At 45.4% G+C, this 72,089-nt stretch overlaps 1 protein-coding gene across 4 annotated transcripts; it reads left to right on the top strand.

The window, feature by feature from the left end:
- Positions 1 to 36,864: 36,864 nt before the first annotated feature.
- LOC132388350 (NACHT, LRR and PYD domains-containing protein 3-like) lies at positions 36,865 to 65,003 on the top strand. 4 transcript variants are annotated; one of them, XM_059960691.1, is made up of 12 exons: positions 36,911 to 37,008; positions 41,810 to 41,869; positions 42,561 to 42,854; positions 54,160 to 54,252; positions 55,477 to 55,643; positions 56,556 to 56,727; positions 56,827 to 56,892; positions 60,824 to 62,561; positions 63,409 to 63,495; positions 63,651 to 63,821; positions 63,944 to 64,111; positions 64,276 to 65,003. In XM_059960691.1, the coding sequence occupies exons 4-12, from the start codon at positions 54,228 to 54,230 to the stop codon at positions 64,361 to 64,363; spliced, it is 2,682 nt and encodes an 893-aa protein (XP_059816674.1). In that variant the 5' UTR covers positions 36,911 to 37,008; positions 41,810 to 41,869; positions 42,561 to 42,854; positions 54,160 to 54,227; the 3' UTR covers positions 64,364 to 65,003. The 4 variants fall into 4 exon arrangements, with proteins under 4 accessions (XP_059816672.1, XP_059816674.1, XP_059816673.1 ...); XM_059960690.1 differs by having other exon boundaries at positions 36,919 to 37,008; positions 41,810 to 41,881; XM_059960689.1 differs by lacking the exon at positions 41,810 to 41,869 and having other exon boundaries at positions 36,865 to 37,008.
- The last annotated feature ends 7,086 nt before the right edge of the window (positions 65,004 to 72,089 follow it).

Here is a 72,089-nt window from a genome sequence, read left to right as displayed (position 1 = left end):
GGAAGTACTGTCTTAGTCTTCGACAGTACTGTCCTGTGGATATCCAGTAACTGTGCTCTGGAAGTCCAATCCAAAGTAGAATCTTTGCTAATCTACAATGCTAGCACTGCACCTCACCATACTTTATGTCCAGTAATTTAACCAAGATTCCGATTTTCTAATCACAGAAAAGACTAAGTACTAATTTAAAACAAAGGCTAAGGTTTAAACTTTCATCTTATGCTGATGATCATCTAATGTTATACTGCTTTTCCATATTAGATAGATAGATAGATAGATAGATAGATAGATAGATAGATAGATAAATAAATAAATAAATAAGGAATGACAGATAAGGTTGTGGCCTAAGGTAGAAGGAGTCAATTTTAGAAAATCTAGCACATCTATTTTTCAGCATAGTCCACTCCTACATTTACACACTTAGTCCAGCGGTCGTGTAACATACGAATCTTGGACCTCCAGAGAGTGTCCACAGACGGGTTTTGTTCCCTTTCTCCGAGTTCCTAATCCTTGCATTTAGATAGCTGGAGCTCAGCTCTGTCTGAGAGATCCATCGGTTCCCATTCCCTCATCAGCCGGAAGCTCCCCGGGGCCCGTGTACGGATCGTGGGGCTGAGAGAGAGGGAAGAGGGCAGGACTGTCCCGGGATTGCGGGTCACGGTCTCCGAAATTCAGAGGAATTATCCCGAAGTCGGTGTATAAGATAAAAACACGGAGAATCGCTCTTACCTGCAACCGACATTTTCAAGGCCTCGTGTGCTGCGCGCATGCGTGATACTCGGGGACGTCGTCAGCCTGACGCCTGCGCAGTTCATCAGTGCTTCAGTGCCTGATAAGAATTATTCGCGCAGGGCCTTAAGGGTAATAACGGTGCCATTAAACAGTTCTTGAAGCACCGGTTCAATGTCCATATCTCATTTTTTTCGGGTATATAGAAAAAATCTGAAGCTTTTTTAACGCAGGAAGCGGCTCACATAAACAATGTATTCAATATCCACGTGTATCTAATGCCAATGTAAAATGCAGGTATAAAACACAGGAGATTCTGCAGTGGCTGGACATACAGAGACGCACACACACAAAATGCTGGGGGAGCTCTGCAGTTCAGGTAGTAACTAAGCAGCGGAGTCCACAGTCTAGGCATGCTGAAGAGGCTCGGTCTAAAAGTTGTTTATTTATTCCTCTCCACAATTGCTGCCTAATCTTTTGATTTCCACCAGTATTTTGCAGAAACTAACAATCTTTTTTTTCGGTCAACCAGTTTCCAATTTTTTCTGATTTTCCTTTTGTAGCCATATCCTGTAGGTCTGTTTCTCCCCTCTCCTCCTCCTCCTAAACTCCAGACCCATTCTCTCTCTGGAGCCGCAAAGCCTGACTCAGGCTGGCAACTCTTTGGTTTCTGATTCTGCACCATCGAAATTTCACTCGCCAGTCTGCTGTCAGACTTTAGAGGTGCATTGTGTTCCGAGACCGCAGGTTCGCTTACTGTGAGTGTCGCTTTAAGTGCCTGAGTGAGGCGGGTCTGTGACGTCAGACAGGCGCTGCAGCAGAGACAGAGAGACAGAGGGGGGAGGAGAGGGAGGGGAGAGAGAGAGATAGAGGGAGACGAAGAGAGGAAGAGTGAGAGAGACTTCAGCTTGTCACTGCTATGCCCAAAAGATTGGGTTGATCATCGGCACGCAGTGCACAACGGATGTGTGACAGTCACTTCGTATCATCCAGATGTGTGGATTTCCCTTACCCGGAATCGGGGTGTTTTGTGGTAACCACCCGAAGACGATATTCCTGTGACTGTCACCTGGTGATATTTCTAAGTGGATTTCGGAACTAATCGACGGATAAGATCTTCGGCGACTGTTATTTCGTTCACCCAGCGTGGAATGTGTGTGGAATTCTTCGTAATTGCCTTCTCTCTACATGTTCCTGTGGATTTACAAATCTCTCCTCTCACTCGCTTGTTCCGTAGATTACTGAACTTTTCCACTTTACCATCTTAAGACTTTAAGCATTGTTTCCCAATAGTTTGGAATATGTACAACACCGTTAATTGCTGTTTATTTCGTTCAATCTTTTAGATTTGGAGTAGATACTAATGAAGAGAGTGGTTTTAACATCGAAACCAGACTCCGTTAGTGATCTATTGCTGCTGGTACGTAAAAATTGCAACAACCCAGCTGTCTGAGGCACAGTCCTTTAAAATAGGTGAAAATGACACAAAACATTGAAAAGAGCGGAGAAGAAGGAGTTTAACCAACTTCGTCCGGAGCCCTGAACAACGTCACAACCACAGTGAGCTCATCGTCTTGTTCAGCCCGGAGAAAATCATGCAGGGAATTCATGCAGGTGTATAAGATGATGAGAGGCATTGGTCGTGTGGATAGCCAGAGGCTTTTTCCCAGGGTAGAAACGGCTAACACGAGGGGGAATAGGTTTAAGCTGCTTGGAAGTAGGTACAGAGGAGATGTCAGAGCTAATTTTTTTAAAGCAGAGTGGTGTTTGTGTGGAATGCACTGCCAGCGATGGTGGCAGAAGCGAATACAATAGAGTATTTTAAGAGTCTCTTAGATAGGTACATGGAGCTTAGGAAAATAGAGGGCTATGCGGTAGGGTAATTCTAAGCAGTTTCTAGAGTAAGTTACATGGTCGGCGCAACATTGTGGGCCAAAGCGTCTGTAATGTGTTGTAGGTTTCTATGCTTCTCTGAAATTCAAGAGAAATCTCCTATCCCACGGAGCGGTGACTAGTTGTAACCTGTCATCACAGGGAGAGTGAGAGGGGAACGGCAGGGGTAGATTTTAATATACTGATATGGAACAGAAACATGGGCAGGGACCAGATGGACAGAGTGGCCACTCTAGTGTACATTGTGAGTGTGGTGGAGACGATAAGAACCTGAGACACGGGATTTGATACAGAGCTGATTTATCTATCACAGCTCCACAATATTAAACACCAGTCTAGTTCAAGGCTAACATCAGCAGAACTGACTCCTCCAATGCTCAGTGACCAGGGTTCAGTCCTGGGTGCGGTGTGCAGCCGCAAGAACTGCAGAATCTGACAGTAACAGTCCCTCATGAACCTGCAGCTGCCTTCAGTCACCGTGATGGTTAAACATTTAACACGGAGCTGATTTGAACTTCCTCCCTGATGCTGGTGTTGCAGCAGCTGGGATGATTGAGTAAAACTCTTTGCTCACTCCGGACAGAAATGTGGCCTCTATTTATTGTGAACTCACCGGAGCATCACAAGGTGGGTTAACTGAATGAGTCTCTTCGCACACACGGAGCAGGTGAACGGCCGCTATCCAGTGCGAAGCTGTTGGTGAATCTGCGATGGCCGACTGAATCCCTTCCAAAATGAGATCCAGTGAATGACGTCACAGTGCTCGGAACGTCATGGCGATGTATCCAATCAGATCACGGACATGGACACGTGCTCGGGCTCTCCTTATCGCGAGTGGGGCGCTGTCTTCTCCAGCATCTCCGCCTCCACATTCAAGGATCGGCGGCATTCAAGCGCTGGTGAACTGACAGATACAGCGGAACTAACGTGTTGTTGTGTTTGTGAGTCCCAGCATGAAAGTCGTTCAGAGAGAAAAATCAAACTCCCACCCCAACCCCAGCTTAAAAAAAGAACGGCATCCCGATCATCAACCTACAAACCCCACCCCTCTGGACAAAAGGGAACAATAACATCGAGCCCCCCCCCCCCAAAGGAAACAACCCTACCCCGCACAACAGCGGAGGAGCCGGTGTCACCAGGGTAGCTTAAATCTGGAACTCACTGCCCGAGGTGGTGGTGGAGGCAGGTCCCTTCACAACATTTACGAAGAGGATGAGCATTGAAACTGCCGAGATACAGTCGGCTGTGAACCAAGTGCTGATAAATGGGACCAGTGTAGACAGTGAGTGGATGGTCAGAACAGGTATGGCCGGCCAAAGGCCTGTTTCCGTGCTGTGTGATCCACCACTCCGGACATGGTAAATTAACGATTTATTAACAATCACCGCAAGGATGGTTTTCTGATTCAGTCTGAAGGTTATGGTACATTCAGCTCGTCATCAGACCTGAAAAATCATGTCTTCCCGCAGCTGGTTCCACCTGTTGGTGTGTCCTCTTTCGTCCACCTCCAGGGAAGCTGCATCTCCACACAGACTCCTCACTTGAGAATACACACAGTGTTTTCTGTTGACTAATACACTGTGTGTGGACCCCGCTGGCAATTCTGGTGTTGTGACCCGAATCGAGACAAACACCACGCTGCCCACTCCACCAACAACACAGCACAGCCGGACACATAACAGGGGACTTTACATCCCACAACACTGGATTCAGTGATGAAACCCGTCATTAATGTTGTTGTCCCACTGAAAAGTCCATTAAGGTGCTTTTAAATGCCAGCGCTCGCCCACAGGTGACGTCAGACACAGTTCCCACGCGCCTGACGTCACACATGGGCTCCCCACACCGGGATCTGCCCTCACGTGCGCGGTGTCTTACGTCACCCACGCGCTGCTGTGCTCGAGCTTTATCGGTTTAACGGCTGGGCTAATAATCACGTGACCAGCCCCTCCCCCACCGCTGTCAACAGAGGATTCAGGAGCTACGCTATTCCTATTGGTGCTAAGCGATGTCAATCACAGGTTACAACCAATCCCGGAGGCGGACAAGCCGAGTGGGCGTTACCCCGCTGAGTTCGTCTCCCGCTCAAGCGCCGACCGCCTCCTCAGAGCGGAGAAAACCTCAAAGTAAATGTCCGCTTTCTGATTTATTTCCATTTCCCTCCGAGGGAAGTTGGGGCGTTTGTGAAGCGTCTCCCGCGGCCGGAGTCTGATGTATCGCTGAGAGGTAGGAGGAGACCGCTCGGCCCGTCGGTTCGATGCCGGTTCCCCGGGGAGGGAGGGATTTTATTGACAGGATGAAGATGGTGAGGGAGGGGGCGGACAGGATGTTTGTCCCGGTGGGGACAGGAGGGGCTCATCTGTGGAAATGTCTGAGCCCACGGTGGTGTCGAGCAGAGGGATTCACCCCATTGGGGGCAAACACCGGCAGACTGTTGCCCTGCAAGCGGGGCCAATGGTCCGGGCAAAGTGACAATTATTTGTGTTTTGTTGAGATTGTACCTGGAATATGGTGTAAAATCCCGCTCCCCAAACTAACACGGGTTATACAGACCAAAGAACAAACTGCCGGAGGAACTCAGTGGGTCGGGCAGCATCTGTGGAGGGAAATGGACCGTCAACATTTCGGGCCGAGATCCTCCCTCTGGACTGAGAGTGGTCGGGAAATAGTCAGAGAAAAGAGGTGGGGGGTGGGGATGGGGCAAGAGCCGGGGAGTGAGAGGTGGATCCAGGTGAGGGGGGAGGTGGGAAGGTGGAAATAGTGACGGGGTGGGAGGTGAGTGATCGGGGCAACACGGGGCTGCAGAAGATGGTAATTAATTCTATAGAGGATTAACAAAGAGGTTAGAGAGTATTTGTTATAGAGAGTGCAATGAAGATTCACCAGACTGATCCCTGGGGTGGTGGTGTCACCATATGAAGAAAGATGAAATGTGATAACCCTTTCATTTAGAGAATCGAGGACTGAGAGGTGAACACATTGAAATGTACAACATCATGACCGGTTGAACCAGGGATCTCAGTCTCTGAAACAGGGATAGACTGTGCGGGACTGAAATGAGGGGAAATGTCTCCATTCCGAATCTGGTGAATGTTTATAAATCCCCACCACAGAGGGCGGTGAAGACTCAGTGATCGTCCGCACGTAAAACAGAGGCCGGCAGATGTGTGGAGACCGAAGGGATGGAGGAAATGAGGATCGGGCAGAAACACGTGGCTGAGATGGGTGAGCAGCCGCCATATTGCTGATGGTTAGAGGGGCTGAATTGCCTCCTGCTGTTTCTCACTTGATGTTTCAGTGTTCCTGTCCAGCAAGGCTCTGGAGGAATGTGAATAAACACAGATCTGATTTAAATGAAACGTGAACATTTCCTTTTTGCGTCTGAATTATGTTTTGGACCTGGATGGGAATCGAGCCGGTGACTCTGTGACCTGGAGGTGGAGGGAAAAGGATCGGGGAAGATACGGTGTGGAAAAATAATCATGTATCTGGGGTAAATATGGAATAATGTGGGGAATGCGGTGGATTGGTCGGGCAGCATGTGAGGGGCGAGGAGCAGAGTCACCGGTTCAGGAGGGAGTCCCTCCACCCGTCACCTGATCCCGGTTCCTGTTCACATATTTCTGCAGATCTGCAGCATCTGCGGGTCACTGTTCTATGTGTACGTGTAGCTTCACCTTTCACCCGTTCAGACAAGGCAGTGAGATCCGGATCTGTCACGTCCTCTCGTTGTGGGTGGACAATGTTTATTTCTCTGCAACACTTTCTGTTGTTTCATTCCACTGTTTTGAGGTGCTGAAGTGCTGCCAATGTTTCTGGGTGTCTGACCCGTTTATGTGAGAATTTAGCCATTTGTATTTATCTGAGCTTCTCATAAATGTGTAAAATTTAGTTCAGCTTCACTTCAGAATTTCCAAAGCAACACCCAGTCGGTCAAATTGCTCCACACAATTAAAATAGCTTATCACTTTTTTTCTCTATTTTTGTACTATATATATGTATATTCTTATTTTAAATCACAATTTTTCAAAACTATTGTTATGAATTAGGTTCTACTGCTGCCGCAGGGACAACAAATTTCATGACACATGCCGGTGCTATTAAACCTGATTCTGATATTGATATGGGAGACCCACCACCGGTCACCTGATCCCAGTTACTGCAGATCGTAATGTGAGATTGAAGCATTTTCCATATATTTGCTTTCCACAGAAATTACAACAGTTCAGTTTCCTTCTGTGGTTCCAGAGCAGAAGCTCAGTCTGTCTAATATTTCCACACAATTAAACTGGGAAATTGGTTTATTATCATCATGTACTGAGCTACAGTGAAAATCTTGCCTGACATACCATCCAGACAGATGGATACATTTCAACTGTACACTGAGCTGATATACATCAAAATAATCACTGTAACAAAGCATTATGGCTGCAGAGAAAGTGCGGTGCAGATGGACATATGGTGCAGGGTCACGTCCAGTTACATTGTGAGGTTGAGTCCATTTTATCATTCATTTGGCTAATAACTGCAGACAGGAAGCCGTCCTTCAGCCTGGTGTTACGCACTTTAAGGCTTTTGTATCTCTTCCCAATGGGAGAGCAGGTTTGCAGCAAGAATGTCTGTGGTTGTGAGGATCTTTGACTACATGGCCTGCTTTTCCGAGGCAGGGGAAGTGTAGGAAGAGTCCATGGAGGGGAGGCTTGTTTCTCCGATGTTCTCTGCAGTTCCTTGCAGTCATGGGCAGAGCAGTAGCTAGACGAAGGCGTGAAGTATTGACAAGGTGCTCAGAGACCTCGGCCTTCACCCTGCCTTGTGTCGCTGGATCCTGGACTTCCTGTCAGATCGCCAGCAGGTGGTAAGAGTGGGCTCCATCTCCTCTGTCTCTCTGACCCTCAGCACACATACCCCACAGGGTTGTCTCTTTGGCGCCCTCCTTTACTCTCTGTGCACCCATGACTTGTGTTGCCACCCACAGCTCCAATCTGCTATTTAAATTTGCTGACAACACTACATTAATTGGCCTAATCTGAAATACTGATAACAATCAATCAAATGCCTTCTGACAAGGCTCGGTCCAAACAAACTTTTCACCCTTCTTCAGGAGGTTGGTCAGAGGAAGAGTGATAGCAGCAAAGTTCTTACGATACTATCCATCCATTCCCAGAAACCTTCTAAGAGCCTTCTTAGCAGTCAGAATAGGAACTTGAGAAATTGTCTGGACTTTTGCCCGAACAGGAGCCAACTTGCTTTGACCGACAACATAGCCAAGACAGGTCACACTGGCATTGCCAAATTCACTCTTAGGTTGTCCTAGGAAAGCCTGTCAAATAGCTTTTCTACTGCAGAGATATGCTCTTCCCAAGTGTCACTCCCTGTGACTAAGTCATCAATATAGGTATCTGTGTGTTCTAACCCTCGAATTACAAAATCAATCATTCTCTGGGATGTTCCTGGAGTATTTTTCCTTCCAAAAGGCAAAACATTGTATCCATACAACCCAGATGGTGTCACAAACACAGAAATGTCCCTACCTCTGTCCGTCAATGGAACACACCAATACCCTTTCAACAGATCAATCTTTGTAAATTAGCTATTCCAACCTTATCGATGCAATCATCCACCCTAGGGATAGGATAGGCATCAGTTTTTGTTACTGCATTTACCTTTCTACAATCAGTACACAATCTAACACTACCATCATGTTTGGGCACAATAATGCAGGGTGACTCCAATCTCATTTTGAAGGCCTAATAATACCATTCTCCAGCATGTTCTCAATTCCCTGGTCAGCCAATTTACATTTTCTACGTTCATGCGATATGGGTGTTGTTTAATCGGTTTGGCTTGACCAACATCTACATCGTGTACTGCGACCGTGGTTTCCTTGGGAACATCGGGAAATCAATCTTTAAACTTCAGAATGAATTCCTTCATCTGTTGTTGTTGCTTTGGCTGCAGATGAGACAACTTGTTATCAATGTTTTCTGGAACAACCGATTCATTAGCCTAACTGGGACGATGTTTGGCTTGTGAAAAGTCTCAGACGAGTCAATTGTTTCATTCTCAGGGTTGCCAGATTCATATGTTTTGACAACAACACTCACAGATGGTACCTGCTTGTCAAAAAAGGCTGTATCATATTTATGTGTACCACCTGTGTTAGTTCAAGTCTGTTGGGTGTTTTAATTACATAATTCACATCATTAATTTGGGAGACTATCTCATACGGTCTATTGAATTTCGCCTGAAGTGGATTCGTCAACATAAGACAAGCACCTTATCTCCCACCTGGTATTTTCTTTCGCGAGCCCTGTTATCAAACCAACACTTCATTTTGTTTTGAGAAATCTTTAAGTTTTGTCTCGCTAGACAACAGGCTTGGTGTAGTTTATTTTTGAGCTTCAAAACATAGTCTAAAGAGTTAACATCAATCCATCGTTTCTTTTAACAAGGTCAAAGGTCACTCTGCGACCAAATACAAGTTCAAATGGAGTAAAGCCCAGTGATGCCGGTACTGACTCTCTTTCTGTGGACAAAAGCAAATGTATTCCTTCATCCCGGTCTTTTCCATTTTCAACACAATATGTCTTAATCATTGTTTTGAGGGTAGAATGAAATCTATCTAAACCCCCTTGTGATTCTGTATGGTACGCAGATGATGCAATTTGTTTTGCCCCCAATTCAGAAACTACCTGCTGGAATAATCCAGATGTAAAATTGCATCCTTGATCAGACTGGATTTCTTTAGGCAAATCGAATAATGTGAAAATCTTGGTAAGAGCCTTCACCACAGTTTTAGCTTTAATATTTCTGAGAGGTATTGCCTCTGGGAATCTGGATGCAGTACACATAATAGTTAGCAGATACTGATGGCCAGCTTTAGTCTTTGGCAATGGGCCAACACAATCCACTATAACTTTGGAAAAGGGTTCACTGAATGCAGGTATAGGCCACTGGGGTGAGCTCATTAGGATTTTTTTTTGAAAACTTTTTTATTGCATTTTTAAGTAATTACAGAGTAAAATATGAAAAAAATGTATATAACCCTTCCCCCCCTCCCCTTAACTCCTCCCCCCGACTACCCTATAGAAAAAAAAAGAGAAAGAAAGAGAAAAAAAAAGAAAGAAAGAGTGCCTGGTTGTTGGTAGATCTCCACATGCTCCATGGAGTTCGTAATAACTTTAATATGTATATTTATTTCTTTCCCCTAATAACCAATTGTTTCATCTTCAGAGCATCTATATATTTAGTCCTGTCTTTTGTAAATAAGGGCTCCAAATTTTCAGAAATGTTTCATATTTATCTCTTAAATTATAAGTAATTTTTTCTAATGGAATACAGCCATAGATTTCTTTCTTCCAAGAGTCTATACTTAAATATGTATCCGATTTCCAAGGAACTGCAATAGCTTTTTTGGCTACTGCCAGTGCAATTTTTATGAATTATTTCTGATATTTATTTAGTTTAAGTTTCGGTTTTATCCCTTCAATATCACCTAGTAAGAGTAATATTGGATTATGAGGAAATTGTGTTCCTGTAATTTGTTCCAGTAAAAGTCTTAAATTTGTCCAAAAAGGGTGAATTTTAGAACAAGACCATGTAGAATGTAAATAAGTACCAGTTTCTTGGTTTCATCGGAAACACTGATCCGATAAATTTGGATTTTATATATTTATTTTTGTGGTGTAATATATAATTGATGTAGAAAATTATACTGCACTAATCTTAACCGAACATTTATTGTATTTGTCATACTATCAAGACATAGTCTTGACCGATTTGTTTCTTCAATTTTAATATTCAAATCACTTTCCCATTTTTGTCTTGACTTATGGACTCCTTGTTTAATTGCCTGTTTTTGAATTAAATTATACATACAAGATATAATTTTTTTAATATTTCCTTTTTGAATTAAAATTTCTATTTCATTAGATTTCGGCAATAACATTGTTTGACCTAATTTTTCTCTTAAATAAGCCCTTAATTGAAAGTAACAAAATAAAGTGTTATTTGATACTTTATATTTATTCTTTAATTGATCAAATGACATTAATATACCTCCTTCAAAACAATCTCCTATATATCTAACCCCTTTTTAAAACCAATTATATAAAAGTTGATTGTCCATTGTGAAAGGAATAAGTCTATTTTGAATTAAAGATCTCTTTGCTAATAAAGATTTTTTTGTCTCATCATCAACATTTATCTTATTCCATAAGTCAATCAAATGTTTTAATATAGGAGATTCTTTCTTTTCCCGTATCCATTTAGATTCCAATGTATATATAAAATCTTCTGGTACGTTTTCTCCTATTTTATCTAGTTCTATTCTAATCCATGCAGGTTTATCTTTCTCGAAAAAAGATGCAATAAATCTAAGTTGATTTGCTTTATAATAACTCTTAAAATTTGGAAGTTGTAATCCTCCTAGATCAAATTTCCATGTCAATTTTTCCAACGATATTCTTGACATCTTACCTTTCCAGAGAAATTTCCTCACATATTTGTTTAACTCTTGAAAAAACTTCTGGGGTAATTGTATTGGTAATGATTTTAATAAATATTGTAGTCAAGGGAATATATTCATTTTTATAGTATTTACTCTACCTACTAATGTTATTGGTAATGCCATCCATTTATCAAGGTCTTCCTGAATTTTTTTCAAAAGTGGTGAATAATTTAATTTGTATAAGTTTTTTATGTCATTATCAACTCTTATACCTAAATATTTTATACCGTTTGCCGGCCATCTAAATTGAGTTATTAATCGACATTGATTATAATCTCCTTTAGTAAGAGGTAAAATTTCACTTTTATCCGAATTTATTTTATAACCCGATATTTTCCCATATTCTTCTAATCTATAAGATAATTTGCGTAGTGAATGTAATGGATATGTTAAATAAAGTAGAACATCATCAGCAAATAAGTTAATCTTGTACTATTCCTGATTAACTCTGAAACCCTTAATATCTGAGTCCATTCTAATTAATTCAGCTGGTGGCTCCATTGCCAACACAAACAAAGCAGGTGATAATGGACAACCTTGCCTAGTTGATCTTGTTAACTGAAGTGATGTTGAAATTTGACCATTTGTCACTACTTTAGCTTTGGGATTAGTATTTAAGGTTTTAATCCATTTTATAAATGATGTTCCTAATCCATATTTTTCCAATACCTTAAATAAAAAATCCCATTCCAATCTATCAAATGCTTTTTCTGCATCTAAAGCAACTGCCACACTCGTTTCCTCCCCCTTTTGCGCTAAATGGATTATACTAAATAAACGGGCTACATTATCTGCTGATTGTCTATTTTTAATAAATCCTGTTTGATCCATATGCACTAATTTTGGTAAGCATTTAGATAATCTATTAGATAAGAGTTTTGCTATTATTTTATAATGTGTTTAATAAAGAAATAGGTCTATATGATGCTGGTTTTAAAAGGTCTCTATCTTTTTTTGGCAATACTATTAAAATAGCTGTTGGAAAAGTTTCTGGAAGTTTATGCGTTCTTTCCGCTTGCTGTATTAACTCCATAAAAGGAGGGATTAATAAATCTTTAAACTTCTTATAAAATTCAGGCGGAAAACCATCTTCTCCTGGAGATTTATTACTTTGAAGTGATCCCAGAGCTTCTTCAAACTCCTTCAATGTAAAAGGCATACCTAATCCCTTCTGTTCTTCTGTATTTAATTTTGGAAGAGTTATTTGTGATAAAAATCCTTCTATCTTAACGTCATCATTCTTTGATTCTGATTTATACAACTCAGAATAAAAACTCTTAAAAGCCTCATTAATTTCTAGAGGCTTATAAGTAATTTCATTCACTTTTGTTCGAATTAGATTTATTGTTTTAGAAGTCTGATCTGTTTTTAACTGCCAAGCAAGGACTTTATGTGATCTTTCACCTAGTTCATAATAACTCTGTTTAGTTCTCATAATTGCTTTTTCTGTTCGATATGTCTGGAGTGTATTGTATTTTAACTTCTTATTAATAAGTTGTCTTCGTTTTTCTTGTCATATTTCTTTGAGATCCCTTTTCTAATTTTATAATCTCTTTTTCCAATTGATTTATTTCTATCATATATTCCTTCTTAATTTTAGAAGTATAACTTATTATCTGGCCTCTCAAATATGCTTTCATTGCTTCCCACAATATAAATTTATCATCAACTGAATGTAAACTTGTATCTAAAAAGAACTGAATCTGCTTTTTCATAAAATCATAAAAATCTTGACGTTTTAGTAGAATTGAATTAAATCTCCATCTATAAATTGATTCCTCTTCATCTATCATTATCATTGTCATTATTAAAGGAGAATGATCAGACAATATTCTTGCTTTTATTCCACATTTTCACTCTATCTTGAATATTCGTTGATAATAGGAAAAAATCTATCCTTGAGTAGGTTTTATGTCTATTTGAATAAAATGAATAATCTCTTTCTTTTGGATTGATTCTTCTCCATATATCAATCAAATTTAAGTCTTTCATCAATGATAGTTAATTTTGTTACTTTTGATTTTGTAATAGCCTTTGTTGATCTATCTAAAACTGGATCTAAACAAAAATTGAAATCTCCACCTATTAATATTTTATCACGTGCGTTAGCCAAATTCAAAAAGACCTCCTGTATAAATTTTACATCATTTTCATTTGGGGCATAAATATTCATAAGAGTCCATAGTTCTGAAAAAATTTGACAATGTATAATTAAATATCTTCCTGCGGAATCAATTAATACATTTTGTATTTTAATTGGTAAATTTTTATTAACTAAAATTGCAACTCCTCTCGCCTTTGAGTTAAATGAAGCTGCAATAACATTTCCAACCCAGTCTCTTTTTAATTTCTGATGTTCTATATCCGTTAATTGAGTTTCTTGTAAGAAAGCTATATCTATTTTCATTTTTTAATATATGTTAAAATTCTTTTTCTTCTTATTAGTCCATTAAGCCCATTAACATTGAAACTTAAAAACTTCAATAAATTAGTCATTATTTTTAATTATGTTACTCCAATCTATAATAATACCTGATCTTTCAACTTTCATGGTATCCTGGGAAATCTTTTTTGAAGTCTCCATGTTGCTATGTGTGTCGCCACCAATCATCCAGGCAAAAGAATAAAAGAAAAATAGAATATAAAGAAAAAAACAAAATACCCCCCTACTAATGTTGTGAAAGAAGAAAACACAACATTATCCCCCCTCTATTGTACGGGTCATGACAATCGCCATGATTACACACGTGAATCCCGTAGTAACCGATACAAAGCTCCCCAGCCACCCACCCCACAACATAAAAAGTATATATATAAAAAAAGAAAAAAAATACTATTCTCAATTAATATTTCTAAAATTTTACTTTTCTCCCTTATATCATCCTTAAATGTCCATCAGTTCCATTCACTATCTCTGTCTTCGTCTTTAACCATTACAGTTAGAAGTCTCTACGTTTAATTAGTGAATAAATGGAAGTTTTTGTGCGAACACCTCCGCATCTCGATAATCTGGAAAAAAATCTTTTTCCCTCCGCCAAAAAAATTATCATTGTTGCTGGGTGATGCATTAAAAACTTACAACCTTTTTCCCATAAGACTTTTTTAGCTGGATTAAATACTTTCTTTCTCTTCAAAAGGTTATAACTTATATCAGGATAAAAAAGAACAGGTTTCTCTGCTATCATCAATGGACCCTTTCTTCTTTTGGCACTTTGGGCAGCTGCCCTCAAAATCTTTTCTTTATCCTGGTATCGTAAACATCTAATCAAAATTGATCGCGGATTTTGATCATCTTGAGATCTTGGCCTTAAGGCTCTGTGCACCCTTTCAATCTCAATTGAAGTTTCTTCTCCCATTTCCAATTTTTCAGGAATCCATTTTGGAAAAGATTTATTGGGTCTTCTCTTACGGTATCTTCTTTAAGTCCAACAATTTTAATATTGTTGCGTCTACCAAAATTTTCAAGCATCAATTTTTTCCATGAGTTGTTTTCTTTCTATGTCCAGGCATTATTATCATATTCCATATTCTTCATTCTTCCTTCCATATCTTCCATTTTGACTTCCAAATCTGTAATTTTCTTTTCCATTTTTTGCTGTCTCTTTGTCATTTTATCAAACATAGCTTCCATATTTATTATTTTTCTTTAATTACTTTTAATGCATTTAATTTATGCATTATTTGCCTCAAAGTCTTTTTTGTATTTTCAGAGGCACTTTCATCTTCATCTTTGTCTGATTTTTCCAGAGAGTCCGGCTCTCTCTCAGATTCACTTTCACTGTCGGTTTCAGTCGCTGCTGGGTTTTGTAGTTCTGGTTGCTCTCGTTTGCGCATGCTCATTCCTTTACGCTTGCACAGTTCTCGTTGAACTTTTCCTTTAGAAATGGCCGATGCTGCCACAGTCTCCTGTTCTGTTTCACCGGTGGTGTATTGTACCTGAGTCCGTGGTTCTTCAGTAGAAATAGGCCTTGATTCTGTTCCAACTCGAGCTGTCTTCACGGTAGTAGTTTTCTTCGTCCTCTGTTTATGAGGCATAGCTTAAAACAATCCGGAGTAGTTTATAAGTAACCTTAAAAAGGTATTGATTAACTTTTCTTCACTTAAACATTGATTTATTAACTTTTTTACGGGAGGGCTGTGTTCCACCGTCTCGATCCTACGTCATCACGTGACGTCCCCAGCTCATTAGGTTTACCCACAACTTGACAAGTGCCTTTTGGAAACTCTTATTCAGGGTAAACATAACCTTATGAGTTAAAGCAAACTGATCTGCTAATCCAGCAGATTCCTGCATAGTGACAGCATCATTTCCATCTAAATACATCTTTCTGTCATCAGGGACACACCTTCAGAATTCTTCAATTAAAACCAACTCTCTCAAGCTGTTAAAATCATCATTTACATGTTCAGATGTGCACCAGAGGTCAAATTTCTCATCAGCAAATTCCGTATGTCTGGTTCACAGATTTCTTCAAATTTCTAAACTTTTGCCTGTCTGCTTCTGGGACCAACTCACAAGCTTTGAGCACAGCCTGTTTCACTGGGTCATAATGTGTGGTGTGTGACCATGTGGTTAAGGTGTTGAACTAGCGATCTGAAAGTCATGAGTTTGAGCCTCAGCCGAGGCAGCTTGTGTGTCCTTGAGCAAAGCACTGAACCACACACTGCTCCTGCACATTTATAGCCCGGTGGCGATGATTGGGGCAGCATAAATAAATAAATAATAAGCTGCTTCAGCAACTGTCAAAGCAGAATAGGCATGCTAAGCCTTCCCCTTAATTACACTTTGTAAGAGAATTTTCTTTCTGCTTATCTGCCACTCCAGCCTGAAACTGCCTCTGCCTTTCCAGAGCCTCCATCTTTAATTTTTCTAACTTGTCCTGGAGCTCAAGCTCATGAGGTTTACTTTCAGGAAACACCTCCAACTCCTCCACTTTAAACACACCCTCAGATACATAATGCTCAGCTATTATCCTCTGCAGCTGTGCCCTCCTCATTGTCAATTTCACCTTAGCAAGTATTAACATTTTAGCAATACTCAACAACTCAATCCTTCTGGAGTCCTCTAATGCCTGAGAGGTTCACACTTCCAGATATCTATCAACATCCATTGCTGCTGATTTTCACACACAAATAAATCAAAAGGGATTTCCCCAATGAAATCAATATTAAATCAATCCTTAAATTTCTCTATATCCCAGACGCAGGCCCCATTTTGTACAAACCGTAACGCTTTAGAAACGAACCAACAGCAACAGACTACTCCCAGTGGCCACACTTTATAATTCCATGTCACATTCCCATTCTGATATGTCTATCCATGGCCTCCTCTACTGTCAAAATTAATCCAAACTCAGGTTGGAGGAATAACACTTTATATACTGGCTGGGTAGCCTCTGACCTGATGGGATGAACATTGACTCCTCTAACTTCCATTAATGCACCTCTTCCCCTTCTTACCCCATCACTGACATATTTAATTGTTTGCCTGTTTTCCATGTCTCTCTGGTGCTTCCCCCCCCACCTTTCTTTCTCCCAAGGACTCCTGTCCAATGATCCTTTCCCATCTCCAGCTCTGTATCACTTTCGCCAATCATCTTTCCAGCTCATAGCTTCATCCCACCACCTTCGGTCTTCCCCTATCATTTCACGTTTCACCCTCCCCCCCCCCCCCCCCACTTTCAAATCTCTTAGTATCATTCCTTTCAGTTAGTCCTGACGAAGGGTCTCAGCCTGAAGCGTCGACAATTCTTCTCCTTATAGATACTGCCTGGCCTGCTGTGTTCCACCAGCATTTTGTGTGTGTTGTTTGAATTTCTAGCATCTGCAGATTTCCTCGTGAGTGTTATGTGTATAAATATAACTCCCAAACTATTGAGCTTGGGGGAAACAAGGCTTGGAGTCTTGAGGTGGTAAGGTATGAAAGTTCAGTTGAACCACAGAACAGGTGATGAGAGAGAGATACTTGTAATCCAGGGTAAATGTTGAGAGAAGGCAATTATGTCGTACTCCACAGGTTCCATGGTGGTAAAATGAGACCAACAGTCGCTGTAGATTTTATCTGTCATCCTTCCAAATCCACATACTAATTATCACCCTAAGTGACTTGTCATGATTGGTATCGTCTCAATGAATTACCACACCACAGCCTGGCAATGGTTAACACATAAGTGGTCTCCACAGGATACCCCAAATCAGATCCACTCCTATGAATCAAATGAGGTGACAGCCACACATTCGATGTACGGTGAATCGATAATTAGCCCACCCTTGTGGGTAAAGGAAAATTCCAAACAGTGACCCTTGGCCACTGGTTCCCTGGTTTCGATGCTTCCATTTTTCCTCCTTCGTCTCCATCTGACTCTGAGTGTCTGTGTCCTCGGTTTAAATTAGCAAGCTGCACGCGATGTAAACAAGCTGCAAGTCAGACACATTTGCCTTCTTAATCTCTCTCTCTCTTAAAATGACAATCCACAGCAAACAAAACCTTGGGATTCATAACAATGGCCACTCCTCATTGTGAGCTGACAGGTGTGCCAGTAGGTGGGATGACTGAGTGAATCCTTTCCCACATTCTCAGCAGGTGAACGGTCTTTCTCTAGTGTGAACTCGCTGGTGTCTCTGTAGGGTAGATAACTGAGTGAATCCCTTCCCACAGACTGAGCAGGTGAACGGCTTCTCCCCAGTGTGAACTCGCTGATGTACCAGTAGGGTAGATGACTCAGTGAATCCTTTCCCACAGACTGAGCAGGTGAATGGCTTCTCCCCAGTGTGAATTCGCTGGTGTCTCTGTAGGGTGGATGAGCGAGTGAATCTCTTCCCACATTCTGAGCAGGTGAACGCTCTCTCCCCGGTGTGAACTTGCTGGTGACTCTGTAGGTGGGATAACTGAGTGAATCCCTTCCCACAGACTGAGCAGGTGAACGGCCTCTCCCCAGTGTGAACTCGCAGGTGATTCTGTAGGTGGGATGTATGAGTGAATCCCTTCCCACAGACGGAGCAGGTGAACGGCTTCTCCCCAGTGTAAACTCGCTGGTGTCTCTGTAGGTTAGCTAACCGAGTGAATCCCTTCCCACAGACTGAGCAGGTGAACGGCCTCTCCCCAGTGTGAACTCGCTGATGACTCTGTAGGTGAGATGAATGAGTGAATCTCTTCCCACAGACTGAGCAGGTGAACGGCTTCTCCCCAGTGTGAACTCGTTGATGACTCCGTAAGTCAGATGACCAAGTGAATCCTTTCCCACAGACTGAGCAGGTGAATGGCCTCTCCCCAGTGTGAACTCGCTGATGACTCTGTAGGGTGGAAGAGTCAGTGTATCTCTTCCCACATTCTGAGCAGGTAAACGGCTTCTCCCCAGTGTGAACTCGCTGATGTTTCTGTAGGCTGGATAAATTAGTGAATCTCTTCCCACAGACTGAGCAGGTTAAGAGTTTCTCCCCAGTGTGAACTCGCTGATGTCTCTGTAGGCTGGATAAATTACTGAATCTCTTCGCACAGACTGAGCAGATGAACGGCTTCTCCCCAGTATGAACTTGCTGATGTACCAGTAGGGTAGATGACTGAGTGAATCCTTTCCCACAGACTGAGCAGGTGAATGGCTTCTCCCCAGTGTGAACTCGCTGGTGTCTCTGTAGGGTGGATGAGCGAGTGAATCTCTTCCCACAGACTGAGCAGGTGAACACTTTCTTCCCGGCGTGAACTTGCTGGTGGCTCTGTAGGTGAGATAACTGAGTGAATCCCTTCCCACATTCTGAGCAGGTGAATGGCTTCTCCCCATTGTGAACCCGCTGGTGAGCCATTAGATCAGATGACTGAGTGAATCCTTTCCCAGAAATTCAGCAGATGACCAGCCTCTGCCCAGTGTGGTGTGAACTGACTGGTGTGTCCACAGGTGGGATGACCGACTGAACCCCTTCTCACACACAGGACAGGTGAATGGAGTTGCCCAGTGTGAACTTGCTGATGTACCTTCAATTGGGATAACCGAGTGAATCCATTCCCACTGTCTGAGCAGGTGAAAGGCCTTTCTCCTGTGTAAATTATAGGAGTGCCAGTTGGTCAAATGACTGAGTGAATCCCTCCCCACAGTCTGAGCAGGAAGGGTGGTCAATTGGATCCCTTGCTCCACTTCTTAAATATCTCGACAGAGACAACAAAACTGGTGTGCCGTGTTTGAGCTTCCTGGAGACAAATTCCTTCTCATTTTTAACCTGTAAAAAGATTTACAAAATCCATCAATGGGTGCAGGACAACATTTCAGATGAGATTACTTGAGCTGCCAAGGTTTCATCTGGTATCACACTGTTACAGTGATGTTCAACCCAAGTTGGACAGAGAAATCATCTCCTGACTGGGCAGAGTGCTGGAACCTGGAATGACCATCAATTCCCTGATGCTCTTCCTGTCTCTATAAGAATGGGGCATTTCTGCCGTCTCCAATCTGTGACCTGGCTCAGTTTGACTCTCTCCGTTGGTATTATTCCCTGTTCCCACTGAGCTGCATGGGTTCCTGGCCCCACAGTAACTGAAACAGTCTCACACAAATAGTTTTTCTTGACGTGCAGCTGGGATCTGCTTTTATGTATTATTAACTTAAAGTGCCACAGTTTTAACGCCATATAAAAAATTCCTGCTGAAATGACTGGTTGGTTCACACAGCTGTCAAAAGGGGTTAGAGTGAATTTTTGTATTATTTCAGGTTCTTGTCACAATCATAGAAAATTTCAACACAGAAGCAGGCCCTTTGGGCCATCTAGTTTGTGCTGAACTATTTAATCAGCCCACTCCCACACCCCTACCATCCAGGTACCAACACAAACCTCTTAAATGTTGAAATCGAGCTCGCATGCACCACTTGTGCTGGCTGCTCATTCCACAGCCGGATGTCCGTCTGTGTGAAGAAGTTTCCCCTCATGTTCCCCTTAACATTTCACCTTTCACCCTTAACCCATGGCCTCTGGTTGTTGTCCCACCCAATCTTCGTGGAAAAAGCCAGGTTGCATTAACACTATGTGTGCCTCTCTATCACAATCAAATCTCCACTCAATCTTCTGCATTCCAAGGAATAAAGTCCTGATTTGTTCAATCTTCACTTATAACCCAAGTTCTCCAGACATGGCAACATCCTTGTGAATTTTCTCTGAAATCTCTGAACTTCTTTTACATCTTCCCTGTAGGTAGTTGACCAAAACTGCACACAATACTCCAAATTAGGCCTCACCAATGTCTTCGAGAAGTCACCATAACATCCATCTATTGTTATCAGTACTTTGGTTCATGAAGGGCAATGGGCTGAAATCATTCTTTCCATCCCTATCTACCTGTGATACCACTTTCAGTGAATTAAGGACTTGTATTCCCAGGTCCCTTTCTTCCACAACACTCCTCCGTGCCCGACCAGTCACCGTGAAAGACCTCCATTTGTAGGTCATACCAAAGTGCAACAACTCACACTGGTCTGCATTAAATTCCATTTTCCATTCCTCAAACCATTTTCCCACCTGGTCCAGATCACACTGCAAGCCATGATAGTCTTCTCGCAGTCCGCTAAACCCCCAGTCTTGTTGTCATCCACAAATGTGTTGATCCAGTTAACCACACTATCACCCAGATTACAGATATAGATGACAAATAACAACAGATCCAGTACTGATCCCTGTGGCAACCACTAGACACAGGCCTCCAGTCAGAAAGGCAACCATCTGCTGCCACACTCTGGCTTCTCCCAAAGACAGTGTCTCATCCAATTTACTGTCTAATCTTGAATGCTGAGTGACTGAACCTTCTTGACCAACCTCCTATATGAGACTTTGTCAAGTGCCTTGCTAAAGTCCATGTAGACAACATCCACTGCCTTGCCTTCATCCACTTCACTGATAACTTCCTCGAGAGACTCTATAAGATTAGTTAGAAATGACCTGCCATGCACATAGCCATGCTGTCTATCCTTTATCAGTCCACACCTATCCAGATACTTACAGTATATACCTGGTTCCTGCACACACATTCCAATAAATTTCCCAGTTCTGATGTCAAGCTCACCAACGTATTATTTCCTAGTTTATTTTACAGCCTTTCTTGAACAGCAGAACAACATTGTCTGTCCTCCAATCCTCCAGTACCTCACCTGTCACTGAGGATGATTTAAATATCTGTGCTAAGGCACCAATAATTTCTGAACTTGTCCTCCGCAGGGTCCAAGTGAACAACTTGTCAGGCCCTGGGGATTGATCCACACTAATTTGCCTCAAACCCCTCCACCTCTGTAATCTGTACAGGGTCCATGAAGTTGATGCGGCTTTGCCTCACTTCTACAGACTCGGTGTTCATCTCTTGAGTAAATACGGATGCAAAAAAAAATCTCCCCAAGTCTATGCCATACTTTCATATGGATTACCATTCTGATCTTCCAGAGAATTAATTTTTTTCCCTTGCAATCTTTTTGCTCTCAACATATCTGCAGAATCCCTGAGGATTCTCCTTCACCTTGTCTGCTGGGGCAACATCATGCCTTCTTTTATTTATTTTATCAGTATTCACTTGAATTTCCTGTATTTCATAAGTACCCCATTTGTTCCTATCTGCCTGTACCTGGTATGCACCTCCTTTTTATTGATCTGGGAGAGGAAAGCCAAAGGTGTGATAGATCTGCATGCTGGGAGGTGGGGGTAAGGAGGGATAAACTAAAGTTGCAGGGGGAATGGGAGCCTGAATAACAGAACGGGTATTGGAGAGGTTGTGGAGACAGATGTTGTTCAGGCCTCAGACAAAGTCAGGAATGAAAAAGTTGAGCATGATGCAGTGAATATGCTGAGCCCTGTATATTTCAATACAAGGAGCAGCGTAGGAAAGGTGGATGTGTTCAGGACATGGATCAACACCTGGAATCAACACTAGGATCTGGCAACTATGGATTGGGACAGGCTGCTTTATGGCAAAGGTGTGCTTGATAAATGGGAGGCCTTCAAAGCGAAATTTTGAAAGTAGTAAGCGGGTATGTCAGAATAAAAGGTAAAGATAGAAACTGTAGGGAAACTCGGATTGCAAGAGATATTGAGACCCTGGTAAAGCACAAAATGGAATTGCATAACAGGGATAGGCAGTCAGTTTCTTATGGAGTATAAGAAATGCAAGAGAACACATAAGAAATCAATCAGGATGGCTAAAAGATGGCATGAGGTTGCCGTCACAGAAAAGGTGAAGGATAATCCTCAGGGATTCTAGTGATAGATTAAGAGCAAAAGGATTGCAAGGCACAAAGTTGGTCCTCTGGAAGACCGGAATGGCAATCCACGTGTGGAACCAAAGCAGATGGGGGAGATCTTAAATATTTTTCCATCTCTATTTACTCAGGAGATGGACAAAGGGTCTTTGGGAGTGTGGAAACTTGGCATTAACCATTTCAACCCTGGGGAAAAAACACTCCTCTGGCCACTCACACGCTCAATACCCCTCATCATTTTATACACCAAAAAATGTCTCTAAATATAAACAAGGAAATTATACATTGTTCAATCTACTTTCCACGATTCAGTACATTTACACAGACAGGTGTGTAAAAAGGTCCCAACGAATATCAGGGACAAACAGGCCCAATTCACCACAACCACAAACTGTTCCTGCTGCTATCATCCAGGAAATGGTATCACAGCAAAAGGACCAACAGGCTCTGGCACATCATCTTCCACCAGGCCATCAGACTGATTAATTCATGCTATATTTCAATGTTATATTGACTGTCCTATGTACAAACTATCTATTATAAATCACTATAAATTACACATTGCCCATTTAGATGGAGATGTAAGGTAAATCTTTCTACTCCTCATGTTTATAAAGTATGTATCTAATAAAGTCAATTCAATTCACCCTCTCCATTATCTGTTCTGTCACTCTGGCTCCCATTCCCCCTACAACTTATTTTAACCACATTTTATTTAACCCCCTCCCTTGCTCACTACCACTAGCAAGCCTTACCACTAGGATATTCGTCCCCTCTTGTTCTGTTCCTCTAACTGACAAATCCCCTATCAGCCCTTTGACTTTCCTCTGCCAGGTAATTCCCCCCCCCCCCCAACAGTTTCTAAAGTGCTCCACCTGTTGTTGTGGGGGATGGCCACTGGAGTACTCTGTGATGCCTATTTAACCTCATTCCCCTTCCTGATTCTCATCCAGTTTCCTGTGTCCTGCACCTTGGGAGTAACTCACCTCTCTGCATGTCATAGCTATCAACCCCTCCAACTGCTGGATGATCTGGAATTCACCCATTTCAAGTTGCAGCTCATTGAAGTGCTGGGTTACAAGCTGCACATCTTGTAGGTGAGGGCATCAGGGACACTGGAGGTCTCCCCTCTTCCCTCCAATACCCCTCTAATTTGTAGTAATCTCCCCTCTAATTTGTAATAACCAGTGTGCAGATATATCTTGCACTGTGCATTTTTTACCCAGTGACAAGACGTGCACAGTGAATTTTATATAGAGAGGTATTCATTTTAACATCTAGTCTGTCTCACTGGAGTCTGGCACATTTGTGATGTGAAAGCTACTTGTTGCCCAGGGCAAAGGTGTTTGATATCATTAAGTACCCAGAGAGAATGGGACAAAACATGTTTTCACCGGTAGAAAAGTCCAGAGCAAGAGGAGGTAGAGGAAGCAACACACACAAAATACTGGAGGAGTTCAGCAGGCCAGGCAGCATCTACGGAAAAGAGTCCTAATGCCGATTTTCTCAATTGCTGATGTAAAAGATTTTGTTCCCTTTCTCCGAGTTCCTAATCCTTGCATTTAGATAGCTGGAGCTCAGCTCTGTCTGAGAGATCCATCGGTTCCCATTCCCTCATCAGCCAGAAGCTCCCCGGGGCCCGTGTACGGATCGTGGGGCTGAGAGAGAGGGAAGAGGGCAGGACTGTCCCGGGGTTGCTGGTCACGGTGTCCGAAATTCAGAGGAATTATCTCGAAATCGGTGTTTAAGATAAAAACACGGAGAATCACTCTTACCTGCAACCGACATTTTCAAAGGCTTCTGTGTACTGCGCGCATGCGTGAAACTCAGGGGCGGCCTCAGCCTGACGCCTGCGCATTTCATCAGCGCTTCAGCGCCGACGAAATTCTTAACGCATGGCCCTATGGGTAATCACGGTGCCATTAAAGATTTCTGCAAGCACCGGTTCAATGTCCATATCTCATTTTTTTTTAACTTGGGTATAGAAAAAATCTGCAGCTGTTTTAACGCAGAAAGCGGCTCCCATAACCAATATACTCAATATCAACGTGTATCTAATGCCAAAGTAAAATGCAGATATAAAACACAGGAGTTTCTGCAGTTGCTGGAAATACAGAGACGCATACACACAAAACAATTCAGAGAGCAACTAAGCAGCGGAGTACACAGGCTAGGCATGCGGAAGGGGCTCTGCCTAAACGTTTTCTATTTATTCCTCTCCAAAATTTCTGCCTGATCTGTTGATTTCCACCTGTGTTTTGCAGAAATTAACCCCCCCCCCTTTTTTTCGATCAACCAGTTTCCAAATGCTTCTAATCTTTCACTTTTAACCACATCCTGCTGGTCTTATTCGTCCTCCTCCTCTGGACCCCATTTCTCTCTGGAGCCCCTGATTCAGGCTGGCAACTCTTTTGTTTCTGACTCTGCACCATCGAAGATTCACTCGCTAGTCTGCTGTCAGACTTTAGAGGTGCATTGTGTTGCGAGACCGCAGGTTCGTTTACTGTGAGTGTCGCTTTAAGTGCCTGAGTGAGGAGGGCTGTGACGTCAGACACAAGCTGCGGTAGCCTGAGGGAGAGGGAGCGGGAGAGGGAGACAAGCTGTTGGAACTTCAGCGTGTGCCTGCTATAGGCTGAAACTCATCCATGCCCAAAAGGTTGGGTTGATCTGATCATCGGCACGCAGTGCACAACGGATGTGTGACTGTCACTTCGTATCATCCATATGTGTGGATTTGCTGGAGTATCCAGTGGTATCACTTTTGTTGTCCCTTACCTGGAATCGGGGTGTTCTGTGGTAACCACTTGAAGACGATTTTCCTGTGATTGTCACCTGGTGATATTTCTAATCTTCGGCGACTGTTATTTCGTTTACCCAGCGTGGAATGTGTGTGGAATTCTTCATAATTGCCTTCTCTCTACATCTTCGTGTGGATTTACAAATCTCTCCTCTCACTCACTTATTCTGTGGATTACTGAACTTTTCCACTTTACCATCTGGAGACATTAAGCATTGTTTCCCAAGCTTGATAGTTTGGGAGCTATATATACGCATAACACTGTTAACTTCTGTTTATTTCATTTAATCTTTTATATTTGGAGTAGATACTGTTAGGTATCCCGTGACGGGTCAAGGAACCAGCAGAAATATAAAACACCGTGTCGTCTGGTATTGCAGTAAACTAATGCTATTTATTAGTAACTACAGCAATATAAATGCAGATATATCAAACAGGTTATCAATCATTTTATATATGTGTGTGTGTGTGTGTGTGTGTGTGTGTGTGTGTGTGTGTGTGTGTGTGTGTGTGTGTGTGTGGAAATAGGAAAGCCAAGTTCCTTCACGCCTCGGGGTAAATGGATACCGTCTTACGGTGATGAGTGAAGTTCGGTTCAGTTCGTGGGATTGAGTCGAGCAGTGATGGAGAGAGAGAGAGGAGAGGTTTGAGTCTTCAGGTAAGCTGATGCCGTCGATAGTCACGTCGTCCTCCGAAATCCTGTGGAAGTCACCGACTGTGATACTACAAACGGGACCGTTCTTCTGTGGTGATTAACCCAGGCGACGGATGGACACACGAATAACTCCCCACCGGTCACAGCCTTTTCACACTGCGAGAGCCACTGATCGATGCTCCGGATCGATCTTCCAAAACCCACCTTTTTCTGTGGACACAACAAAGCTGATTCAGTGTCCAAAACCATGTGTCTGGAGGTCTATCAGCGGACCTCCTACTTATCGCACCGTGCTGAGCCCCAGCTGTCCATCAAACAGTTCCTCCCTTCTCTCTCTGTAAGAACACAGAAGCTGACAGTGTCCTTGTAAATGTGGAAACAAGCTTGCAGAGAAACCTTAACACCATCTCTGAGCAGTCTCTCTCTCTCTCTCCCCCCCCCCCCCCCTCTCTCTCTCTCTCTCTCTCTCTCTCTCTCTCTCGCTCTCTCTCTCTCATGATTACAATACAACAACCATAACTACATCAGCACTCATGAACTGAACTGTATTTTGTACTTTTCCATGACAATTCATTTACCCCTAGACATCAATAGAGCTTGTTTATTATTGCTTGTTATTATTCCTACACTTTTAGGTTTATTACTGCTAACTTGTTTTATATGTATATTCGCATTATTGATATGGTTTTGCTTATTTTTATTAATAAACACCTTTAGTTTGGTACCACCAGACTCCACCGGATTCTTCTTTCTCTTCTGTTTAAACACCCAGTTACGGGGTACGTAACAAATTTCCTATCCCATAGAGAGGTGACTAGTTGCAACCTGTCATCTCAGGGAGAGCAAGAGGGGAACGGCAGGGATAGATTTTCATATACTGATATGAAACAGAAACATGGGCAGGGTCAAGATGGGCCGAGTGGCCTCTCCAGTGAGACACGGAATTTGATACAGAGGTGATTTATATATTACAGCTCCACAATATTAAACACCAGTCTAGTTTAAGGCTAACATCAGCAGAACAGACTCCTCCAATGCTCAGTGACCAGGGTTCAGCCCTGGGTGCGATGAGCAGCCGCAAGAACTGCAGAATCTGACAGTAACAGTCCCTCATGAACCTGCAGCTGCCTTCAGTCACCGTGATGGTTAAACATTTAACACGGAGCTGATTTGAACTTCCTCCCTGATGTGAAGTTGCTGGTGTTGCCGCAGCTGGGATGATTGAGTAAAACACTTTGCTCACTCCGGACAGAAATGTGGCCTCTATTTATTGTGAACTCACCGGAGCATCACAAGGTGGGTTATCTGAATGAGTCTCTTCCCACACACGGAGCAAGTGAACGGCCACTTCCCAGAGAGAAGCTGCTGGTGTATCTGCGATGGCCGACTGAATCCCTTCCAAAATGAGAGCCAGTGAATGACGTCACACTGCTAGCGACGTCATGGCAATGTATCCAATCAGATCACGGACATGGACATGTGTTCGAGCTCTCCTTGTAGCTTGTGGGTCGTTATCTTCTCCAGCATCTCCGCCTCCACATCCAAGCATCGGCGGCATTCAAGCGCTGGTGAACTGACAGATACAGCGGAACTAACGAGCTGTTGTGTTTGTGATTCCCATACACAAATCCTTTGACTTCCTACACTGCTAAACATTTACAAAGTAAGTCAGTCGGTGACGGACAACATTTCAACTGAAATAATTTTAGTCTCCATGATGCCTTCTGATTAAAACACTGTCACATCACTAAACAATTTAGAGGAACAAGATTTCATCTTTAAACTGGCCACAGTTCCGGCATCAGGCACAGCATCAAACTCTCTGCTTCCCTCTCTGTATCAAAATGGATCATTCCTCCCCTTCATCAGTCTGTGACTTGGCTCAGTCTGTCTGTCTCCTTCGCATTCTGAGCATGCGCCACACACCTACTGAGATCACATTTTATTTACACGGCTGTGACCAGAGACTTTCTGATTATTATGACCCTCCCGGCATTTGACGCTGGTAAACTCAGTCGGCAATGGTATTGAACATCGGGAGAAGGTGATTAGGCTTTTTCGTTGGAGATCGATAAACTGCCGGTAGTGTGTGGCTGGATGAGTGGGTCGTTTTCACACTGGAAGGAGGTAGCGTTTGGAGTACCCCAGAGAGCAGCCCCTGATCACAGTTGTTCACAGTTTAATGTCCTGGCGGAGGGAGCGAGATGTGAGATGTCCCAGTCTGCTGGTGACGCAGAAAGAGTGGAGTTGGAGGAGGGGAGGCTATTCACATGCAATTTCGTAGCTTTGCAATCAGTACATAGAGCACTGTGGGGCTGCAGTGGCGGGTTCCAATCTGCTAATTAAATTTGCTGACGGCACTACATTGATCGGCCGAACCCCAAATAATAACGAGGCAGCGTATAGAGAAGAAGTCATTACCCCGACACACGCTGAGTTTTTTTTCCTGCTCCAGAGAGCCAAAAAACAAAGAAAGAGCATGAAAGTCGTTTAGAGAGAAAAATCAAACTCACACCCCAACCCCAGCTTAAAAAAAAGAACGGCATCCCGATCATCAATCTACAAACCCCGCCCCTCTGGACAAAAGGGAACAATAACATCGAGCCCCCCCCCCCCCCCCAAAGGAAACAACCCTACCCCGCACAACAGCGGAGGAGCCGGTGTCACCAGGGTAGCTGAAATCTGGAACTCACTGCCCGAGGTGGTGGTGGAGGCAGGTCGCTTCACAACATTTACGAAGAGGATGAGCATTGAAACTGCCGAGATACAGTCGGCTGTGAACCAAGTGCTGATAAATGGGACCAGTGTAGACAGTGAGTGGATGGTCAGGACAGGTATGGCCGGCCAAAGGCCTGTTTCCGTGCTGTGTGATCCACCACTCCGGACATGGTAAATTAACAATGGTGGCACCACGAGGCATTGATTTCAAAACTCCACACCCCTCTCCAACCTCAAATAAACCAGACTGCACCCCTTTCTCACCTCTGGGAATATCTGTTTCTGTCAAAGTAGCATAGAGATTGGTCACTTCTGCTAAACAACTGGCAACTGATGAAGTTCCTGTGTCTTCTTGCATTAATGTTGCTTCCTTACAGCAAAACTAACCCTCTCACTGTGTCAGAATCAGTGATTAAATCAGACCCCAAACACTGTGCTTTAATCCCTGCACGTTATAACTGGAACCATCTCACTGAGGGTCTGATGGAGACATAGGATCACATATCCCCTGCTCCTGACATTTCAAATACCCTCAGAATGGTTTTCTGATTCAGTCTGAAGGTTTTGGTACATTCAGCTCGTCATCAGACCTGAAAAATCATGTCTTCCCGCAGCTGGTTCCTCCTGTTGGTGTGTCCTCTTTCGTCCACCTCCAGGGAAGCTGCATCTCCACACAGACTCCTCACTTGAGAATACACACAGTGTATTCTGTTGACTAATACACTGTGTGTGGACTCCGCTGGCAGTTCTGGTGTTGTGACCCGAATCGAGACAAACACCACGCTGCCCACTCCACCAACAACACGGCACAGTCGGACACATAACAGGGGACTTTACATCCCACAACACTGGATTCAGTGATGAAACCCGTGATTAATGTTGTTGTCCCACTGAAAAGACCATTAAGGTGCTTTTAAATGCCAGCGCTCTCCCACAGGTGACGTCACACAGCTCCTCCCCGCACGCGCATGACGTCACACATGGGCTCCCCACACCGGGATTTGCCCTCACGTGCGCGGTGTCTTACGTCACCCACGCGCTGCTGTGCTCGAGCTTTATCGGTTTAACGGCTGGGCTAATAAGCACGTGACCAGCCCCTCCCCCACCGCTGTCAACAGAGGATTCAGGAGCTACGCTATTCCTATTGGTGCTAAGCGATGTCAATCACTGTTTACAACCAGTCGCGAAGGCGGACAAGCCGAGTGGGCGTTACCCCGCTGAGTTCGTCTCCCGCTCAAGCGCCGACCGCCTCCTCAGAGCGGAGAAAACCTCAAAGTAAATGTCCGCTTTCTGATTTATTTCCATTTCCCTCCGAGGGAAGTTGGGGCGTTTGTGAAGCGTCTCCTGCGGCCGGAGTCTGATGTATCGCTGAGAGGTAGGAGGAAACCGCTCGGCCCGTCGGTTTGATGCCGGTTCCCCGGGGTGGGTTTTTATTGAAAGGGTGAAGATGGTGAGAGAGGGGGCGGACAGGATGTTTGTCCCGGTGGGGACAGGAGGGGCTCATCTGTGGAAATGTCTGGGCCCACGGTGGTGTCGAGCAGAGGGATTCACCACATTGGGGGCAAACACCGGCAGACTGTTGCCCTGCAAGCGGGGCCAATGGTCCGGGCAAAGTGACAATTATTTGTGTTTTGTTGAGATTGTACCTGGAATATGGTGTAAAATCCCGCTCCCCACACTAACACGGGTTACACAGACCAAAGAACAAACTGCCGGAGGAACTCAGTGGGTCGGGCAGCATCTGTGGAGGGAAATGGACCGTCAACATTTCGGGCCGAGACCCTCCCTCTGGACTGAGAGTGGACGGGAAATATTCAGAGAAAAGAGGTGAGGGGTGGGGATGGGGCAAGAGCTGGGGAGTGAGAGGTGGATCCAGGTGAGGGGGAGGTGGGAAGGTGGAAATAGTGACAGGGGTGGGAGGTGAGTGTTTGGGGCAACATGGGGCTGCAGAAGATGGAAGTTAATTCCACAGAAGATTAACAAAGAAGTTAGAGAGTATTTGTTAGAGAGAGTTCAATGAAGATTCACCAGACTGATCCCTGGGGTGCTGGGCTCATCATATGAATAAAGATCAAATGTGATAACCCTTTCTTTTAGAGAATCGAGGACTGAGAGGTGAACACACTGAAATGCACAACATCATTACCGGTTCAACCAGGGATCCCAGTCTCTGAAAAAAGGGGTGGACTGTCCGGGACTGTGATGAGGGGAAATGTCTCCATTCCGAGGGTAGTGAATGTCTCTAAATACCTTTCACAGAGGGCGGTGAAGACACAGTGATCGTTCTCGCGTAGAAAAGAGGCCTAGAGATGTGTGGAGACCGAAGGGATCGAGGAAATGAAGATTGCACAGAAACGTGGCTGAGATGCGAGAACAGCCGCCATTTGTTGATGGTTAGAGGGGTTGAATGGCCACCCCCTGCTGTTTCTCACTTGACGTTTCAGTGTTCCTGTCCACTGAAGCCGGAGGAATGTGAATAGAAATTAGTGTAGATAAACACAGAACTGATTTAAATGAAACGTGAACACTTCCTGTTTGGTCTTGAATTATGTTTACGAACGGGATGGGAAACGAGCCCGTGATTTTGTGACCGGGGGTGGAGGGAAAGGGATCGGTGTAGATATGGTGTGGAAAAGTAGACATGTATCTGGTCTAAATATGGAATAATGTGGGGACTGCGGCGGATGGGTCGGGAAGCGTGTGAGGTGAGAGGAGCAGAGTCACCGTTTCAGGTGGGCCTGAACCCTTTTCCTGTTCACGTTTGTCTGCAGATCTGCAGCATCTGCGGGTCACTGCTCTACGTGTACGTGTAGCTTCACCTTTTGCCCCTTCAGACAAGGCAGTGAGATCCGGATCTGTCACGTCCTCTCATTGAGGGTGGGCAATGTTTTTTTTTTCTGTAATATTTTCTGCATGTTTCATTCACTCTTTCGACGTGCTGAAGTGCTGCCAATGTTTCTGGGTATCTGACCCATTTATGTGAGAATTTAGCCATTTGTAGTTCTCTGAGCTTCTTATAAATGTGTAAAGTTTAATTCAGCTTCACTTCAGAATTTACAAAGCAACAACCCAGTCAGTCAAATAGTTCCACACAATTAAAATAGTTTACGACATTTTTATTTTTTCTACTTTTGTACTATATATATTCTCATTTTAAATCACAATTGTTAAAATCTTTTGTTAAGATTTAACAATTAACAACGAATTTCATGGCATATGCCGGTGCTATTAAACCTCATTCTGATATTGATATGGGAGACCCACCACCGGTCACCTGATCCCAGTTACCGCAGATCGCAATGTGAGATTGAAGCCTTTTCCAGATATTTGCTTTCCACAGAAATGACAACAGTTCAGTTTCCTTTTGAGGTTCCAGAGCAGAGGTTCAGTCTGTCTAATATTTCCACACAGTTAAAATGGGAATTTGTTTATTATCATCACGTACTGAGCTACAGTGAAAATCTTGCCTGGTGTACCATCCACACAGATCGTTACATTACGACGGTACATCGAGCTGATATACAACAAAACAATAACTGTAACAAAGCATTGTGGCTGCAGAGAAAGTGCAGTGCAGATAGACATATGGCGTAGGGTCACGTCGAGTTACATTGTGAGGTCCAGTCCATTTTATCATTCATTTGGCTTATAACTGCAGACAGGAAGCCGTCCTTCAGCCTGGTGTTACGCACTTTAAGAATATGGAAATTCCATAGAGGATTAACAAAGAGGTTAGAGAGTATTTGTTAGAGAGAGTGCAATGAAGATTCACCTGACTGATCCCTGGAGTGGTGGGGTCATCATATGAAGAAAGATCAAATGTGATAACCCTTTCATTCAGAGAATCGAGGATTGAGACACATTGAAATGCACAACATCCTTACCGGCTGAACCAGTGATCACAGTCTCTGAAAAAAGGAGTGCTCTGTCCGGGACTGAGATGAGGGGAAATGTCTCCATTCCGAGGGTGGTGAATGTCTGTAAATCCCCACCACAGAGGTTGTTGAAGACTCGGTGATCGTCCCCACGTAAAACAGAGGCTGACTTATGTGTGGAGACCGAAGGGATTGAGGAAATTAGGATCGGACAGAAACATGTGTCTGAGATGGGAGAGCAGCCGCCATCTTGTTGATAGTTAGAGGGGCTAAATGGCCACCTACTGCTGTTTCTCACTTGATGTTTCAGTGTTCCTGTCCAGTGAGGCCGGAGGAATGTGAATACAAATTAGTGTTTATAAACATCGACTGATTTACATGAAACCTGCACAATCCTGTTTTGGATCTAAAATGTTAGTCGGATCGGAATGGGATTCGAACCCGTAGCCCCTAACCCAGGGAGGTGGAGGGATGGGACGGTAATATACGGAGGGGAAATGTTAAACATGTACCCGGTGTAAATATGGGATAATGTGGGAGATGCGGTGGGGAGGTCGGGCAGAGTGTGAGGGGCGAGGAGTGGAGTCACCGGGTCACGTGGGAGACCCTCCACCCGTCACGTGATCCCGTTTTACCGCGGATCCACAGCATCTGCAGCACACACAAAATGCCGGCGGAACACAGCAGGCCAGGCAGCATCTACAGGGAGAAGCTCCGTCGACGTTTCGGGCCGAGACCCTTCGTCAGGACGTCCACCAGCATTTTGTGTGTGTTGTTCTCCAGCTTTTTACCTCTTTCCCCAATCAGACCTTCCCTTCTCCAGACAACACACACACAACACTGGTGGAACACAGCAGGCCAGGCAGCATCTACAGGGAGAAGCTCTGTCGACGTTTCGGGCCGAGACCCTTCGTCAGGACTGACTGAGAGTAAGAGATTTGAGAGTAGTGGGGGGAGAGGGAAATGTGAAATGATAGGAGAAGACCGGAGGGGGTGGGATGAAGCTGAGAGCTGGAAAGGTGATCGGCGAAAGGCATACAGAGCTGGAGATGGGAAAGGATCAGGGGACGGGGGCCTCAGGAGAAAGAAAGAGGGAGGGGAGCACCAGAGGGAGATGGAGAACAGGCAGAGTGACGGGCAGAGAGAAGAAAAAACAAACAACTAAATATGTCAGGGATGGGGTAAGAAGGGGAGGAGGGGCATTAATGGAAGTTAGGGAAGTCAATGTTCATGCCATCAGGTTGGAGGCTACCCAGCCGGTATATAAAGTGTTGTTCCCCCAACCTGAGTGTGGCTTCATCTTGACAGTAGAGGAGGCCGTGGATAGACATATCAGAATGGGAATGGGACGTGGAATTAAAATGTGTGGCCTCTGGGAGATCCTGCTTTTTCTGGCGGACGAAACGGTCTCCCAGTCTGCGTCAGGTCTCGACAATATATAAAAGGCCACACCGGGAGCACCAGACGCAGTATACCACACCGGCCGACTCACAGGTGAAGTGTCGCCTCACCTGGAAGGACTGTCTGGGGCCCTGAGTGGTGGTGAGGGAGGAAGTGTAAGGGCAGGTGTAGCACTTGTTACGAACCCCGTAACTGGGTCACTTACCAGCAAAGATAGAGATGTCTGTTGAAGTCTGACGATACTATTTTTAACAGTATTTATTAGTAAAAATACACAAAAATAATATCAATGCAAATATACAGATAATATACGTCGTCAATACTAAATCTAAAAGTGCGGGTATATTAATAATCAATAAGAAATAAGCTCTATCGTTGTCCCGGGGATAACGAATTGTCCAATGGAAATATACAATTCACTGCAGTTCCACAAGCTGTCGTCTTTTGGTTGTCGCTGTGTTGCACTTTGTTGGAGAGAGAGAGAAATAAGAATAGAATGGAATAGTTACCGCTACGGGTTTCCAACCTTTATGATTTCGATCCGTCGGGAGTCTCGTTGGGGGGTGGCCGTTCATTTGTGGCTTCTCCTTTAGCTAAGCCGTTCTTCCGTGGTGAGGCCGCCAATCCCAGGCAAGGGAAAGGACGCACACGAGCCCCACCGACTGTCGCTATTAAAGGCTGTCACGGGATTCCTAGCGTTTCTCCTGGTGCGTCTAAAGGGGTTGTTCCCCAGACCCTCTTTTATCCTCACTCACGGGGTCTCAGATGTCATTGAGGTTGGGATGATGCAATCCCTCAACCAGCCCACTCTGGTCATCCCCTGAGGGCTTCAATGAATAGTACAGCACTCAATACACAATTCCGTCTCCCAGAGACAATGGCCGGTATCCGTGGCTTTGTCTCGCTGAGGCCAGGACACATTCCAAACCCTGTGTATTCTGAGTGTCCCTCTCTCATTTCCTGGGTCCCAGACTCGAATTAATAGCGATCTTGCGATTCTCCAAAAGGAGGTGGCGACTTTGTACCCTTCGGCCCCTCAGAGTTGCTTCACCTTCGTAACACACTTCAGATTCAGATTGTTTATTGTCATTTAGAAACCACAAATGCAATGAGTTAAAAAATGAGACAATGTTCTCCAGAATTATATCACAAAAGCACACGACAAAACAGAGTACACCAGAAAATCCACATACCGTTTGGCAATCCCCAATCCAGAGTCTGGAGAGGCTGCTGCGTATTAATATCAGGCTACCATCTTAGCGCGTTCCCCGGAAAGGAGCTCCAAATCCACCAGACAAAACAAGACCAAAATCTAAAGCTACAAGACCTGCACAAAACCACATAGTTACAACAGTGCAAACAATAGCATAATTGATTAAAAAAAAACAGACTATGGGCACAGTAAAAATAGTCCAAGATGTTAAAGGACTGTAAATTCAAAAGAAATCACCACACAGTTTCCACGAGTCTCCAGGGTCCCGACAGACTCGCCATCCCACACCGGCGGCAGAAGGGAATACCCCCGCTATTGACTTCCACGGCGCCGCCCGACTCAGCCTCGCAGACGCAGCACACACCGAATGCGCCGAGTCCGTCGAACCTCCGAGCCAAAGACCATCCCCTCCGGCACAGCTTCTCCGAGCACCATCCTCTGCCGAGTGTATCAAGACGGCCCCGCCAATGCGACCCCGAGGACTGGGGGCCTGTTCTTCCCAACAGAGTCCCGGACCTCACAGCAGCAGCAACGAAGAAGGTCTTCGTGGGATTTCCCGGTGTTTCTCTGCGCGTCCACGTCCGTTTTCAACCGATTATGATTGCGCACGGCACCCCACTTCACAAATAACAGATAATCAGCTCCGGAGTGGCCGCTGCAAGCTGCGTCGCCATCTTGGATCCTTCCAAGTTGTTCCGCTTGCAAGGATAAGTGCCAGGAGGGAGATCGGTGGGAAGGGATGGGGGGGACAAGGGAGTCGCGTCGGGAGCGATCTCTGCGGAAAGCAGAAAGGGGGGTTGGTGGAAAGATGTGTTTGGTAGTGGGATCCCGTTGGAGGTGGCGGAAGTTACGGAGAATTATACGTTGGACCTGGAGGCTGGTGGGGTGGTAGGTGAGGACAAGGGGAACCCTATCCCGAGTGGGGTGGCGAGCGGATGGGGTGAGGGCATGGGAGTTGGAAATGGGAGAGATGCGTTTCAGAGCAGAGGTGATGGTGGACGAAGGGAAGCCCCTTTGTTTAAAAAAGAAAGACATCTCCTTCGTCCTGGAATGAAAAGCCTCATCCTGAGAGCAGATGCGAAGGAGACGGAGGAATTGCGAGAAAGGGATTGCATTTTTGCAAGAGACAGGGTGGGAAGAGGAATAGTCCAGGTAGCTGTGACAGTCTGTAGGCTTATAGTAGATAAGCCGTCTCAAAAGATGGAGACAGAAAGATAATGAAAGGGGAGTGAGGAGTCGGAAATGGACCAGATAAATTTGAGGGCAGGGTGAAAGTTGGAGGCAAAGTTAATGAAGTCAACGAGCTCAGCATGCATGCAGGAGGCAGCGCCAATGCAGCGAAGGAAAAGAAGGGGATGGATACCGGTATAGACTTGGAACATGGGCTGTTCCACAAAGCCAACAAAAAGGCAGGCATAACTGGGACCCGTGCGGGTGCCGATGGCTACACCCTTGGTTTGGAAGAAGTGGAAGGAGGCAAAGGAGAAATGATTGAGAGTAAGAACTAATCCGCTGGACGGAGGAGACTGGTGGTAGAGGGGAATAGGTTAGGTCTGGAATCCAAAAAGAAGCGGAAATCTTCGAGACCTTCCTGGTGGGGGATGGAGGTATATGAGGACTGAACGTCCATGGTGAAAATAAAGCAGTGGGGGCGAGGGAACTTAAAATCTTTGATAAAATCCAAAAGTTCGTGAGAAGTGTCACGAAAATACATGGGAAGGGATTGAACAAGGGGGGATAAGACAGGGTCAAGGTACGCAGAAATGAGTTCGGTGGGGCAGGAGCAATCTGAGACAATGGCTCTACCTGGACAGGCAGGTTCCGAGGCCCCGCCCCCTTACCTGGTGACGCGCTGGCGACATCGCGCATGCTCAGTGCGGGAAGGGCGGTGTTGTTTTTCGTTCTTTGTTGAAGCTGGTCGGCGGTGGGATTGGGATCGGGAGGGGGTTCCCACCCTCGCCCCCTGGGGCGGGGAGCCAGGGACAATTTCCTTTCGGTGAGTATTGAAACAGGTCCGGAGCGGGGAGGTCCCGAATTCAAACAAGAGAACTGGAGAATAAAAGGTGGGGGTGGGGAGGGAGTGAGAAACACAGGGTGGTCGGTGAATCCTGAAGGGGGAGGGGATGAACTTCCCCGAACTGCAGGCCTCGCCTCGCTTCCTTCGCAGAATCTGCCGGGGTCGGTCCGGGCTCTTGAGACCTTCAAACCGAACCGTCTGAGATGAGCCGCTGCTCAGCCCCTGTTTTTCTGGTCCTATTAGCAGGATGACGTAAACATATTGTTACTGACGGAGAATCGTGTAATTTGTGTTCCGTGTGTTATCTGAATGTACTTGCCTGTGATGCTGCCACAAGTCAGTGTCTCTCTGTACCTTCCCGTACTTGTGCACTTGGCAATAAATTCAACAGGACCTGAGAAATCTCAGTGAGATTTGATTAGTGATGATTATGTTGCCTGACTTACTGAGGCTGCGGGAAGTATAGAGCGAGTCCATGGGGAGGCTCGTTTCCATGATGTGTTCAGCTGTGTCCTCAGTTCTTTGCTGTTTCTGGAAGCTAAAAGAAGAGTGCAGCTGTACGAAGGTGTGAGGTATCCGGATGGGATACGTTTTATGGTGTGTTGATGAAATTTGGTGAGGGGCAAGGGTAGATGCCAGTTCTTATTTGTCCTAGTGTTGTCATTTTAGAATCATTTCTACAGTAGTATGTACTATTAATTCAGTACCTGTGTTTTGCTGGAGGACCATCAGGGATTGTTCTTGATCCCTTCTCCCACCTGATTCTTTCTGCTCATTCCCTGCCCATCTTGTTCAGTCTTGTCCAGACTGTATCCCATCAGCTCAATGATATCTATCAGCAATCTTTCCTCTAACTTTTGTCTTCATTGCAAAGTGGAAGATAGCGGGGTCAAGGGATATGGGGAGAGGGCAGGAACGGGGTAGTGATTATGTATGATCAGCCATGATCACAGTCAATGGCGGTGCTGGCTAGATCGGCCGAATGGCCTACTACTGCACCTACTTCCTATTGTCATTCACATTTTACCTCACTGTTTTCCAGGAATTGTGTATTTTTTTGGTTAATTGCGGTTACATTAGTACAGCACGTGGCAGGGTAAACACCGCCATGTCAATTTTAGTTCCACCGTTAAAAAATATTGCAGTGTTAATCTTTATTGTAATAATCTCAATATATTATGTTAGAGGTCCAGTGTTTCCTTTTCCATTTATTTTTGGTGAGTCACTTCCTCCATTTCCAGGGTAACAGCTAGCCAAAGCTGTAAGAAGAGATGCACATTTTATTGCTCTGTGTTCACCACCTCTCAGGGTAGAGACAGTGGCCTCGGGAGCAAATGTAACAGAATGATAGTGGGAGGAAAGAATGCTGTGAGTATTTACTGTGTGAGATGTGTTTACATCAGGGTCAGAAGGAACTGAAAACTGACAAATTGGTGGAGTGGGGTGGCATTAACACAAATCTGTTGAACAGTTTGGGGTGCCCCAAACGTTTTGCAACCAATTCATATCTGTGCATTCAAGTAGAAGAAAAAAAACTACTTTTGCAGGAAATGTAAAGTAAGGAGAAAATACTGGAATTGCTCAGCTGATCGGGCAGGATCTTGGACAGTCCCATTTCTGAAATTGGGTCTTCCACCATTTCTCCTTTCACAGATGTGTCCTGATGCACTGAGTTCTCAGTGTTTTCTATTTAGTGATTTTTCTTTAAAACCACTTTGTTCCTGCTACACTGTGGGAAACATGGCAGCCAATTGTGCAGGGTGAGATTCCTCACAGCAATGATATACTGATCAAACGTGCTCAGTTTAGCTGCTGATACAAGCTGAAGTGTATTCGCATCCTCTCACAATCTGCAGACCGGTGAACCAGCCTGAGCATTGGCCCAGGCAGAGGGTCATTAGGTTCCAGTTCCTCCTGTTTGTGAATCGGAAATGACAGGAACACCACGGCAAATCGCTGATTCCAAAGTGTCCTAGGAGAGTATGTGTGTGGGTTATAATATTGGGATGGAGTCTCTGAGAATATAGAACAGACAGTGTGCACGCTTCAGTCCAGATAGATAAACTCTACAAACACCAAAACATCCCAGAGGAGTCTGTATGAGGGTTAAACTGTAATATTGGTCTGGTGATTCTGAAGATATGGAACTTGCAGCATAGAAGTTGGTAATTCTGCAGCTGGGATCAGAACTTACTGAGTCTGCAGTGAAGCTGAAGTCTCGGGTGGTTTGACGTTGGTTATGGGGAAATCACCAACTACACCACCCAGAGGGACATCATACCTCTCAAGTATTCTGGAAATGTTTGAAGAGGTAACTACGGGGATGGGTGAAGTTGGACAGTGATGTTGTTCATCTGAACTTTGGTAAAGTCTGTAACAAGATTCCACATGGCAGCTGATCTGTAAGATTAGGTGATATGGGATTCACTGGGAACTGAAGAGGTAGATTCAGACCGGGCTCGATGACAGGAAGCAGATGGTGATGGTTGAATTTGGATCTCGCGAGTGGAGGCCTGTGATTATCGGAATGTGTGTGTCACAATTGAGACCTTTATAATTCATTATTCATGCCATTGGTTTGAATATGAATGTACGTAGCATGGTTAGCAGGTTTGACACGATATTCGGGAGTCTGCTTATATTGTGACAGGTTACTTTGAATTTCAAAGGGACCTTGGGTCTGTTATGGAGTTGGGCTGAGGAATGACAAATAGTTTTCCATGTGGGCAAGTAAAAGATGGTGCATTTTGGACAGTCAGACCAGGGTGGGACTGGTATAGTGAATGGGAGGGCATGGAGTGCTGTGGAACAGAGTGACCTGGGAGTACAAGTGTACTGTGCACTGAAAGTGGACATGCAAGTATAGAGGCTGGAAATAAAGTCTTTAATCATTCTGGCCTTCACATTTTGGATTGTGGGCAATATATTGTAGTCATGTAAATAGTTGTTATGGCTGCACAGAGTATTATGTATAGTTGTGTTCATGCTATTGTAGGAAAGATATTATCAATCTAGAGACGGTGCAGAAGAGATTGCTGAAGATGTTGCCTGGACTAGAGGGCCCAGTCATAGGGAGAGGTTGGCCAAGCTGGATCTTCATTCCAGAGGAGAATGGAGGTGACATTGTAGGAGTTTATAAAGTCAAGAGGGAGATTAGATAATGTGGTTGGTCATGGTATTTTCCCCAGGGTTCAAGATTCAAGATTGTTTAATATCATTCCAGTACACAGGTGTATAGGAGAACAAAATAATTGTTACTCTCGATCTGAAGCAGGACAGGAAAAAAAAACAAAATGATAGAGAGCATAATAATAAAAAAGCACAATCCATACAGTATGATTGCTTTAAAAAAACATTGATTGTATGTCCATAAAGTGATGTTAGGCACAGCAGTGTGTGGGCATATGGAGACTGATATTGATCATCTGCTCATAAAGTGATGTTAGGCACAGGAGTATCTGGACATATGTTGACTGATAGGGAATGTTAAATTAGTGGTGAGGGTATGGAGGGGTGGGTTGGTGAGAGAGGAGGTGTTGATCAGGTTTACTGTTTAGGGAAAATAATTGTTTTGAGGCTGATTGTCCTGGCGTGGATGTTACGTAGCCTCTTCCCTGATGGGCGATTGTGAGTGGGTCGAACAGTCCCTGACCAGGGTGTGTCACCTTGATAATATTATGGTACTGTTCTAGCAGCTTTATGTGGATACGTGCTTGATGACGGGTAGGCCTTGTTCGGGTGTTTGGATTTGCAACTGTGTGTGAGCAGAGTGTAGAGCAATGGTCTCATGACAAGGCTGAGGGTCTCACAGGTTGACGATGATGGGAAGGGAGGACCAGTTGTACACCCTGACTGTCTGTCGTCAGTTGGTTAGAAAGTCCACCACCCAGTTGCATAGTGGTATGTTTAGACAGAGGCGTAGGTGTCATAAGGGGACATGAGACTGGACCCAAATACAGGATGCAGCACTGAAGTTCCAGGGACAGGACGGGAACAACTAAACGATAGACAAGATGTGGAGACTGTGGTGTGCGTGAGGGACGTGGCGTTCAAAGTGATTCTGGGGTTCAGGCAGGATCTTGGAGTTCTCTGGGTGGGCCGCATAGCTCCTGGGCAGGTCCCGGGCCTTCCAGGCAGGAACACAGGGGCCTGGGCAGTTCAAGGGGCACAACCCATCAAAGGTGAGGGTTAGGAAAGGGCAGTCTTCTGGGTAGGACACATAACTCCTGGGCAGGGCCCGGACCTTCTATGCAGGAACGTGGGGGCCTGGGGAAGTCACGAGGCACCTGGATAGGTCACAGGGCACAACCCATCAGAGGTGAGGGATAGGAAGGGGCAGAGCCCTCCACCGAGCAGTGGCAGTCCGGCCTGGCTTACCCGACAGAGGCAAGGGATAGGAAGGGAGCTCGATCCAGGGTGACTTCCAGACTCACTCGCAGAACTCCTCTATAATGGTGCATACTCCAAGCCAGGATGAACTTGACAACCCCCCAACTCTACTCAGTCCCAGAGCCCCTTAAGTATACCGCCAGCCGATGGGCATCAGGTGCACCTCCTTGAGCCCAAGCAAGCCAAGGTGATCCACACGTGTGACTAATTGGGCTCCAGGGTGAAACGAGGGACGGTTACAAGATCCGGAGTCCGCGAACCTGATCAAGAACTGGAATGCGGGCTCTGGACCAGACCATAACAGTGGGAATTTGTTCAAGGTTTGTGGGACAGCAGTGTTGAATGCTGAAATGAAATCCAGAAACAACATTTTTGTTTGTCTCTTTGTTAGGCATGTCAGGCCAAAGGGATTGACAGATGCAACATCATCTGCCACTTAGCGACTCAGTCGGTAAGCATTCTGGTGAGTGACCAGTGAACAAGGATTGGAGTTTTTGATCTGTGCCATTATCAGCCATTCAAAGCACTTAATGCTGATCGGCAACAGCTCCACTGGGCAGCAGGTCACTTTGTTCTGAATGTGTAGAGTTCCTTGATACAGGGATGATGGTGGATGATTTAAAGCACGGGGGAACAGCAGCCTGGATGAGTGAAGTGTTGACAATGGCTGTGAAGGCAACAACGCACATATGTACACTCTTTCTGTGAGAGTCTGGATGCTTTCTGGCCAGAGTCCTCATTAACTTTGCTGTTGCAGACATTGGATGCTCAGCTGTGAGGGTAGTGGCTTTCCTGGCTGGCTTGTGTTGTGTGCTTCGAGGCATTGTTTGGAGTGCCAGGGAGGGGGGCATCATTGGTACAGTCAAGCCTTGTGTAGTCTGTAAACCCTTGATGCCTGGCCACATTCAGCAGTGTGCGTTTCCCAGGGTTGGGGAGTCCGAACCTACGCCGGGCAGTCCTGTTTACATAAAGGGCGGAGCTCAGACCTTCCCAGAACCCGGGCTCGATCAAATTCGCAGCTCAGGACTCGCTGAGTTAAACAGAGAAACTCCGCCCCACTGGTTGCTATGAAAGAAAAAGGAGAAATCCACACGGAAATCCGGACAGAAAGGTTAACGCAGCCTGTTTGTTTTCCTCTTAAGGGTTGCTACATTGATCCTACTCCCGCCCCCATCCTGCTGTCAGACCCATCCTGAGCCGGTGAGAGTTGGTGTGACCAGGCTGCGGCAGTCCCGCTCTACCCCGGCTCACCCGGCCCTGTCCATCTGAAATGAGCGGCGGACACATCACAGCCGAGTGGCCTCAGGAGCAGCAGCTCAGACTCAACTCTCCGTACAGAGTGTGAACGTCGTTGTAAGACCATTGTTGGTCACCGGGGAAGTCGGACTGTGATTTGCTGGGACCACACTGAACGCCGGCCGGTTACAGCATCAGAGGTAAGTGTTGTCTATGATTCTGCACACCGATCAGCACTTAGAACAAGGCTCGGCTTTGGTCGGGATCGGCTGTGAACTTAGTGGGAGTAGGGAGTCCTGACATGTTCATGTTAACGAGACAATTACTGTCCAAATGGATTAAGAGAAACAACATCATTTCTGTCAGCTACAAATACTCTCCAGGCTGGTTTCTACTGAGTGCGAGCAGAAGAAATCTTCTCAAACAGATGTTGTTAGGACAGCAGACAAAGTCAGGAATCGCAGACTAACCATGATGCGACTAATGTTCTGAGCTGCGCATGTTTCAATGTACGAAGTATTAAAGGAAAGTCAGATGTGCTCAGGGCATGAATCAACATGTGGAATTATGACATTTTAGCCATTTGTGAGACTTGGTTGCAGGAGGGGCAGGACTGGCTGCTCTGTATTTCCATTGTTTTAAATGTGTATGTGCATGTGGAATCAAATGGGGGAGGGGTGCATTGGTACTCAAGGAAAATGTCCCGGCAGTGCTCAGTCAGGAAAGACAGGAGAATTCCTTTGCTGAGGCTTTATGGGCAGAACTGAGGTATTAGAATGATACAACCACATTAATGGGGTTGTGTTACAGATCACCAAAAGTCTGTGGGATTTAGCGGAGCAGATTTGCTGAGAGATTGCAGACTGTTGTAGAAATATAATTTGTGATGGTAGGTGATTTTAACTTTTCTCATATGGACAGGGACGGCCATACTGCAAAATGACTCGATGTAATAGATGGACCCTACACAGATTAGAGAGGAGGAGTTATTTGCTGTCTCAAAGCACATTAGGGACAATGACTTGACAAGGTCCTCCCTACGATGGTGTGGAGGCAAGTGCAGAAATTGCAGGGCCCAAGCAGAGATATTTAAATCATCCGTAGCGACACGTGAGGTAGCCCAAGACTGGAAGATAGCAAATGTTGTTCCACTGCTTCAGAAAACCTCCAAAAATAAACCAGCAAATGAGAGGCCGGGAATCCTGATGTAAGTAGTGGGAAAGTTATTGAAAGCTATTCTAAGGGACCAGATATATGACTATGTGGAGAGACATTGACTGATCCAGGATGGTCAGCATGGCGTTGTGCCTGGTAGGTCGTGTCTCAGCATTCTTATTAAAGACAAGATAGTGGATGTTGCCTACGTGGATTTTAGCAAGGCATTTGCCAAGGTTCCACTTGGGAGCTTAGTAAAAAAGTTTCAGTTGCTTGACATTCAAAGAACAAACTGCCGGAGGAACTCAGTGGGTCGGGCAGCATCGGTGGAAGGAAATGGACCGTTAACATTTCGGGCCGAGACCCTCCCTCTGGACAGAGTGAATGGGAAATAGTCAGAGAAAAGAGGTGAGGGGTGGGGATGGGGCAAGAGCTGGGGAGTGAGAGGTGGATCCAGGTGAGGGGGGAGATGGAAGTTGGAAATAGTGACAGGGGAGGGAGGTGAGTGTTTGGGGCAACACAGGGCTACAGAAGATTGAAATTAATTCCATAGAGGATGAACAAAGAGATTAGAGAGTATTTGTTATAGAGAGTGCAATGAATATTCACCAGCCTGATCCCTGGAGTGGTGGGGTCATCATATGAACAGACACAAAATGCTGGAGGAACTCTACAAGCCAGGCAGCATCTATGGAAAATAGTAGTCGACATTCGAGAGCCCAGTAATGTTCTTTACATTGTGCCTTTGGTTCTACTGCTCTTACCTGTAGAAGAAGGGGTTAAATGCAATATTAAGCTTTCTTCACACTTGAATGACAGTGTTTTGTCGAACCGGTTTGGATTTGATTTCAGCGGAACGGCCGCTCCCTGTTCTGTGGAATGTGACCGGACAGGCAGCTGCTTGCTCGCAGTCCCTGAGCACCGAGTCTCACAGAGCAACAAGCCGCACCTTCCAAATCAGTCAATCATCTGCCCTCTTCCCCTTTCCAGTCCAGTCCGGATGAAGGGACGGTCCACAACATCGACTGCTTACCCCCATCCTTAAATGCTAGCTAACCTGCTGAGTTCTCCCAGCACTCTGTGTGTTGCCATGGTTACATGTGATATGTGTGGGGTTGTGGGCGGGATTATTTGTAAGAAACGGTACACAGTATTTACACTGTCAGAAAGCTCTCACACTCTTGGGGAATTGACTTAAGAATAATTCAGTTTCAGGTATTTATTTCGGATCTTTATTTCCAAACAACAAGTTGTTTCTGAATTGCATCAGCGATCAAGGAGATATTTGTTTATTTTGAGCCAGTTCTGGCAGCTTTGCTTTTTCTGTTCCTAGTGTTAGAATTTTTTGAGGTTGTGACTAAATACATTTCTGAAGTAAGAACAGTAGATGTAGTGTATATGGATTTCAGCGAGGCATTTGATAAGGTACCCCATGCAAGGCTTATTGATAAAGTAAGGAGGCATGGGATCCAAGGGGACATTGCTTTGTGGATCCAGAGCTGGCTTGCCCACAGAAGGCAAAGAGTGGTTGTAGCCGGGTCATATTCTGCATGGTGACCAGTGGTGTGTTTCAGGGATCTGTTCTGGGACCCTTACTCTTCGTAGTTTTTATAATTGACCTGGGTGAGGAAGTGGAGGAATGGATTACTAAGTTTGCTGATGACACAAATGTTGGCGGTGTTGTGAATAGTGTGGAGGCCTGTCAGAGGTTACAGTGGGACATTGATAGGATGCAGAACTGGGCTGAGAAGTGGCAGATCGAGTTCAATCCAGATAAGTGTGAAATAGTTCATTTTGGTCGGTCTAATATGATGGCAGAATATAGTATTAATGGTATGATTTATGGCCCTGTGGAAGATCAGAAGGATCTTGGGGTCGAAGTCCATAGGACGCTCAAAGCTGCTGCGCAGGTTGACTCCGTGATTAAGAAGGCATTCGGTGTGTATTGGCCTTCATCAATCGTGGAAATGAATTTAGGAGCCAAGAAGTAATATTGCAGCTATATAGGACCCTGTGCTCAGTTCTGGTCTCCCCACTACAGGAAGGATGTGGAAATCATAGAAAGAGTGCAGAGGAGATTTACAAGTATGTTGCCTGGTTTGGAGAACATGCCTTATCAAAACAGATTGAGTGAACTTGGCCTTTTCTCCTTGGAGCGACAGAAGATGAGAGTTGACCATATAGAGATGTATACGATGGTGAGAGGCATTGATCGTGCAGATAGTCAGAGGCTTTTTCTCAAGACTGAAATGGCTGCCACAAGAGGGCACATGTTTAAGGTGCTTGGGAGTCGGTAAGAAGAGATGTCAGGTGTAACTTTTTCTACACAGAGTGTGATGAGTGGTGTAATGGGCTGCCAGCAACGATGGTGGAGGCAGATACGATAGGATCTTTTAAGAGACTTTTGGATAGGTACATGGAGCTTAGAAAAATCGAGGCTTATGGGTAACCCTAGTAATTTCTAGGATAGGTTTACATTCGGCACAACGTTGTTTACCGAAGGACCTGTATTGTGCTGCAGGTTTTCTATGTTCCATGTTTTTCTATGTTAACTGTTTGCACGATTGACATTTTCCACAGGCTTAGTAAAGATTAAGAACAGGTCTATAGAACAATGGCCACCTGCTTCAAAGCGAAGGTGCGGGATCTGTACAGCAAACGCCTGTTCCCTTTTCAGAATTTCAAATTTCAGACGGATACATCTATTGTTCATGTGTTGATTGAGGGTGTTCGGAACTCTTCTCCTCAATGGCCAGTGGAAGCAAAGCCCTTGATTCTGTTGAAGTCCGAGATTAATGTTAAAACCGCTGTCTTTATTAGCATCTACTTGAGAATATAGAAAATTAAACGGAATAGACCAGGGGTGGGCAAACTTTTTGACCTGTGGGCCAAAAAGGGTTCTAAAATTTGACAGGGGGGCCGGACCAGGAGCAGATGGACGGAGTGTTTTGGTAATACACCTCATAAGAGAAAATAAAATATCATGGGATATGTAGAAAACATGTGCTTTAATTTCAATTGAAAATGAACAAATGCATTACAACAAAATATCTGTCTTTGAAGTCCCATGGTATTTAGCTATTTATTGAAATTACTTTTAAAACACTGAAAATTAAATGAATAAAATACAGCTTTTTTAATAGTAACAGTTATTATTTTAAAGCACTGAAAATTCTCTTATCCTTCAAGATATTATCATCATCACTCTCCTCCTGACTGTCTTTATTTCAAAAACGGTAGGAGATGCAGGTCCACTTGTCCTGCTCCTTCTTATTCAATTGTCCCCTGTGTCAAAACTCAACAACGACCAGCACAAGGACAGAACAGTGACAGTGCGCCAGTATACGGAGCGCGTTATTTGATCTGGAGCATATTTTTTGTTTTGAGAACGTACGTGCACCTGCGTACTACTCATGTCCATCACTTGACAGAAATGACATGTAACATGTAAGGCTTATTGAAAAAATATTTTCAAATGCATTTTTTACATAACACAACGAAGAAACTTATTTTTAATTTCAGTGGGGACAGTGTTGTTGGTCTCCCTTTTTAGCCAGCGCATCAACGTCTGGATTTAGTTTTGTTGTGGTGATTCTCAGGATGGATCTGAGGTGTTGGTCAGTTAACTTGGATCTGTGGCTGGCTTTGTTGATGTTCATGACGCTGAACGCCTGTTCACACAAATAGGTTGAGCCGAACAAAGAGTAAAGCGCAAATGTGGAGTAATACGCTGCACCTCAACAAAGGTCAATGTATATAGAGTGCGTCATCTATTGGGAAAACGCCAGAATTGCGGGGAAAAAACGTTAACAAGGCTTATTAATATAATTTCATCAAGTTCTGCGGGCCGGATTAAAAAGCTTAACGAGCCGCATATGGCCCCCGGGCCATAGTTTGCCCATGCCTGGAATAGACAGAAGTCAACAGTGTTATGCATGTGCGTGGCTCCCAAAAATTCAAGCTCTGGAGCATTTACTAAAGTCTTAAGATGGCAGAGTAGAAAGGTTCAGCAATTCAAGGAATGGATGAGGGGAGATATTTGTAAATCCATGTTAAAATGTAGAGAGAGGGGATCACGCAGTTCCACGGCATCCACGCTGGGGAAGTCGAAGTAAGAGTTGCCGAAGATCTTATCCGCCGAGTCATTCAAAAATCCACGTAGAACTCTCACATGATGACAGTCACAGAATATTGCTTCGCACAAGTGGTTACCACATAGCACACCCGGATCCAGGTAAAGTTCAACAAACGTGATTGCCACAGGATACTCCCAACAAAATCCACGTATGGATCATACGAGTACCAGTCACACATCCGATATATTATGTGCCGTTGATGAACCCAATCCTTTGGGTATTGGAAAGTATCAAACTTAACCCGTTGTTTCAGTAAAATACCCGCCAGCAGCTTGCAGTCATCTCTCTCCCTCCCCCTCCCTCTCTCCCCCTCCCTCTCTCCCCCTCCCTCTCTCCCCCTCCCTCTCTCCCCCTCCCTCTCTCCCCCTCCCTCTCTCCCCCTCCCTCTCTCCCCCTCCCTCTCTCCCCCTCCCTCTCTCCCCCTCCCTCTCTCCCCCTCCCTCTCTCCCCCTCCCTCTCTCCCCCTCCCTCTCTCCCCCTCCCTCTCTCCCCCTCCCTCTCTCCCCCTCCCTCTCTCCCCCTCCCTCTCTCCCTCCCCCTCTCTCCCTCCCTCTCTCTCCCTCCCTCTCTCCCCTCTCTCCCCTCTCTCCCCTCTCTCCCCTCTCTCCCCTCTCTCCCCTCTCTCCCCTCTCTCCCCTCTCTCCCCTCTCTCCCCTCTCTCCCCTCTCTCCCCTCTCTCCCCTCTCTCCCCTCTCTCCCCTCTCTCCCCTCTCTCCCCTCTCTCCCCTCTCTCCCCTCTCTCCCCTCTCTCCCCTCTCTCCCCTCTCACGGCCAGTCCCAGCGCTCTGTTACAGCTTGTTACACTGACTTCATAGTCCCGCCTCCTCCAGACGTTTCTAAAGTGACACTCACCGTAAATGAAACAGTGGTCGCGTAAGACCTCCTCTTGCCGTTTCTCACTTCATGATGTTTCAGTGTTCCCGTCCAGTGAAGCTGGAGGAATGTGAATAGAAATTAGTGTTTGTACACAAAAGTGATTTAAGTGAAACCTGCACATTTTCCATTTGGGTCTGAATTGTGTATCGGGCCGGGATGTGAATCGAACCCAAAACTCTGTGAACCGATGGAGCAGGGAATATGTGGAGGGAATAATTTAAAATGTAGCTGGTGTAAATATGAAATAATTTGGAAAATGCAGCATTGGGTAGGTAGTGTTTGTGGGGCGAGGAGCATCGGGCCACTGAGGTTTTAACGTGTTGAGCGAGTGTTTCTCTTCTGGGCTCAGATATTTGGTTCTGAAGTTCCTTGGGAAGCAAAGACTGATATTCTGAGGAGAGGATAAGCTCCAATTCCAAAAGCTGAGATTAAGTGAGCTGTTCCGTGTATACAACAGTAGAAATGGACACGGTCGAGTGTTCAAACTGTATGTGGATATTGCCCCCCACTGTCACCTGTCTGTCAGGCAGCGGAAATCATACAGAGACTCCAGTTAACACACACAAAATTCTGGAGGAACTCTGCAGGCTGGGCAGAATCTATGGAGAAGAGTAAACAGTTGACGGTTCGGGGCTGGGATGGCCCGCTAAGATCTTGCACTAGATTGTGTGTGTTACGTTTCGATTTGAGAAAGTCGGGATGCGGGTGATCTGCACTAAAAGTGGAAAATGTTTGAAGCCATTCTGTGAAATTTGTGTAACTGAATTGTGTCTTTGTTCCTCTTCCCACGGCCATTCCATACCTGCTGACCATCTCAAATAATTCCAGTTTTTTTAAAAATTGCATTCACCCTGGAATGGTTTAATCTTCTGATAATGAACCTGAGCATAGGTGCTCAGTTTGGGATGGTTAGTAGAACAGTAAAAATAAATCATTTTTTCCCCATAAGTTACCCTGGTACCGATTTGCCTGTTATTGCTGAAAATGTGTTCAGTAAAGTTGTTGCTCACAATGTTCACAAGAATGATGACAGGAATGACAGGCTTTAACTATGAGGAGCGTTTGATGATTCTGGGCCTGTGCTCAGTGGTGTTCAGTGAGACACATGGAGAAGTATTTTGTTGGAGGGAGAGATTTCACAGGATAGCATGAGGAACAACGCAGAGAGATGGGTGCTTTGCTGAAAGAGATCACTCCTCTCTGTGTCCCGCAACCACAGATCCCTCCACCCAAGTCAGAATGGAGAAGAGGGCAATCTGAGGATTGAAATTATAGGAAATGTCTTATTCTGAAAGGTGAAATCATTTCCCTACAGCCACCCAATCCCCGATACAGCCCTCATCTTAATTCCCTCAGATCCTGCAGGAAATCAGTTTTAGAACCGGAAGTCCATTGAAGTTCTCGTCACAGAATAACAATGATAATTTAATGAGAAAAGCAGGTAGCACCCCAACTCGTCTGTTCAACCCCAAAGCAGCATATGAAATTAACTATATTCGCATCTGCGCCTCCTTACTGCAAACACTGCTAAAGTTATCCAGTTTAATATCCCACTCAGTAATACTGGGAATTCCATCAGGAGACAGTATCAGTGAGCGTGTGATGGGGACAAAATCCTCAGCTCAGTCCACAGAAGCTGAAATTGATGTGATGTGTGATGGACACTGTGGAAGGGTGAGAGATGGGAATTAGGACAGAGAAACCAGGGGTTGTGGGATTGTGGCAAGAAAGGTGGAAAGGACTGAAAATATCTATAAATAATATTGCAATTAATTAAATTGTGACCGTCTGGATAAGGAACTCACTATTGTACATCTGTAAGCACACTGTGTCTGTAAAAATGGAGCCGGAGGCAGTGCATGGGCGAAAGAGATTGCAAGGCTTCATAATTGCAGACTGAGTTGGATTACTCAACTGCACATTTAACAGAGGAGACAGCATAGTGAAGACAGATATCGTAAAAATTATTAATCTTACAGGAGCCCATATCTTAACTGATTTTTCAAAGCCCCTGAACAAAAATATAAAGAATCTGGACCACAACTCTCATTTAGCCTGTCTCCTTTCCAAGAACAAATTCCAAAGATGTTAATATTCAAACGGCACCAAAGGAAGATGTCAAACTGCTCACGGGTCTGTCACCTGTGTTAATGCTTTTCCCGTCTGCATTCAGACAATAAAACCCCTCCCTTCAACTGCACTAAGGATTTGGCAATTCTCGACAATTTCCCGGCAAACTTATTCTTCACTGTTCTTCATGCTGTTTGCTGAGGGAACAGTCACAGCAGTAAAGTTCCAACATCTATTTCTGAATACAGAACAGATCTCTCCCTGATTATTGAAGAAAATTATTTCTCCCACTGTCACATTCTCTACAGTAAATATTTCAACGATCATCTGCTCCATGTTTCACCCAAATAAGTTGCCTGGAGAGCCCACACACAGCCCTGGCAGGTTCCTAACACACTGTGAGACCCCAGATACCACTGGCAGAGCCTTGACACACTGTGAAACCCCACAAAACCCATGACAGGATCCTTACACATTGTGAAACCCCGTACACCCCTGACACGGTCCTGACACACTGTGAGACCCCACACACCCCTGGCAGGATCTTGATCTGCTGTGAGACCCCACACTCCCCTGGTAGGTTCCTTATATGCTGTGAGACACCGCACTCCCCTGGTAGGGTCCCGACACACAGTGCGAACACACACACCCATGACAGGTCCCGACACACTGTGAGACTCCACATACCCGTGGTAGGGTCCTGACACACAGTGAGACCCCACACACCTAAAACAGGGACCCAACACACTGGCAGGATCCTGACAACTGTGAGACCCCACACACCCCTGGCAGTGTTTTGACACGCTGAGACCACACACATGTCTGACGGGGTCCTGACACACACAACCCTGGCAGGATCTTGATCTGCTGTGAGACCCCACACTCCCCTGGTAGGGTCCTTATATGCTGTGAGACTCCGCACTCCCCTGGTGTCCCGACACACAGTGCGAACACTCACACCCATGACAGGTCCCGACACACTGTGAGACTCCACATACCCGTGGTAGGGTCCTGACACACTGTGAGAACCCACACACCCCTGAATGAGACCTGACACACTGAGACTCCACATACCCCTAGCAGGGTCCTGACACACTCTGAGACCTCACACTTTCCGGACATGGTTTGAGAACCCAGATACCCCTGACAGGGTTATGACACACTGTGAGACCCCATAGACCCTTGACAGGGTCCTGACACACTGTGAGACCCCACACACCCCTGACAGGGTCCTGACACACTGTGAGATCCCACACACCCCTGACAGGGTCCTGACACACTGTGAGACTCCACACACCCCTGACAGGGTCCTGACACACTGTGAGACCCCACACAGCCCAGGCAGGGTCTTGACACACTGTCAGACCACACACGACCCTGACAGGGTCCTGACTCACTGTGAGACCCCACACACCCCTGACATTTTCCGGACATGGTTTGAAATCCCAAGCACCCACGACAGGGTCCTGTCACACTGTGAGACCCCACACACACCTGGCAGTGTCCTGACACACTGTGAGACACCACAGACCCTTGATAGGGCCCTGACACACTGTGAGAGGCCACAAATCCCTGGTAGTGTTCTGACACACTATGAGATCCCAAAGACCCCTGGCAGTGCCCAAACACACTGTGAAACCCCACACACCTCTGGCAGGATCGTGACACACTGTGAGCCCCACACACCCCTGACAGGGTCCTGACACACTGTGAAACCCCACACACCCCTGACAGGGTCCTGACACACTGTGAGTTCCCACACACCCCTGACAGGGTCCTGACACACTATGAGACCCCACACACCCCTGACAGGATCCTGACACACTGTGAGACCCCACACACACCTGACAGGGTCCTGACACACTGTGAGACCCCACACACACCTGACAGGATCCTGACACACTGTTAGACCCCACACACCCCTGACAGGGTCCTGACACACTATGAGACCCCACACACCCCTGACAGGGACCTGACACACTGTGAGACCCCACACACCTGTGGCAGGATTCTGACAAACTGTGAGACACCATTCGCCCCTGGCAGTGTTCAAACAGACTGTGAGACTCCACATACCCCCAGCAGGGTCCTGACATGCTGTGAGACCCCATACACGCCTGTCAGGTTCCTGATACACTGTGAGACCCCACACATTCCGGACACGTTTTGAGATCCCAGACACCCCTGACAGGGTTATGAGACACTGTGAGAGAGTACAGACCCTTGACAGGGTCCCGCTACACTGTGAGAAGCCACACATCCCTGGTAGTGTTTTGACACACTGTGAGACCCCACACTCCCCTGACATGTTCCGGACACGGTTTGAGATCCCAAACACCCCAGCCGGGTCCTGACACACTGAGAGACCCCACAGACCCTTGACAGGGTCCTGACACATTGTGAGATGTCACACAAACCTGGTAGTGTTCAGATACACTGTGAGACCCCAAACAACCCTGACGTGTTCCGGACGCGGTTTGAGATCCCAAACACGCCTGACAGGGTCCTGACGCACTGTGAGACCTCACACACCCCTGGCAGTGTCCTGACACACTGTGAGACCCCACAGACCTTTGATAGGGTCCTGACACACTGTGAGATGCCACACACGCCTGACAGGGTCCTGACACACTGAGAGACCGCACAGACCCCTAACAGGGTCCCAACACACTATGAGACTCCACATACCCCTGGTAGGGTCCTGACAAACTGTGAGATGCCACACACCCCTGACAGAGTCTTGACACACTGTCAGACTACACACACCTGACAGGGTGTCATATAATAGCCAGGTGATATGCTTAAAGAAATCTTGACTGAGTTTTTAATGATTTTAAATTCCTGCTGGAAAAATGATAGTGGTTCAGGACAAGATATTATGATACTATGGGTGAGATTGCATTGTTCAGGATGTCAGAGTGTTTCTCTATAGAGTCAAATGATATATTGCCATAGGTGTCAATGCCAGGCAATGTTAAACTGTGGTAGGATGACCACACTCGCCATTCCATTGGAACATCCCTCCAGGGCACAAGATTTTTACCTAATAAGGGTTTGCCTGCAATATAGTGAGTAGATACCCCGGAGAATCCCAACACGGTGCACAATCCATGAGGAGATCAGTCTGAGGGTGGATCTGGCTGTGTCAATCCTTTAGTGGTTAGGTCCAAGATATTTGGAAATGTTTGCCTCAGTTGAAAAACAAAGCAGTGTTCTGCTTTACACCTCAATTAATATCTGACCCTACTGTTAATTTTGTTTGTTACAGACCATCAAAATCTGACCACAACTGTCCTCAAATTGGCTCAAGGAGTGGGCAGGAGAGAAGTTCCAGTGATGTCAAGATCAGGAAAGGACATGGGTATGTTAGCAAGTTATTTTAATTTTTAAATATTTCCTTGACACCTTGTCTGAGTTTATTCCAATATCAGCAATTCACAAAATATTTGTAAAAACTGAGCAGAGAGATGAGACTGAGAGGTAACATCTCTGGGGGAACAGTCACATGTGGAAGGAGCACAATTACTGTCTGCTGTTTGCTCTTCAAACAGACAGTGATGCACAATAAAACAGTGAGGTTTTCCAGAGCACAAGACATTCTGTAGATGCTGAAAGTTTTGAGCAACACAAAGACACAAAATATTGGCTGAACTCAGCATCCATGGAAAGAAATAAACAGTTAATGTTTCAGATCAGGACCGCAAAATATAGAAAATAATGTGGCAATATCTAGAATTTCTGTCCCTTCATTTCCAGTCTGATGAAGCACCCTAAATGTTGGTTGTTTATTCTCCTCGATAGATGCTGCCTGACCTTCTGGCAGAACAGTCACATGTGGAAGGGGTGCAATAACTGTCTGCTTTTTGCTCATCTTGCAAACCGAGACAGACATTAAAACAGAGTGTATTCAGAATGCAAGACATTCTGCAGATGCTGAAAGTTTTGAGCAGCACAATGACACAGAGAATATTGGTGGAATTCGGCAGGTCAGGCAGCATCCATGGAGGGGAATAAACAGTTAATGTTTCAGATCAGGATCACAAGGAATAGAAAGTAATGTGACAATATCTAAAATTCCTGTCCCCTCATTTCCAGTCTGATGAAGGGCCTTGTCTCGATACGTTGATTGTTTATTCTCCTCCATAGATGCTGCCTGACCTGCTGAGTACCTGCAGCATTTTGTGAGATATTCCAGAGATTTGCGGAGGAAGGGGTTGACCAGGCAGGCAGCCAGTAACTCAGAGCCAAGCGGTGGTGATGGGCAGTACCAGGAGAGTGATGGTGATGGGTTACTATATTCTCAGCAATAAGCAGAGTCCTTCCAAAACAGAGAGGTATATTGCTGGGGACTAGAAAGGGCAGCCTTCAACAGATGTTGCTAAGCCCCACCACAACCCTGCTCGATCTGAACCCCCACCCAGCCTGCACTCATTTCACCAACCACACCTATTCCTCCCTCCCACCCTTTAAATATATCTTGGACTGTGTTTGGTGACCTGGTGCACCATCTTTTGGTTCCAGAGATAAAGTTGCCTCCGAATATGTGGTCAGTAAGTTTTTTAATTTTCACCATTGTGCTTCACAGGTCCGAGCTCAGAGATCACTGAGCTCTTGGCAAGCTGGAATGATTCCCAGCTGCTGCAGCTGACGGGTTTCTACCGGGACAGGCTGGAGCAGGCGATGGAAGGAGGGGTGCACGGAGTGAGCCTGGCGTTAACGGCCGAGAATCAGTTCAGCGGAGAGGAACATCGGGTGAGTGGGAGGAGAATGGGTTTGAATTTTCACACATCACAAGACTGATGGGTGTCGGACCTCTGACTCATTAGATATTAAATCAGAGAAAAGAACAACTGGGAAATAAATATTGTACATGCAATCTCAAAGATGTGAATCTGAACCAGTGATAGAAAGGGGCGCAAAGACCCTGCAGACTGGTGGGTAGCTGCTCAGATTGAGTTGAGCAAGTGACAGTTGTGCGGTCTTACAGTATTAAATGGAAATATGACAGGAGGTTTGGATTTGGAAAGATCATGCAGCCTAACAGCAGGATATCAATGAGAATCAGGACATCATTAGTGGGTGCCACAGGAGCTTGAGTGTGTTCTGTTCTGAGAGGAGATGATTCCATTAGAGTCTGAAACTGCAAACAGTGTGAATCGGGGAATGCCGCCATGTTGTAATGTGTAATCACTGAAGAAACCTCCACTGAAAAAGGGAAAGGAAATGAATCTGGTGTCAGCCGGTAATCCGCTGTCATGTTGGACACTGGTGGTCTGAAGGAGGAATCACATCATCTTTTCTGCAACCTCTCCGAGACTGCTCACTCTGTTATGAAAAGCCTCCTGACTTCTTTCTTCATCTGTGATCGTTATTTTCTGATTTCTGTTTTACACGGTCAAATCTGGTGAGGAATTATTTATGGATTTGGAGCCACGTCAACGAAGCGGTCACAGACCAGCCAGGATCTCATTGACTGGTGGACCAGGTTCCCGGTGAATGTCCCTCCGTGTGCTCTGCACTCAGAATGTACAGTCCATGTCCAGACAGGATCAGCACCCGTCCGGGTCACTGCTCAGTGTGATCCCGTTACTGAGCACATCATTTACTTCTCATTCACTGTGTGAATCTGTCAGTCCCCAATATGTTCACTGTTACTCTTCACAGAAAATCTCTGATCTCGCTGATAAGGGAGAGCGGGCGGACAGTTCTAAACTCCTTCTGAGCCTGGTGATGGAGAAAGGCTCCCGCGCCCGCAGGGTGATGTGGGAAACATTTGTCAAAATGCGGATTGGTGTCCCAAAGTTTGACAAAATATTGAAGGAAATACAGATGTATGGTGAGATAATATCAGTAATTAATTCAAATTTGAGTTGCAAAACATTACACTTCACAATTTTCCATAAATTATCCCCTTAATGTGTTTAAATTCAAACAGGTTCTGATCCATCCCATCGATCAAATCCCACTCATGGTTTACTCAAGATTCTCAGTGAATTGAAAGGTGAGTGAACATGTGTTGAAAATTCAAGAGTATAACAGAGGAATAGGCCATTAGGCAAATAATATTGTGCCGAAACAGCTAACAAGTAAATCAAACCCAAACTCTAATCTCCCCTTCCGACTCCATCTCCATATGCCTCCATCTTCCTTTATCCATGTACCTAACCAAACATCTCTTAGAAGCTTCAAAAAATTTACGTCTACCACCTTTCCAGTCAGTGCTTTCCAGGCATCGATGACTCTTCCCCCTTCACTCTACACCCTCTCACCTTCAATAGCATTTGAGACATTCAGAAAACGATTCTCTCTGTTCACTCTATTTATGCCTCTCTTAATGTGGCAAACATTTGTCAGAGCTCCCCTCAGCCTCCGATGATCCAGAGATGACAATCTAATTTTATCCAGCCTCTCATGATAGCACATGCCCTCTAAACCAGAGAGCATCGTGGTAAACCTCTTCTGCTCCCTCTCTAAAGCCTCAACATCCCTCCGGTAGTGGGGCAATCGGAACGGTACGCAATGACCCCGATGAGGCTGAGGCGGAGTTCATCAAGATGAAATTTGACCTCCGTTTCCACCAACGGTTGTAATTTGCGTCGGGCGGTTCAGTTGTTGAGCCACGAGGGTCTGACCAGGTAAATATTGGCACTGTGACAGAGAACACAGTGAGACACAGGGAAACGTGTTTGCCAGAGGGAGAGTTTTCACAGGACATTTTGAGGAAAGGGGCAGAGAGCTGGCGAGTTTGAGGAAGGTGGTCACACCGCTCTGGGGCCTGCAACTACAGATCCCCAGCGGAGTTTGAGTGGAAAAGGGGGCAATTTGGAGAATGACAAAAAAAAGAATATTTCTTCATATCAAAAAGTCAAATCCTTCTCTTGCCAGCGACTATCCGCTCCAGGATAGCCTCACCCTTAACCATTTTCTAAACGACTTCAGTTTCTTTAGATTATTTTTGTTTTTTCGAGTTGCTCATCCATTGAAGTTCTATTCATAGAATAGTAATAATAACGTCACTTTAATCAGCAAAGCAGCATATGAACCCTGCTCTCTTCACATCTACACTCACTTAGTGCAAACATTGCTAAAGGTATCCAGTTTAATTTCCAAATCAATAATCCTGGGAATTCTAGCAGTGAGACAGGATTACTGAGGGTGAGATCGGAGACAAATTCTTCAGCTCAGTTCACAGAAGCTGAAATTGATGTGTGCCGGTTTGTGTGCTGGACACTGTGGAAGGTGAAGAGATGAGAATTAGGACAGAGAAACCGAAGGTTTTTGGATTGCGGAATGGAATGTGGAAAGGACTGAAAATATCTATAAATAATGTTGCAATTACTTAAATTGTGACCATCTGGATGAGAAGCTTACTACATCCATAAGCCCATCATGCCTGTGAAAATGGAGCCCGCGGCAGTGCATGGGCTAAAGAGATTGTAAGGGTTCATCATCGCAGACTGAGTTGGATCAGTCAACTACACATTGAACAGAGGACAGAGCATAGGAAGGACAAATATCGCAAAACTTATTAATATTGCATCAGACCATGTTTTATTTGATTATTCGAAGCTCTTAAAATAAATATAGGGAATCTCGGCCAGAACCCTGGTTCAGTCTCTCTCACTTACAGGAACAAATCCCAGAGATGATAATTTGAATTTGGTACCAGAGATAGACCAATCAGGAAGTTTACAAACTACTCACGTCTCTGTCACCTCTGTTAATGCTGTTCCAGTCCACATGCAGTCAAAGAAACCCCTCAGTGTCCCTGAACACGGGTTTAGTAAATCACTACAAACTTGTTCCTCATTGTCCTTCATCTGGTTTACAGAAGGAACAGGGCCAACAGTGAAATTACCACACCCATTTCTGAACAGGAAACAGATATACTCCCTGATTATTGAACATCATTTCTACCAGTGTCACATTCTCTAAATTAAATGTGTGCAAGATCAATGTTTTCCTACGTTGCCTATCACATCTGAATAGATTGAACTGAGACCCCAAACGTACCTGACAGTGTCCTGCCGCACTGTGAGACCCCACACACTCCTGGCAGGGTCCTGACACACTGTGAGACCCCACACAACCCTGATTGGGTCCTGACACACTAAGAGAAGCCACATACCCCTGGCAGGTTTCAGATACATTGTGAGACCCAGATCTTATCAGGGAGCCTAATGTAAAGGGAACGTTAGGAGACAGTTAGTGACTGGGTAAAAGCCAAGGAATAAGATTTAAAAAAAAAGTTGTTTTATTTTCTCTTTCTTTCATGGCCTTCTGTCTCTTTAACCAATCAACTTCAACCCTCCCCCTCCAAGTTTCACCCATCGCCTGGTAATTCTCTCTCCCCTCTCCTCCCCACACCTGCCCCCTCCCCCCCCACCACACTTTTCAATTCTACTCCCCAGCGTTTTGTTTCCAGACCTACCGAAGTGTTTAAGCCCGGAACGTCAACTATACTTTTTTTCCATAGATGCAGCCTGGCCTTCCGAGTTCCTCCAGCATTTTGTGTGTGTTGCTGCGTTTTCAGCATCTACAGATTCTCTCTTGATTGTGAAATTATAGAGCAGTTTGCCCAACCTTAGTGGTTGGGGAAGTGTGAGAGTCTATTATTAAGATTGAGGTTCTGAGGTATTTACAGCCTAATTATAAAATAAGTCAAAGTCAACATAGTTAATATGAAGGGAAATCTTGCCTGATAGATCTGCTAGAGTTCATTGAGGACATTCCAAACAGGGTGGACAAAGGAGATGCAGTGCATGTCATTATATTTTCATAAGGCGTATTATAAGTTAACTCATGAATCTACTTAACAAGATAAAATCCGATGGCGTTACAGGATAGAGGAATAGGTTGGCATAGGACACTCAATGCTGCTGTGGAGTTTGACTCTGTGGTTAAGAAGGCATACAGCGCATTGGCCTTCATCAACCGTGGGATTGAGTTCAAGAGCCGAGAGGTAAAGTGGCAGTTATATAGGACCCTGGTCAGACACCACTTGGAGTACTGTGCTCAGTTCTGGTCACCTCACTATGGGAAGGATATGGAAACTATAGAAAGGGTGCAGTGGAGATTTACAAGGATGTTAACTGTATTGGGTGCATGCCCTATGAGAATAGGTTGAGTGAAACTGGCCATTTCTCCTTGGGGTGAGGAAGGATGAGAGGTGACCTGATAGAGGTGTATAAAGTGATGAAAGCTGTTGATCGTGTGGATAGTCAGAGGCTTTTTCCCAGTGCTGAAATGGCTAGCACGAGAGGACATAGTTTTATGTTGCTTGGAAGCAGGTACAGAGGAGATGTCAGGGGCTCAGAGAGTGGTGAGTACATCCTCTGGATGGCTACATGGAGCTTAGAAAAATAGAGGGCTATGGGTAAACCCAGGTAAACTGTAAGGTAAGCACGTGTTCGGCACAGCTTTGTGGGCCGAAGGACTTGTATTGTGCTGTAGGTTTTCCAAGTTTCTAATCTTCTACCACACCACAGATCCACAAATGTATTCCTTTTTATTTTGAATCAGTGATGGTGAGAGGGGAGGGGGAGCTGTGATTCCCGTTACCTATTCCGTTGACAGAATGCCCACTATCATTTTCTCTATCTCCAAAGTCCACATCAACACCGGGCTTTGAAAGTTTTTCCACAGAACAATGATAGAAGTGGCAGTAGTGGGAGTTTGTCTAGTCGGGGCTCAGTAAACTACCAGGGAAAACTCAACTTCACTGAACAATCAATGTGGAAATGTGATGATCTGATGATTATCTGGCCCATGCCTCTCCGTCCACTTTGGGGTCTGATAATCAAACTTAATTCAGTGTAAGAAAATCCAGTGATAAGTTCAAATAATGCAAAACCTTTGAGCTAATCCTTGTCTACTTAAATAGTGAGTTCTGAGTTGAAGCATTTAACATTTTATCTCTGTTTCCATGGAAGATGCTCAACAGAAACACAAGGAGACTCTACGGGCACAAACTGAAAAACTGAGAGCGAATACGATCCTGATGACGGAGAAGGTGAAGGTTTTCCAGCTGGTTGATCGATACGCTGAGCTCACGGTCATTTCTACTGTTCGAGATCGGAGACTGGTGGAACATGAGCTGCTGGCAAGAGGCAGAGACCACGAGGAGTGGAGAGAGAAACATCTCCGCAGAAAGCTGGAAAAAATCCGGACTGATCAGTTGTTCCAGAGCAGCTTTTCCCGGAGTAAATCCAAATCTGGGAGTTCAGCAGCAGTGGCTGGAGTCCCGGGGATCGGGAAAACAACAATGGTACAAAAGATTGTTTATGATTGGGCCATGGGGAAAATATACCAACAATTCCAGTTTGTCTTCAGTTTCAAATTCCGGGATTTAAACTCTATTAACTGCAGAAAAAACCTGAGGCAACTAATTCAGGATCAATATCCTTACTTTGGGAATATCCTGAGAGATGTTTGGAAGAATCCAGAGGGATTGCTGTTTATATTTGATGGTCTGGATGAATTCGAGCACAGAATTGATTTTGCTGACAGTCAAAGAGATACAGAACCCAAGCACCAATGCCCAGATCCCGAGTGGTGGTGTGAAGTGTCTGACATTTTGTACAGTTTAATCCAGGGCAAGCTGCTCCCAGGGTGTTCAGTGCTGGTGACCACCCGTCCCACTGCGTTACATTTATTGGATAAAGCCAAGATCAGCGTCTGGGCTGAAATCCTGGGATTTGTTGGTGAGGAACGGAAGGAATATTTCATCAGGTATTTTGAAGATCAGACGGTGGCAGAAGCTGTTTTCAAACACGTGAAGGAGAATGAGATCCTGTACACCATGAGCTACAACCCCTCCTACTGCTGGATCCTCGCTCTGGCACTGGGCCCCTTCTTCACACAAAGAGTCCGGGACCCGCAGCGAGTTCCCAAGACGATCACCCAACTGTACTCGTACTATATTTACAACATCCTGAAGAACCACAGCCGTGAGATTGAGAAACCCCGTGATGTGTTACTCAGGGTTGGTCAGATGGCCTTCAGAGGAGTGTCCGAGAGGAAGATCATATTTACATATGGAGATTTGATCAGTTACAATCTGCAGCCTTCCCAGTTCCTGTCCGGGTTCCTGATGGAGCTTTTGGAGAGAGAGGATTCTGCCCAGAGCGTGGTGTACACATTCCCACACCTCACCATCCAAGAGTTTGTAGCTGCAGTCGCACAATTCCTGACCCTACATCCCAAGGATATCCTGAAATTCCTCACTGAAACCCACAACATGACAGATGGGCGGTTTGAGGTATTCCTCCGTTTTGTGGCTGGTCTCTCCTCCCCAATGACAGCTCGGGGCCTGGAGGTGTTTCTGGGTCCATTTCCTCATCAAACAACCTGCCGGGTGATTGACTGGGTGAAGGAGGAGGTTAAACGACAGAGTGGAAACACGAGGATTGCATCTCGTAAAAGGAGCCTCCTGAACACACTGCACTACCTGTTTGAGTCTCAGAATCGTGGACTGGCTCAGGCCGCACTGGGATCTGTGAACAAACTCTCATTCAGTGGAATGGCACTGACCCCGATTGACTGCGCGGTCCTGTCTCATGTCATCGGACTCTGTGATACAATAAAACACCTCGACCTGCAGGGCTGTCACATTCAGTGTGAAGGAATCCAGCGGCTGGGACCCGGGCTGCACAAGTGCCAGGAGTTGAGGTAACTTGATTTATCTTTCACTCTGAACTGTGAAACAGTTCCGTTGTGTTGTTTCAAAGTAAAACAATTTGGGTTAAACAGTTGTAAATCAGATTGTGAAGAATAGTGACAAATACCCAGGGGATCGGTCAGTAATTCTCCAAAGACGGGAGGGTTCTGTGTTTCCTTGTGACGAGATGTTGGAGACTTCATCAGATCATTGGGCATCTCCTCCCGATTGTGGTCCTCAATTCAGAAAGACCCATCCCGTAAAATCTATTTCTGCATCCTCTAATCTTCTGCAGTTATCTCTTCCCTTTGGTATCCTCCCGAGGGATCTGTATTTCCCATCCCCTTTCCCCCCGTGGGATCTCTTCCCCATTCCCATTTTTTCCCTTCGGGATCTCCTTTTACCCATATCCCTTACTCCTGCGGAATCTCTCATCCTCATCCTCATTCCTCCTACGGGATGTTTACTATTTCCTCTCTTTCTCCTGCAGGTTTTCTCTTCCCACCTCTTTCCCTCAGGTGGGGTCTCTTCCACCATCTCCCATCGACACATTCCCTTTCACAAATTTTCCTCACTGTGGGACTTTCTATCATCCTTCATCCCTGATACTCCCAACGCTCTCATATCAGGAACATTTTTCTAGCCATCGGGGAATGAGATTATGTGGAGTTTACAGGGTCACACCGACAGACTACATTACTGATATTCAGTGAATACCCTGGAGCTGGGCAGTGATGCGTACTCCGTTCAGTGATTTGCTGAAGTGGTTAATATTTCCTGAAATATCCGAGTGAGAGAAATTCCCCCAGACCCACGGCTTGAATCACTTTGTTCATCAATTTGTCTGTTTGTGTTTAGCCTTGGGGGAAATGAACTGGGAGATTCAGGAGTGAAACTGGTGTCTGCGGCTCTGAGGAACCCGGAGTGTAAAATACAGAAACTGTGGTAAGTACCAGACTGTGAGAGATTGTGTTTACAGTCACTGGGTGTCTGATATTGAACATGAATGTGATCAGTAATTGTATAACTGATAAGCACTAGGGATTTGTACCATCTCCTGTCTCTCTGTGTCCTTCACCCTCAGTCTCTCTCATCTCCAGGCTCTGGGATGTCGGTCTCACATATTGTGGTGCTGAGGATCTCGCCTCCGCACTCAGAACAAACCCATCACTGACGGAGCTGGGCCTGGGTTATAATGAACTGGGAGATTCAGGAATAAAGCTGGTGTCTGTGGCTCTGACAAACCCCAAGTGTGGAATAGAGAAACTGGGGTAAGTACCAGACTGTGGGAGATTGTGTTTACAGTCACTGGGTGTCTGACACTGAACATTAATGTGATCAGTACTTGTGTTACAGTCTCCTGTCTCTCTGTGTCCTTCATCCTCACCTCCAGGCTGAGGGATATCGGTCTCACAGATTCTGGTGCCGAGGATCTTGCCTCTGCTCTCAGTACAAACATATCACTGACGGAGCTGGAGCTGGGATTCAACTCGCTCACGGACCGATCTGTCCCCGCTCTCCGCCGCCTCATATTGGCCCTCCCGAGTCTGAAGCTGATCGAGTGAGTATTTGTGTTAATGTTCAATGTAATAAAATATCAGCGGATCCGCGGGTTTACTGGTGATATTTGTCTGTGAGTGTTGTTGAAACGTTAACCCCGGTCCCCTGTTACTGACACTGTTGTGTAATCTGTTTATTTCATCTTTATTCTCCCATCTGTTTTAGCTTGTGGAGGAATCAGTTCAGTCAGACTGGTGGGAAGGAACTGAGATCTCTGCAGGAACCCAGACCCGGACTGACAGTTGATCTGTGAACATCTGAATGGTGAACTAGCTCCAGTCTCACACTCTGTGACGTCCAAAGCGATCCAGTAGTGACGCAATTCCGCATCCTATCCAGCTGCACGTGTCCGGATTCAACAGCTGCTCCAAATGGCGTGCCGGGGAATTACACAGAGAGGAAGAGCCCAGGGGGCCGGGTTAGATCTGGGAAACCAGTGTCCCTGGGAGAGAATCCTTTTACTCACTTTGAGCTGAGAACATCCTGGCCAATATAATGATGTTAAATAGACAAATCCCTCGGCAATGACCCTGGATCTGCAGCAATCTCGGACAGGGCCCTGAAGTGTGATTTTATAATCATCGGTTCCCCGATGCAGAGTGAAGGTGAGAAACGGGACTGATTATTCAAACTGTCACGCGTTGTCGCCGGTCAGTTAATTGTGTGTGACTGTGAGCGAGTCGGGAGCAGCTTATTTATTCCCACACGTCAGCAGCTCACACATTGTTTAATGTAGCTTTGAACGTTTGTCAAGATGAAGTCAATAAAATCACTGACGTACAAAAAAGCTGGAGAAACTCAGCAGGTCGGGCAGTATCCGTTGAAAGGAGCAGTCAACGTTTCGAGCCGAAACCCTCCGTCAGTACTAAAGAAGGAGAGGTCACTGGCCCTATAAAGAAGGTGGGGGGAGGGTGGAATGTGCCAGGTGAAAAACCAATGAGAGGAAAGATCAAGGGCTGGGGGAGGGGAAGCAAGGTGGGGATAGGCAGAAAAGGTGAAGGAGGAATCTAAGGGGAAAACACTATGGGTAGTAGAAGGCAGAATCGTGACAGAGGTGACAGGCAGCTAGAAGAGGAGACAGAGTGAAGGTGGGATGGTGGAAGGGATAAGGAGGGAATTACCGCAAGTTAGAGAATTCAATGTATATACCAAGGGGCTGGAGACTACCCAGACTGTAGATGAGGTGTTGTTCCTCCAACCGAAGTTTGACCTCATCATGGCAGTAGAGAAGGCCATGTATGGACATATCCGAATGGGAATGTGAAGGAGAGCTGAAGTGAGTGGCAACCAGGAGGTCCTGTCTGTTGTGGCGGACGGAGCGGTCCCCCAATCTGCATCGTGTCTTGCCGATGTAGGGGAGGCCGCACCGGGAGCACCGGATGCAATAGATGACCCCAACAGACTCACAAGTGAAGTGTTGCCTCACCTGGAAGGACTGTTTGGGGCCCTGAATGGTGGAACAGAACCCCACCAAAAATTATCAAACCATTGTTTCCCATACCATCACTGCCCTTATCAACTACGGAGACGTTCCATCCTCAGCCAAAAAACTCATAATTCACACACTCCGCTCGCTTTGACCTCCTCCCCAAGATCCATAAGACTGACTGTCCTGGTAGGCCTATAGTTTCGGCCCGCTCATGTCCCATCGAACTTGTATCTGCCTACCTTGACTCCATTTTGTCACCCATAGTTCAGTCCCTCCCTACCTACATCCGGGATACATCCCATGTCCGCCACCTCTTCAATAACTTCCAGTGCCCCAGTCCTGACCGATTCATTTTCACCATGGATGTCCATTCCTTATACACTTCATTCCCCATCAAGAAGGCCTCAAAGCCCTCCGCTACTTTCTGTACAATAGACCTCACCAGTTCCCCAACACCACTACTCTCCTCAGATTGGCGGAACTGGTACTCACACTTAATAACTTCTCTTTCGGCTCTTCCCACTTTCTTCAGACCAAGGGTGTATCTATGGGAACTCGCATGGGCCCCAGTTATGCCTGCCTCTTCGTGGGTTATGTGCAACAATCTATGCTGCAAATCTATACTGGTACTGCTCCCCAACTTTTCCTTCGATACATTGACGACTACATTGGTGCTGCTTCCTGCACCCATAATGAGCTTGTCAATTTCATTGACTTTGCCTTTAACTTGCACCCAGCCCGCAAATTCACTCGGTCCATCTTGGGCACTTCTCTCCCCTTTCTCGATCTCTCGGTCTCCATCTCTGGAGATAGACTGAAAACTGACATCTTCTATAAACCCACTGACTCCCATAACTACCTTGATTATACCTCTTCCCACCCTGCCAAATGCAAAAATTCTATTCCCTATTCCCAGTTCCTCCGTCTCCACCGCATCTGCTTCCAGGATGAAGCTTTCCAGTCCAGGTGATCTCAAATGTCCTCTTTCTTTAAGAATTGTGGTTTGCCTTCTGCCGTCATCAATGATGCCCTTACCCGCATATCCTCCATTTCCTGCACTTTGGCCCTCACCCCATCCTCCCGTCACTATAACAGGGTCTGAGTCTCCTTGTCGTCATCTACCACCCCACCAGCCTCTGGATCCAGTATATTATCCTCTGCAACTTCTGCCACATTCAACAGGAGCCCACCACTAAGGGCATCTTTCCCTCTCTACCACTCTGCTTTTCGCAAGGATCATTCCCTCCACGACTGCCTGGTCCACACGTCCCTCCCCACAGATCTCCCACCTGGTACTTATCCTTGCAAGTGTAAGTGCTACAGCTGTCCCTGCACCTCCTCTCTTACCACCATTCAGGGCCCCAAACAGTCTTCCCAGGTGAGGCAACACTTCACTGGTGAGTCTGTTGAGGTAATCTATTGCATCCGTTTCTCCCGGTGCGGCCAACTCTACATCAGTGAGACCCGACGCAGATTGGGGACCGCTTAGTCAAGACAGGATCTGCCGGTTCCCACTCACTTCAATCTGCGTCACATTTCCATTTGGATATGGCCATACATGGCCTCCTCTACTGCCATGTTGAGGTCAAACTCAGGCTGGAGGAGCAACATCTCATATACCGTCTGGGTAGCCTCGAGCCCCTTGTTATGAACATCGAACTCTCCAACTTCCGGTAATTCCCTTCCTCAATCCCATGTTCAGTCTGTCTCCTCTTCTAGCTGCCCATCACCTCTCTCATGATTCTGCCTTATTCTACTACTCATAGTGCTTTTGCTTTAGATTTGTTCTGCACCTCTCCTGCCGATCCCCTCACTGCTTCCACTCCCCCACCCCTTGATCTTTCCTCTGATTGGTTTTTCACCTGGCACATTCCACCCTCCCCCCACCTTCTTTATAGGGCCCCTGCACCCTCCTTCTTCACTCCTGATGAAGTGTCTAGGCCCGAAACGTTGACTATTCCCTTGCAGAACTCAACCACCTTGCTAATTTAATTGATACCGCAATCTGTGAGTTCTTCATTTTCAAGGACAATCCCTTTATACCTGTAATTTGCTTGGGTTTTGAAGAGTCAGGGCGAAATTTTTCAAAATGTAGGTTTGAATTGAGCAGAAAATATGTTGAATGTTTTCAATTGTCTGCCACTCATGAACAAAGGACATTTTGACTAACATCTGCTTTTAATTGAATTGCACTGACACCGCGTTCTCTGAAAGGCAGATCGTTAGAAATAGCCCGTGCACATTGAAAAAAAAGGAGCTTTTCGGATCTGGCATTGAAAGACTATGCATGCCGGCAATGAACATTCATTACTGAAACGAATGCTAACGTAGGCATGTGATGCCTTTTGAGACACTGCTCATGCACTCTTCTTCGGTTCTGCCTGCCTCTCCTTTCCTTTCGTAATCACTGAAGAAAGCGGGGAGCTGATATACAGGAGCACACAGAACATGTGAATTACATCAAATGGATTAAAAAAAATAAGGTCAGCAGATATTTCTGAAATGAAAGAAAAACTTAGCTAATAAATGTTGTGTGGGGGAGAACAGGGGTAACAAAATGCTAAACCAGTTGCCGTGGCATTTGGACAATAAAGATCAGTGATGGACGTGCCTGATGGAGTTGAGTCCAGGGAAGTGCGGGGGCTGTCCTTGGAGTTCTACTGTAAGTGAAGGTATGCGATCAATGACAGACGGTTAACAGAATTGTCCACTATTGCTTGACAGAGTAATCTGTCCGCCGAAATACAGAGTTCACTGACAGTGTGTATGCAAGCTGGCAGGGTGTTATAAGCGTATGTGGCATGTTTGCCTTCAGTGGGAAGACGAGTGAGAGGAATAGTCAGTAATTCATATAAACCTCCGGTAGTATTTCAGTTACAGTTTTGAATTCAATGACAGTTACCGGGAGGATAGGACATTGAACATCACTGCACAATACAGGCGCATCGGCCGATGACGTTGTACCGACCTTTTAATCTACCCTAAGATAAATCTAAACATCCGCTATAACACAGCCTGCTATTTATATCACCAATGTGCCTAAATAAGAGTTTGTGAATGCCCCCAGTGTATCCGCCTCTATTGGAGCATTCCATACACCCACCATTCTCTGTACAACGACCGTGCCTCTAACAAACTCGAATAGACCATCAGACCATAAGACATGGGAGCAGAATCAAGTCATTCAACTCAGTGCGTGAACCCTGCCATTCCATCATGGCTGATCCCAGATCCCACTCAACCCCATTCGCCTGACTCCTCCCCATATCCGTAGATGCTCTTACCGATCAGCAATGTTCTGGTCCAACTAAATAAAAATCCTGCACTCTAACGACCTCTTAGTTAACTGTCGCATCGTCTGAAAACTTTCAATCCCGCCCCCAAGACCTCAAACAAACCATTTTTAAAAGTCGCAAGCAAGAGTGGTTTCGGAACAGACTTCCCTGAAGACACCAATGGTCATAGACCTCCAAGCGGAATACTCGCCAAATACTACCATCCTCTGTGAAAGCTAATTCTGTATTCACACAGCCACATTTTCCGGCTCGTATGCCCCCAGAATTTATGGATGATCCTACAATGGAGAACCCTATCAAACGCCTTACTAAAGTCCATCTGCAACACACCCACTGTTCTACCTTCATCAGTGTGCTTGGTCACATCGTCACAGAATTTGTTCGGCTCGTGATTCATGACTTGATCCTCAGAAAGCCAAGTTGACTATCCTCAATCAGACTAAGTTTCCCCAAATACTAGTAAACCCTTTCTGACCAATAATTCAGCCACCGCTGAAGTAAGACTGTGGTCTGTAATTCTCAGTACTATCTTCTTCCCATTCCCTGAACAGAGGAATCACATTTGCCAACCTGCAGTCGTCTGGTTCGACTCCTATGGCAAATGAGTATGCGGCAGCTTTTGAAAGAGGGTTTTACCAGGATACTGTCTGAATTACAGGCTGTGACCAGGAAAACAAGGAATCGACCGGCAGATCCAGTGGTTCAGGAAATCCTGTCCATTTCGGAGACGGGATTGCGGAATGTGAAAGTACAGTAAAGCCACAGAGGAACAGTCGACCTTCTGAAATGTGTAGACATGGGGGAAGCCGTGCTGTTCCACTCAGTGATTGAATCGGGCGCCTGAGTTCGGGCATCACGTGATAAAACTAGTGTGATTGGTGTTCGGAGGGCGGACAATTCAACCCTCGCAACTAATCGGGCAAAACAGAAATCTCTGGACCCCTTGTGAGGAATACTGTATGAAATATGGTGCTCCCGTTAGTGCAACACAGTGAAGAGATTCCCACTCAAACCTATATCTGATTGACTATTTAGTATAATGAAAATACGGCTCCCTTGGCCTGGACATTGAGGTATTATGTTAGAGTCCAACTGGTTCCAATGCAACCCTTTCATTTGCTCCGTTTCATGTATCTTTCGTCGTTACAGCGGAAGTGGTTAAATTAACTGTATTCGTGACACGGTTTAATCTGGATTACAATCCAGATTGGTTGTTTGCCCAAGTTACTAGTCCAGTGATTTGCAAATTTTAACCTCGATTGCAAATTATTTTAACTTGTGCATGCGAACCTCAGGGAGATTTACCCATAATTTACATTTACTGTTGCAAAATATTTCCCCGCACTCTGGAAAATTGGCTGAAATTTCTAGTTGCGGAAAACACTCCCGCATACTCCAGGTGTCACTTTCGAAATGATTTATTTTCTAAATGGGCCATCCGAATTGAGCGCAGTGCTACTCTCGGCAGTGGCCGGGAGAGAACCATCCGCCATGTGGGAATCTGATCCAGGTTCTCAGCGGCACGGGGATGAATGAGGAACACTCAGATGCGTTGGCACTTCAACACAACACATTCCTGTTTCCGGTTCCATGATGCTTTATTATGGTCGTGGCCAATCCAGACTCAAATGCTCCATAACCGCAGACGCTTTATCGGCCCGCGATGCTGGAGCCTAAGATGCCAAAAGCATGTTCCGCATTGCTCTCTCTGGGCGCTGCTTCTTTGCTGGGATGTGTTGCTGTTTCGCCTTTGATCTTGTTTCCAGCTGTTTGCATTCGTATCCGATTACCCTGCTCTGTGATTATAAATTTGTAGATTTCAAGTTCAAGTTGCTTTCTATTGTCGTTTCGACCATAACTGCAGGTACAGTACAGAGTAAAAACGAGACAACGTTTTTTGGGACTATGGTGCTACATGAACAATACAAAAACTACACTGAAATACGGAAACCGACACGAAAACTACACTAGACTACAGACTTACCCAGGACTGCATAAAGTACTCAGAACATTGTAGACATTGCAATAAATATAAACAAGACAATAGGCAGAGCAGAGGTCAGTAGGTTGGTAGTCGGATGGCTTGGGGGCAAATCTGTTACAGAAAAAAATCAGTTGAATGGTGGCGCCCGGAATCGGTCCGCTTCTGTACTCCCGCGGAGTCACGGGTGTAGTTAATTTAATGTCTATTTGAGAGCGGAATGGACGGGAGAGCCGGAATGCTAGGGCTTGTTTTTATTCCTGGCATGGACTCCTGCCCTCTCGCCTCGCCTCCGCTTCCTAGCACGCCACTTACGATATTCCTTTACCACTCCGGAAGCTGAAATAACCTGGACTGGTATAGCGTGACAGCTTTTGTTTTATTTTGAGGTGCACCACCGTTGTGAGATATTGCGTTATTACAGGGTATTTTGTCGTTCGTGTAAAGAACATCACTATTAGGAGCAGAACACGTAACACATTTCTGTTTATGTTTGTGCTGAATTTTATTCCTGCAGAGATTGTGAGTAGAGATGATTTTCTTCTTTTCACATTTTCTCCGAAAACACGAACCGCGTGAATTATTTCTGAATAATTCGCTCGTGTGCGTCTCCATCCTTTTCAAATTTTATTACACAACTAATTCAGCAGATGCTGAAAATCCAAGGCAACATACACACACACACACAGACACTCATCTACACACACTCACAGACTCACACATACACACACACACATTGACACATACATACACACACTCACACACTCACACATACACACACACACACACAGACACAGACACTCATCTACACACACTCACAGACTCACACATACACACACACAGACACTCATCTACACACACTCACACACTCACACATACACACACACATACAGACACTCATCTACACACACTCACACACTCATACATACACACACACACAAACACACACACTGACACATACATACACACACTCACACATACACACCCAAACACACACTCACACATACACACACACAAACACGCACACACTGACACATACATACACACACTCACACACACAGATACTCACATACACACACACTCACACACATTCACAGACTCTCTCTCTCTCTCACACACACACACACACACACACACACACACACACACACACACACACACACACACACACACAAAGTGTCATACACACACAGACACAGACACACAATTGCGGGATGAATGCAGTAGGGCGGGATGCATTTATGGAAATGAATAAGCGCTCGATGTATCGGGT

Source organism: Hypanus sabinus, unplaced genomic scaffold (genome assembly GCF_030144855.1).
Source record: "Hypanus sabinus isolate sHypSab1 unplaced genomic scaffold, sHypSab1.hap1 scaffold_302, whole genome shotgun sequence".
Taxonomy (NCBI): Eukaryota; Metazoa; Chordata; class Chondrichthyes; order Myliobatiformes; family Dasyatidae; genus Hypanus; species Hypanus sabinus.
This window is presented reverse-complemented; position numbering and strand designations above follow the sequence as displayed.

Bases quoted from the DNA above. Each gene is read 5' to 3' on its own strand.
- LOC132388350 (XM_059960689.1), top strand. From the start codon at position 54,228: ATGTCAAGATCAGGAAAGGACATGG. The intron at 55,644-56,555 runs GTGAGTGGGAGG...TACTCTTCACAG, and splicing joins TCAGCGGAGAGGAACATCGG to AAAATCTCTGATCTCGCTGA. The intron at 63,496-63,650 runs GTAAGTACCAGA...TCTCATCTCCAG, and splicing joins TGTAAAATACAGAAACTGTG to GCTCTGGGATGTCGGTCTCA.